Below are 71,545 nucleotides of genomic sequence, written 5' to 3' on the forward strand. Positions count from 1 at the left end.
AAAATATATTTTACATGAAAAACCACAATCACCATTAAAATAACTATCTTTTATAAGCATTTAATAAAAGGACTGCAAGTTATTGATATTAAATTGACATTGTTGATAAGATAGACCGCTAAATCAAAACTCTCCCTTTTAGGAAGGCTGTGGTTAAAAAAAAAATAGAAAGTCTCCTTACTCCTTTTTCATCTCTGGCCTTAGGAATGCTGAATAAGCAGTTCTCTGAATACCAGGTTCATACCTGTCTTCAGATTGATTTAGGTCTGAGACCTCTCAGAGCGGTAATAGCTTAAAGCTCCTTCATTCGTAAACATGGTGCTCATGTAGTGATGTAATGACGGGTCTAATAATCTGCTGCCATGCAAACAAATATTGCTGGTTGGTTTGTTTCCTTTACAACATATGAATTCAAATGCAAGGCCATAAAACATTATGTTCCTTTGAAACCAGACCGTGATTTAAAAGTGGTTGTATACTGGAGTCCAATTGGAGACCATAAACTGAATGTAGAACAGTTGTTTGATTTAAAAAAAAAAAAAAAGAATGCCCACATACAGTAATTCCAGAAACCAGAGTATTATTTAAAAATTGATTTATTTCAGTAGCTCGGTTCACTTAGTGAAACACTTGCAGATGAATTACAGACCGATGTTTTCAGGCCTTTTTTTCCCGTTATTTAAGATAATTTTGCGATTGTATCATTACATCAGAGCAAAAAAAAAAAAAAAAAAACATCAGACTGAGGACAAAAAAGGGACTTTGAACTTAGCCTTATAGTTGGTTGAGTATTTCAGAAACTGCTGATCTACATGGATTTTCATACAGAGACATCTCTCAGGTTTACAGAGAGAAAATCTCCAGTTATGGTCAGCAGTGTGAACAAAGATGCCCCTTTGATCTCACAGGTCAGAGAAGAGAGAGTTTAATGAAAGTAATAATGAGATTTTATGTTTTTTTAGGCACAGAGGTATGAAGGAAGTAACATGAAAGAATAGATTTATTAACCCTTAAAACAACACTAAAAAAATTATCTAAAATTGAAGCAAAAGCGAGATCATGAGAAAATCAGTTAATCTGAAATGGGAACACAAGATACGTAAAGGTCACTAGCATTTAGGATAATCATCCTTTGTGATCATTTGTAATTGAAGCAAATATCCCAAAACAAAAACTACCCTTCCATTTTTCTGAGTGAACGACATTTTCCCCAATGATTGTCACGTTTTACTGTTTGTTCTTTTTCGTCTCCTTTTTTTCAGAGAAAATCTTTCCATCAGGCTGCTTCATCCATTTCAGTTTGACTTCTCCCAGTCCATTCTCTTGCAGTCTGCTGTTCAGCTGGAAAAAGCAATCAAAGGACAAGATTTAAAGTCTCAAACTACAGAACAGGGAACAACCCAGGGCACTGTGGGGTAATTTTATAAAACTTGATGTTTCACAGAAAGAATAAACAAGGTTCACAATGACAATGCCTAGAAAAAGAGCAGAAACTGTAGACATAAGCCATTATTAAAAGAAAGTAAACTTTTCATAGGGTTTTGCATATTTTATACATATATAGTTTTCAGTTTTTTGTTTTCAGTGAATCCGCTGATCCCTTTTTGCCCACAATTCACACTTCGCCCAAGTTCGCATTGATCCATCTCTGGATCCCCTGTCTGTACACTGACTCATTCTCATCTGTAATGAGATCAACTATGGCAGAATCGTCAAAGAACTACTGAAGGTGGCAACCTGGTAAGCTAATGGAGAAGTCTGCAGTGTAGAGAGTGAACAAAAACACTCCCAGCACAGTTCCCTGTGGGGCTCCTGTACTGCAGGTCAGCTTGTCAGAAACACAGTTCTGTGTCCTCACATACTGTAGTCGACCAGTGAGCTAATCCACTGGGACAGGTGGTGGCCCACTCCTGACCACTCAAGCTTGTCAGTTTGCTTGTTGGGTAACTTTCATGATAGCACTTTGGGGAAAAATCTGTTTGCATGGCTTTCGTTGCTCTATTTATCCCTAAGAAAACTATCCTCATGAATTGGAAAAGTAAAAAATCTTTTGTTGGATTATATTAGTCTTGAGACAGCATCTGCATCCACTTCAGATCAATCTCTCTGTGCTCCTCTGATCTGCTCCATCAGCTAGTGGTGGTGGAGGTCCGTTGGATGTGTCCTGTGGGGTGTTGTGGCTGATGTAGGGGGGTGCCTGGGTCTTGGGGGTCTGTTGGGTCCCCAGAGTGGGGTGTCTGGTGGATCTGTTGCCGGGGTCTGTGCCTCCCGCTAGGGTGGGGTTTTGAGGACCTTGGGGCAGCCTCCGGTGGCTACTTGCGATTCTCTTGGGGGGGGGTCTGTGCCAGCAGATGTGGGTTACTGGCCTGATAGCTGTGCTGCTCCTTGGTGGGTAAGGGGCTCAGAGTTTTTGGGGTGTGCCATCCTGGGTCGGTTGCCCTGGCAGGACCATGGAGTCCTGTGGAGTATGACACTAGGGGTTTGGGCCGTATGTCCCTAGAGGTTTCCTAACACTGTTGTCACATGCTTACACTTTGGTGTAGTGGTGAGTGTCCCTGCCTCTCATTCAGGAGGGGTTTGAATCCCAACTGGGGAATTCTGTTTTACTGCCACTCTGGGTCCCTGAGCAAGACCCTTAACCCCAGATTGCTCCCTGGGCGCCGCCCAATGGCAGCCCACTGCTTCCCAAGGGGATGGGGTAAATACAGAGAGCAAATTTCATTGGAATGTATGTCACAATTACAATAAAGATGGTTGTTATTATTGTCATTATTATTACATGCTTGTTCAGGAGCAAGGATTTCTGGAAAGTCAGCCGCCAGCTAGTGACCTGCTGCCGTCTGTAGTGTTATTAACCACAAACGTCCATTTAAAAAAAAACATCTAATGAAAACACACGATTTTTAAATGGTGTTTGCAATAGCCACTGTATTTGAGAGAGAGGCTGATTCAGAATTGTACTTACTGTGGTACTTACACAAAATAAAAACATGAATGTTATTAAAGGTTATTAATTATGCAACAAAACAGATTCTCAGGAAATCTGAACTGTCCCTTGAATACCTGCAGCAAGATGGTGTCCTGCAGTGCTTCCAGGTCCAACGACGAGTTTGATTTGGACACAAATATTTTCACCACCTTCCTCTGTATTGTCTTAGGGTAGTCTAAAGGGGTCATAAATACATATTCATGATACTGTGTATTTCAGAAATTTACAGTTGAGAGAAAGATGAGTGTTTTGCCACTATTGATCAGAAATTTTGTCACAGTGAATAATTAGACTTCTTTCTGCCAAATTTCAACTATTGTTCACAATTAATTCAGTATTTAAAAAAGGTGGATACACCATGTCAAGGTAGGAGTTAAATATAAGAGTTGGAATGGAAGGACTTTCAAAAATCTTTGGATTTGAAAATATCTTTTTTTTATTTCAACAAGGTAATAGCTGTCTCTAAAACTACCTCATCAGGCATTATCGTTATCAGGTCGGATAGCTTTGTCATAGCTACCTGACCTGAATATCATATGTTTCTGTCCGCAGACAAAACTGTGTTATGGAACTGAGCCCCATAATAGCTGGACTCAAAGGAGGTTTTAAGGCTGAGGAAATTGAAGGAGTGAAATAAACATTTCAACCCATGTGTCCTACCCACTTGGTGTGGATATGTATTCAGGCCCAGTCAATACCATAAACCAGTTTTTCTAAGAATGGTCTTTGAAGTCTGCTTCTACCCCATTTTCACGAGAGACTCATCTGTTTTGCTCATTCTTCCCTGGAGCGTAGCTCAAGCTCGGTCTGTCTGGATGGACACTGTCTCTGAAAACCTATTTGCAAGATTCCCAATAGCATTAAGGTGTTGGTCATTTTAACAGATCAATATGTTCTGCTCTGCACCATTCCATTTAAGCTCTGGTTCTATGTTTAAAATTGTTCTCCTGTTTTGCTGAACCTCAGTTTCAGCATTTTACAGTCTGTAACAGGTTTTCTTACAGCAATACAAAGTATCTAACTCCACTGATTTCCAGTTAGCTCTGATTAGCTTCCCATGCTTCCCAAAACAGGGGTGTTGAGAAGCTGGTCAGAGCTAACTGAAAATCAGTGGAGTTAGATAGTGTAATATGTAGTGTTAGTTTTTCACCACATAGTGTTTTGCATGTAGGCTGAAAATTTTTACTGTGGGTTCATCTGAGCAGAACACCATCTCTCACATATTTGTTGTCTTCTACATCGGTAATAGCAAAGTGAAAAAAGGAATTCTAATGCCCTTTTTTTGCCATTCTATCACCAATAGGCCGTTGGCCAGAATCTGTAGGATGACTTTTCGTATGAACTGTCAGGGGGCAACTTTCTTCCACCAGGATAAGTTGCTACACATAGTAGTGATCTCAAAACACCAATGTTCCCACGTTTTCACTTGCACATTAATAAGTTAAAGCCGCTAAAAAATCTAAACTGTTGCGCTACGGTCCAAGAGGTCACGTGGTTCGATTTTTGCTGCTCAGCCAATCAGATCGCTGTATTGTCAGCTGAGCAAGTTCAACCAGTTCATTATGGCTGCACCCGTAAAGGGTTATAAACATTTGTTTCCAGACGAGGAAAGCCCAATAATAGCATTTTCTGGCGCCAGTTGGCAAAGATCTTGATGGCAAGGAAAAAAAAAATAGCCCAGTCCATCCATGATTAATTTTCTAACAGGTCTATCCCTGCTGGGTTCATCAGGGGTGCTGGTGCCGATCTCCAGCTGTCAATGGGCAAGAGGCAGGGTACAACCTGGACAGGTCGCCAGTCTATCACAGGGCAGAAATAGCCCAGACTTTTGCCCAATTTACTGTGATATCACCAAGACCTGCTGCGCTAGAATACCACAGGTGACAGGTGTCTTTGTGCCAAACGAGTTATCCCCGCCAGAATTTGTATCCCCTGCGTTTGGAGCGTGCTTGAAATCAATAAAACTTTTAACCTTCAGCTTTATGATGTCTAAATATTTTTAAGCATCACATTCTAATAAAATTGAATTGATTTTTTTTTAAACTCCTAACACATTGTTCTATTTTTAAAAGCGACATATCTCGTTTTCTTAATATAGTTAATATCTCTATCTCTTGGTTGAATTAAAATCTTATTAGATCTGATAATTTTGGCTGTACCTTTATTCAGTGTTCATTTGATCACACGTGAAATCCGCTTTATATGATCTATTCATGCGGGTCTAGCTACCAAAAGAGAAAAAGAAAAAAGACAAACAAGCAGACAGCTGTGATGGACTCAGCGAGGTGGGTTTTTGGTTTCAGCAGACATACAATGCGACAATCAAATAACATAAAGCTAATATTTTCGTGACACATCTGGAAATGACCACAGAGCTGTTTACTTTCTCATAACGTGTTATATTGAGTGAGCAATCGAGTTTTAACCGACATAGCAATCCCTGATGACAGCACTAACAAGTGTTACATTTTCAGTTTTAACCCACTAACTGAACGACAATGTAACGACACCATTGCTATATTTCATTAAGAAAAGTAAAACATCTTCATTTCTACGCCTAATAGGTTGGAAATGAGGCGGAGTTGACTGGATTCATTCTTCCAACTGAATGCGCTCCCGACGCCGGGGATACAAATTCTGCCGGGATAAGTCGTTTGGCACAACGACACCTGTCACCTGTGCTATCCTAGCGCAGCAGGTCTTGGTGATATCACAGTAAATTGGGCAAAAGTCTGGGCTATTTCTGCCCTGCGATGGACTGACCTGTCCAGGTTGTACCCCGCCCCTCGCCCATTGACAGCTGGAGATAGACACCGGCACCCCTTACGAACCCAGCAGGGATAAGCATGTTAAAAAATGAATCATGGATGGACTGGGCTATTTTTTTTTTTCTTGACATCAAGATCTTTGCCAACTGGCGCCAGAAAATGCTATTATTGGGCTTTCTTCATCTGGAAACAGATGCAAACAAATATCTTACGGGCGCAGCCATGATGAACTTGTTGAACTTGCTTAGCTGACAATACAGCGATCTGATTGGCTGAGCAGCAAAAATCGAATCACGTGACCTCTTGGACCAGAGAGCAACAGTTTAGATTTTTTAGTTTAGTTCAGATTTTTTATAACTTATTAATGTGCAAGTGAAAACGTGGGAACATTGGTGTTTTGAGATCACTGCTATGTGTAGCAACTTATCCTGGTGGAAGAAAGTTGCCCCCTGACAGTTCATACGAAAGTTCTTATCGAGACGTCCTACAGATTCTGGCCCACGGACTACAAGACCTGAATTGTGGTGTGGACAATGAATAATCAATCGCCTGTTGAAAGATTCTCTCATCTGAATTGTGAATTGTCGCAACTCCCCCAGATTTACAATGGGTTTCTGGGCTTCTCTGATTAATGCTTTTCTTGTCTAGCCTGTCACTTTAGGTAGATATCCATGTCTTGGTAGGTTTGCAGCAGTATTTAGGAGTGTGCTGGTGTACCGTATAAAATCTCAATGATATTCTGAATACTGAGCTTTACATTTATAACGTTAAAAAAAATGAAAACTTTCCACAGCAAGAATACTTTTGTAAGGTAGTTAATAGCTGAAGAGCTCAAATATTTCACCAGGTCTGTGCTACTTAAAAGAAATGAAAAAATAAAATGATCTGACAAGAACTGAAATATGCTGCTATGAGAGAAAAGCAGAAATATATTTCTGTAGAAAATACCCCCCACCACAACTACCTCAAGAGACTTGGCCCCTACTCAGACTGTCAGCAGGATAGAGTTGGGTCACTCGGCTCACAATACAAACCCCAATTCACAAACTACATCCTGTGGCTACCTAAGAATAACTTTATGAACTTTGCATATCTCCCTGGAGCTGACAGCAAAGTTATTTAGAAGCGGCTGTACATCCCTGTCCAGGCCTTTAACTGGTGTGTGTGTGACTCACCCATACAAATGAAAGAATATGTGCTGGAGCAGGGCCGTTTATACCATGTGCTGCTTGTTGTAGTCACACAGGAGTTGTCGACGTTTACTGACTGACTTGTATCCCATTTGCTGAATGAAGTCATCCTCAGACGCTGACCATCTGACCATCTCCAAGACTCTCTGTACAAGCCGATCCATGAATATGTATTCACGAGATTACTGATTTCCTCGTTCTCAGATTGGTTCCTAACACTGGCCAGATCGACGTAGTTTGTCCTGCAGTATTGCTGAGCATCGGTCCAACTCATTTCTGAGTTCACAAAAATGTATTTAGGAGCTGAATCTTAAAAAAGAGAACAAGATTAAAATAGAGATAAACAAGTAAATAGTACAGCTGCTCCTAAAATTACTCGACTCAATGTGCAAATCAGGTTTCATGGTAAAATACAATCTCTAAACTGTTTACAATAAACAAAATCAAGCAAAAACAGTCTAAATACCTTAAAACAACTAATATTACAAGTAGTTTACCCAAATGAAACTCAAAATGACAGTTAACAAAATCTTCAATACTTTTTAGAGCACCCTTTGTCTTTTCTGAAGGCCCAGTAGAGGCTTTACTTGTTGCAACAGCTAAATAACTATTCTACAACCTTCAACAGGGGCTGCTGGTCATCTTCTAAAGAGTCATATTTCAGTCTGTTTTGTGGATGACAATTAGGTCTGCAAATAAGATAATCCTGGATTCCCCCATCCAGGACTTGTACAGGTCGAGGGTCAGGAAAAGGGCAGCTAACAGCTCTGCACCTTCAGGTAGGTGCTACAGAGAGTTAGTTATAAACGTTCTAGTTTGGTTCGAGAGGTACCTTAGCACAGTCATCAAGAGCAAAAGTGTTTTTAGGCTACCACTACCTTTTGGAAATCCTACCAAAGATTTACATATGTAGCAATTTCAACTACATAAATTGGATTATACAGTGATGTCATGACACCTTTAAGTATCCATACTGTTTTTATTCAATTAGTATATTGTAAACCTAATTTGAAGATAAATTTAAATAAAGCAACAATGAAGTAGTGTTATTTCTGTTCTCTCACCACTGTAGCAGACAAATGGTCGACTGCCATGGCACCAATAGTCGGACCATTTTGTGTTGGGATGTGTGTCAGCACACTGAAAGTCACCCATAAGTTCGTTTGGCTCCCCTGAGTACCACGGTCTGAAGTCCGCCTGTCCTTGTTCATAAAATCCATCTCTTTCCAGAGACCACCTCCAGTTATTTAAATCGCCGTACAAACCTATCCAGAATTCCTCAAGATTATTTCCGAGTATCTTTTCCACCAGGGCCATGCCTTCAGTACTATTGATGGTGACCAGATCTGCGTACTTTTCCCTGCAGTACGCCTGGGCCTGACTCCAGGTCTTTTTTTCATGTACAACATGATAAACTTGTGAAAAACATGGCGATACAAGCCCTGAAATAAAGGAAACAAATTTGAAGTCAAACAAAAGTGTACAACCATTTACATGTAATACGTGCTGTATTCTTAGTATAACATATTGGTGCATTCATAACTGACACATGCTACATGATAATCGCCTGACGTCCCGCAAAACATTTGCGATAGATTATAAGCAATCCTCGGGCCTGGCCATTACTAACTGAACCGGAAGTCTGGAAGGAGAGAGTGTAAGCACACCTTTCTTTTCCATCATACAGCAAGCTGTTAGTTAGTCAGCATTTTTCACAGACGTTAATTTCACAAGGTCAGTAAATTATGTGTGCAAAATGGCAGAAATTTATTCAATTCCATCCATATATGTTCAAGCCCGAATAAGAATCCAGGGACTTAAAAGCTTCTTCATACTTGGGTGTACTGTGAGCGGATGGTCCATGGACATTTTAACCTAAATAATCAAGCGTAGCTATTGCCTACATTTCTTGTGACAAATTCCTTCCATTGGGACAAAGTGGAATAGATAGAAGCATTTTTGGTGAGTTAGGTGATCTCATAGAGCAGTTCTCCAGCAGGCACCCACTGCACACCTGTCAGTGAGGCACAGAGAGGGGTTGTGATGCCGCACTATTTCCTTGGATCTATAGCAGGTTCATATTCCAGGTTTAGTTGGCACGTCACAAATATGAATATTCTTACATGACTTGAGTGACAGGATACCTTGATAACAGCTTCCATGAAAAGAACAGAAATTTACAGTTTTACTCCATGCAAGTGTGCGTTGTCAATCGCATTTCAATGGACCCTTTGACTGCTCTGTACATGTGCAATGATCGCGTTATACAGAGCGAAATTTTTAATTCATTTGAATATTTTATTTTCTCTGTACTTAACTGTGTACTCCAACAGTGTTGATCAAAGAATGGCTCTGTTTGTAGTCTTTCGTCACTTCCAGTCCACAGGTGGGGGTTATGCTTACAACCCAACATCGTGCATGATGTTTGGCATTTGCCAGAGAACACCAAGATTGGCAAATTTACCACTGGCGCCCTGTTCTCTTCACAGATGAAAGCAGGTTCACACTGAGCACATGTGACAGACATGACAGAATCTGGAGACACCATAGAGAACATTCTGCTGCCTGCAACGTCATCCAGCACGACCGGTTGGGTAGTGGGTCAGTAATGGTGTGAGGGGGCATTTATTTAGGGTGCTGCACAGCCCTCCATTTGCCCGCCAGAGGTAGTCTGACTGCCATTAGGTACAGAGATGAGATCCTCAGACCCTCTTGTGCGGTTGTCCCTCGGTTCCTCCTAATGCAGGACAATGCCAGACTTGATGTGGCTGGAGTGTGCGGCGCCTGGTTATAGGTCCCTCCTGGGATTTCTGTGTCTCGCTCTGCCCACACTGGGAACACTTCAGCGGCTCCAAGTCTGATTCTGCCTGCAGCTTCTGGTCAAGTCAGTCTTATTCGCCACAATTCACCTCTTTACAATGAACATTTTAAAGCTACTCTGTGTTGGTTTGAATATCAAGTTTACAACGTGCCAGCATTATATCAACCTGTTTATTTTAAAATCCAGGTTCATGACTACACCCAAACCCAACCATGTTTGACACAAGATTCTGTTTGCAAAATATATTTTTTCAACCCAGCAGTCTTTAGCAATATGTATATTGTCTTTTATGCATCTCTATTTACCTCATACATTGTGGTGAAGAAGTGTTTGCATCCTTGAAGATTTTTTTTCTTTACTACCATATTTAATTTTCAATACAGACAATGTGTGAAAATGCAGAATCCACTTTTCAAATATTTCAGTTATTAGGAGGAAACTCTATCCAAACCAATCTGGTCCAGGCAGGGAAAACATATGAAGGCCTTCCTTGTTAAATCATGAGCTATTTGCAGTTAAATGCATGTCTATGTGAGTTTTATTAGCCAGAGGCAGGCTATGTGGTTTAAAATGGATCCTTATGAAAAGCCTCTGGTTACAACATAAAAGCTGCACTGAACTATTTTCTTTGGTGAATAACGTGAATTTGCATCAATGTGAAAATTTGACTGCATATACCGTATTTTGCAGACTATAAGACGCACTTAAAATGTTGAAATTTTCTAAAAAATGTATACTGTGTCTTATAATCCGGTGCAGTTTTAAGTCATTACCATTATGATTACTGACCAGTTTTCTGTGGTGCAATGTGGTCAAAAATCAGTTAAAATGTGGAAGTACAACTTTGGTAAGCTATGAAGCCACTCTGCTCAATGGATATTCGGAGAATTACGGTACACTGTGTCACTACCTGATTGGACCCCTGAGCTGTCTACAAGACTGCCTGACTGTAATGTCTAAGCTAGAAGTGCTTTCATGTAAAGGCGCGTATGCGGTGTCACACTATAAACTTCTTAGAGGCAACAAGTTTTTACATCCAACTGTTTTATATGTGACACTGAGCTGCTCCAAGCAGGCGGTTGCAAGAATGCATGGCATCACAGACCCTCTCCGTTCTCACTGACAGGTGCGCGGTGGGAGCCTGCTGGGAAAGAAACGGCTCTAGGTGCTCAGCTAGCTAATCACACATTTTACCATCCATAGTTCAACTACTCTGTCCTTCCAACAGAGACGGATAGCTCTCTCTCTCTCAGGAGAGAGCTGTGTACGTGGAGGGGTGGAGTGATATTACACACTTGGGAAGAATATTTAGTGTGCCTTATAATCCGGTGCGCCTTATATGTGGACAAAGACGCATATAGACACGTTAATTCACTGTACGCCTTATATTCCAGTGCACCTTATGGTCAGAAAAAGACAGTACAATTATGCTTTTTTTTTGTTCCCTCGTGGTAATCAGGAGCTGATCTTTTCGCTTTCAATGTAAGTATGGATGTCTGCCAAATTTATCCATGTCTAATTGTCCAATATAATTGTTCAGAATACTAAGACACACCCTACACCATAGAAAATATGTTATGGCCTTCATCTTATCATCCTGTGTGCCAATGGAGCATGAAAGAAAAAAAACAACATCTATTTTGCTTGTAGAAAGCAACAAAGCATTTTTTACATATTTGGCTACATCAGAGAAAGTAATTTTACAATTCAGGAAGGTAAAAGAATACACAAAGCTGTTCTACTTACCGAATAGAAGCATGAATCGAGGTGTGTTCACATCCATTATGCCTACAGAAGATAACTGTGAGTTTCTATGGATAAAAGAAGATGACACAGGGTCATTAAAGCGAACAGTTTACGATTTTCTGCCTTTTCTTTAAGAAAAATGTGACAAAATCCACTGAAGTTATACATTAACAATTTGCCGTAATATGAGTAAAGTGATCACACATAAAAATCACAATGTGATTCACAAAGAAAGCCTACATACTAAAACATGACAAAAAGCAAATCAAATGAAATCGATTTAAACCAAATAAAACAGTATTAACAGCAATCTTAGGGAAAATACTTTTGACTTGGAGTCACTGGTATTTTTCATTGGTATCATTTTAGCCTGTTGTGCAAATTACCTGCAGAGATATGATGGGTCGTATCAAATAAATGATGCCTTACCTGTTCCTAACTGGAGTCTCTTCATGTATACAGCAGGTCAGGTCAAGGTTTGGTCCAAATATAAGTATAGACAGCACAGGGAGGACAGCTCACTTAGTGACTCCACCTCTGCGTGTTAAAGATTGAATCTTTTCTAATCTGTAGCGCTCCATTTCAGAAGCAGACGTTCCACTCTATAGCCTTATGTGTGATTTGACTTTTAAATCCATGTGCATTGCAGTTTGATGTTCAAAGGGTGGTTTGACAACCATAAAAATAGATAGTAAACATATTGATAGAAACCACTTAGTTTACGTTGCATGACCTGAAACATTCAAATTCAGCTCTTGGGTGAGTACGTCTGACAGATTTCAGTTTGTTCATGTTAATAATAAATCTTCAACAAAATCAGACATTTCAGGCCGTTTACTGTGACTAATCATCATTTCACTTACTTGGGCCTCAAATTGACCAGGAAGCCTGAGGCTCTGTAGGAGTTCAACTTTTTAGGAGCTGTAGAGAAGGTTAGGGCTGTATTGAAAGTTGGAGAGTCCTGTCAATATCAATGATTAAATTAACGCAGTCAAGGTGGTATGCTTACCAAGGTTTCTATATATTTTTCAGAATTTACCAGTATTTTTACAGTCATCGTTCTTTCAAAGGCTAGACTCCATCATAATGCCGTTTGTATGGGCACACAAATTGCACAGAGTTTCTTCATAAACCTGTTAAGAAGTGGCTATAACTTTAAATAGACATTCAGTTTCAATTCAGTTAGTTTATTTATACAGCACCAATTCACAATACATACCAAAAGAGAAGTTTATTAAGATAAATCAATCGTGCAAAATACGGTAACACTCAAAGAGATACTCCTCTGGAAATGATCATACATCTAATCATGGTCTAATCACCCTCTCCCGACAGATTTCTGCAGAGTATCTGAGTTCCTCCAGTAAAGGACACGTCTTTTCTGACAGTTCCTAGTGCAGATCTCAGCTAAGAAGTAGGAAAAGCCCAGGAACAGCCTAAACAACCATGCTAATGAACAGGTTGCTTATAATTTGAATCAGTGTAACAGCTTCCAAGCTTTTTGAAACATAAAAGTCTGGATATGCCAGAATTTACCCTAAACTGGGCCCGGCCCGGTTCGTTATCTGTTACGTGTTTACAAACATGCTGCTGGTTCCACGGGTTCTTGATCCGATGAGAAATATTTACACTGCCTCTCACATGCTAATGTCTGTTTGTGCTCTTTATTTTATCAGGGAAGGTTTTTTGTTTAAACAACATCCATGCAATTTGCAAGATTCAAATTTTCACACTCCCGGGGTATCTTTCTAATACATTCATGCAATTGCACAGTGAATACATTGTTCTGTAAAGCGAATGCTATCTATCTTTACAGGACATTTACATCTTATCAGATGCGAAGGACTAAGCGCACGCTTTTAGCTTCTCAGGAAGTGTTGCCGGTGCATACAGCTATTTGACAACATTGTGTCTTGCTGTGTTTGTGTGGCTTCGCACAGCACTGACTCATCCGCTGCATCCCTACACCTATGTCAGGATGCTATCCGTGGACTTCAGCTCAGCCTTTAACACCGTTCTCCCAGATATGCTGGCCCTGAAGCTCCACAACATGGGATTATCCTCACCGCTCTGCTCCTGGATCAGTGACTTCCTCACAAGAGACTGCAGGTGGTGAGGATATCAAAACGCACATCAGCTCCACTGAACCACAATACTGGCACACTGCAGGGTTGTGTCCTAAACCCTGCTCTCTTACATCTCTTCTCCCACGACTGCTCTGCTTTCCACCCCATAAACATGGCTGTGAAGTTTATGGACGACACCACTGTGGTGGGTCTCATCTCCAACAATGATGAGACCCACTACAGAGATTGGGTGCACAATCTGACACAGTGCTGCTCCAGGAACAATCCTGATCCTGAGCACCAGCAAGACCAAGGAGGTAATAATAGACTACAGGAGGTCCAGGAGAACTGAACACGTTCATCTCTGCTTACAGGAGGAGCTGACAGCATTAAGTTCCTGGGCATTAACATCTCCTCTGACCTCTCCTGGACTGTGAACACCTCCCACCTGATGAAGAAGGCCCAACAACGACTCCTCTTCCTCAGGAAACTGGACTTTCCACTAAGCTGTTAAAAAACCTTTTACAGAGCTATAGAAGAAAGCATGTTGTGTCTCAGTCACAGTGTTCTATGGGTTCTGCACAGTGCAGGAGAGGAAGGATTCAGCACAGGTGGTGAGGACAGCAGAGGGGATTGTGGGATACCGTCTTATGAACCTGTACACGGTCTACGCTGCACGAGCCCATAAAAGGCCCAGACATGTTGCCTCAGCTCCCACCCGCCCAGACAATGCACTGTTTGATGTTTTATATAAGCTAAATGTCATTTAATTTTTATATGTAAAATTACAAATAAAGGCTCTCTCATATTGTTCATTTATTGCACAGAAAAGATTTGCATCGATCCTTCAATGAGCCAGCAAAGACAACTAACTACCACGTACTACCCAGCAGAACGTAAATGTAACGTCTGCATTTTCAGTATTTTAATTGGACGATCCGAGCTTGGAGCCGGGGGATCTGTGCCCCACGGCTGTCTACTGAGAGCGTGTTGGGCATGTGTGCTGCAATTTCAGATGTTCATTAATTAAACAAGCATTTTTTTGGGCCAGACCCAATAAATAGGGACCTCAAGAGGATTTAGCCTAGATATAGACCTAGATATATAGACACAAAATGTTTTTAACAGAACTTTATTGGTAAGAGAATCTGTCTTTTTTACAATGATGCTCTATAAAGAACGATCCTGTCCCACTGATTATTGTTACCATGGAGTCCACAGCGACATCTGGTGGGGCCCACTGGCCCCACTGGCCCCACTGGCCCCAAATGCAGAGACGCCACAGTACACGTTACAAACACACTAATGATTACATAGATTTATGATCAGACAAAAAAAACATTTATACTGCCTCTCAGTTGAAAATGTGTATTCACACACTTCTCATGTCTGTTTAGACAGGCATGAAAATTGCTCAGTTTTGCAACTCAATTTATTGCACAGTATTGCAGACTGCTTGACTTGAAAAATAAGTTTATTAGCTGTTAAGGACTCAGGGAGTGTAATTTTTGGACAGTACAATCACAGTACAAACAGTTTTTTTTTAAGGAAAGATAATCTGACTTTATTGTTCCTTAACACACAGTTAAGTGTGTGCTATGTGTAGTTATGCGCATTCTGAGCTGTTGTCCTGTGGTAACACATAATGACAATAAAACTTCTTGATTCTTGTGTGTGAATTCTGAGCTGGTTTGTGACCAAAATTTCATTATGGTTACATAATGACATTAAAGCTTCTTGATTGTCCAGCAGGAAGGTGAACATCTACTCTAGTCTCAAATCACAGGCAGACTAACCGATCTTTCTTAAAAATATCCTTGTATCACTAACCATTCCTTTCCCTCAGCTTAAACTAGTTTCCCAGTACCTGCTGCTGAAGAAGATCCCCACGGCAGGATGCTGCCACCGTCACATGTCCCTGTGGGGACGATGTTTTTGGGCTGAGGGGATGTGTTGGGTTTGTGCTAGACGTAGCATTTTCCTTGGTGACTGAAAAGTTACATTTTAGTTTCATCTGACCAGAACACATTCCTCCATACATTTGGGGAATTGCCCATGTGCCTGTTGGCAACCTCAGAACGTGCCTTCTTATTTCTAACGGCAATAAATGCCTTTTTCCTGGCCACTCTTCTATAAAGCCGGCTCTGCAGGGCATACAGCCTGTTGTGGTCCTTCAGTCTCTGCTGTGGAGCTCTGCAGGGTTACCGTTGGTGTCTGCGCTACCTCTCTGATTAATGCCCTCCTTGCCTGATCTTTGTGTTCTGGTGGGCGGCCCTCTCATGGCAGGTTTGTTGTGGTACTATGTGCTTTACATCAGAAGATGGTAAATGTGATGGTGCTTTGAACGAACATCAAACATTTGGATATATTTTTCATAACTGACTTGTTTGGAGAGCTCTTTGGGCCTCATGGTGTGATGCTTCTTGGTTATGGGTACTGCAGCCTGTGGGGCCTTGAAAAGGTGTGTTTATACTGGAAGATCATGTGACATGTGGACTTTATTTGACTAATTATGTGGCTTTTGGAGGTTATCAGTGGGCAGAAATGTTAAAGTGTTTCAATGGGGGTGAATACATTTTCACATGCAAAGTTTTAATATCTTTTTATTCCACCCATATGTATTTTTCACATTTGACTTCCCCAACTTGGACTGTTTTACACAGATCTACCACATAAAATAACAGGCATTTAAATTACAAGATGGAATGTAACCAAGTAAAAAAGCTCAGAGGGTGAATAGTTTTGCAAAGCACTGCTTCAGCGATGCGATGCACTGCAGGTGCATCACAGGTGCATTGGTCTGTTAGTGGTACAGCTGAACTGTAAGAATCGTTTTATAATTAGATGAATTAAGCCACATATATTTAAAGTCTGAAAATGGTTTTGCCCTTGTTTCTTTACCTGTCCAGGTTGCAGGGCTTTATTGTCTCTTCTCCTAATGTGAACAAAGCTCATTTGGACATCTTCAGAGACGCTGATGCCTTAGTGATGGGATCAGGGCGCCCTCCTGTGGACATCTCTCGTTGTTGCAGAAAGAAAACTGTGTCATTGCCATTACGTCATTCACACAAGACCTGTTTGTTCTTGTGTGAATTAGAAATGCTTCCACTGCAGGGCAGACCCTCAGAAAAAGAAAAGAAAAAAACAGGAAAGTATTACGTGGTTGACAGAGCAAATAGATGCCGGAGACAGTGGCGCTGGAGTTAGTCCTGCAACTGGCGGGTTGCTGATTTGATTCCCCCCCTCTGACCGTCTCAGTTGTCGTGTCTTTTGGGGACCTGAATTGCCTGCTGGCGGTGGTCAGAGGGCCAGGTGGCGCCAATGTATGTCTGCCCCAGGGCAGCAGTGGCTACTAACATAGCTCACCACCGTCAGGGTTTGAATGTCTGTGTGAATGGGAGAGTGACTGTAGTGTAAATCACGTTGGGGTCATCAGATGAGTTAAAGAGCTGTAAAGGTACAAGCCATTACTCGTGTTTCCTTTTGTTGTCATAAAGTATCTCGCGACATGAATCGTTGCAAAACAACGTTGACTGGGATGCTATTTACAGGGGGGAGGATTTGTGCTGCTGACTGCAACCAGATCATTCTTCAGACGGAAAACACAAAGCAAGGAGGAGTAGAGAGGACACACAGATGCAAAGGTATAACCATATTTTTTTTTTTTACAGTGGTCTATTGAGTCATTTATTATTCTCTCGCTTTCAATCACATCTCTGCTTTGTGGCTAAGGAACTACATAATTACCAGCAGCCTCCGTACAGCACCGGGGTAATACCTTTAGTTCTTTAAATTAACTAAATCTAAGGTTTTAGCTGCCAAATTCTGGTTGAGTTGACACAAGGACCCTCTGACATCTACAGGGCAGGTAGCCAAATCATAAGGTGCCAAATGTAGTAAAAGTAAAAAAACACCCACGTAAGCAAAGTATTACATATCACACGATACGAAATGGGAGTGCCAAGGTAACAAGGGTTATTAGCCACATAAATTAATTTATTGGCAAAAACATAGAAAGTGACAAAATACTACAATCCACATTTCAGTTAAATGTAACAGATGTGCAAAGTTGATTAAGATAAAGAAAAATGGCATGATGCATCCCTGCTTCTTTTAAGAACGCAAGAAAGGACAAAGTCAAATAAAATCTGAAAGTACAAAGAAATCAAACAATGATCCATCTCCTGCTCTTTCACTTTTAGCAGGACCTCTGCCCTGACACATGGCCTTCACCCTTGGCTAACTACTACTACTAATATGGTGGTCTTAATGACCACATTTGGAAGGTACGACCTGGTTACCCAAACACAATTTATTTCCTTTTATTTTGAGAAGGAAGGGCTGATAGGAAGTATTGAGTTTGAACCAGACACAGAATTTTCCTTGGTGGCTGAAAAGTAAAATCTTTATGTTTCATCTGACCAGAACAAATTCCTCCATGCACTTGGGGAGTTGCCTAGGTGCCTTTTGGCAATCTCAGAGCATGCCTTCTTATTTCTAACACCAATCAATAACTTTTTTCTGGCTTTATAGACTTTTTTCTATAAAGCTCGGCTCTGTGGGGTGTACAGCCTGGTGTGGTCCTGTTTACAGAGCCTCCTGTCTCTGTTGAGGGGCTCTGCTACTCTTTCAGGGTGACCTTTGGTCTCTGCACTGCCTCTCTGATTAATGCACATGGATGATGAAAGTCAAATCCAGGCCTACAGCCTTCCTAAAATGAACTTGTCATGGTTGAGTTTTGGTTTGGCTTTGTTTTTCTGTTATTTTCATTTTTTCATCTCTTTTGAGTTAGGTTTAATTTTATTTATTGTTTTCAGTCATCAGTTATTTTCTGTCAATTTTCACTTCACCTCCTCAGCAGTCAGTCACACCTAATAATCATTTGCTTGTTAATTAGTCAGACCCATTTTTCACCTGTTAGTGCTCTATTTAAACCTCCCTCTGTCTTCAGTTCAGCACTGGACCGTCATCTGCTATCCACCATGCCAGTCCCTCTGTAAGTCTTTTTATTCTGTGGTTCGTTCCTGGAGAAGCTCTGCTCTTTGTTCAGGTGTCTCCTGATAACTGCTAACCTGTCAAGCTGCTCTGGTGAAGCCCAGCTCTGTGCCACGGTGTCTCCAGAGATCTGCTAACCTGACTAGCCGCTCTGAGAAAACTCTGCTCAGTGCCCTGGTGTCTCCTGCAATCTGCTAACTAAGTAGCACTGAGCTTCCTGGCCACTTAGATTATTGTGGACTCTCGCTCCGGGCCGTCAGCTCCTGCCATCACCTACATCCCTGACCTTCTGCAGCCCTGAACCTCCGGTCTTCATCCGCCATCCAGCACACTTCCTTAAAATAAAAACTCTTAAGCTTTAGTCCCGTGTGTGCTTCCTGAGTTCTTCGGTAAACAAATCTTGACAGAACTACAAATTGCACGCTCTCTTCTCTCCAGACATTTTCGTTGATTTCTGTGATGGGGCTATGCTTATACCTCATGTCACACAAAGGATTGTGGGATATTTTAAGGGTTCTTAGCGCAGGTAAGGGACATGGGAGGGAGCATACAGGCTTGTTTTCCTTCCTCCTACCTTACTGCCCGCAGTATTCAACCAGCACTTATCATAGAGACCGCTGACGCACTTCTGCTTTTGGATAAAGAGTCCTTTCTGTAACGAGGTACAGTCCTTTGTTCAATGGTGCGATTACCACCACCTTGTCATTAAAGCCAGGAAAACAGAGATGAGCATTGACCCGAAGTCTCTAAGTGACAATTGGCTGCTTTTTATTCATGACCAAAAAATACGGCAAGTCTGTTCTCACAGATATCTGTGAGACGTGGGTTTTTAGATACAGAAACAGAACCGCTTAGATAAAAGTTGTTCAAGTGGGAAATTCATGTCAGTGTGTTATGTTCCCATCTACAGCACAGACTGTATTTCTTACGTAGACTCAAAGTTTTGTGGGTTAACCAGAAGCTCATGTTTTTATTGTATCAGGCCGTACTGGAAAGCATTATCACGTTTGGTACGGCAACCCCTCTGTGCAACTAAAATCTAAAGTTAGTCGTATGGTATAAGCTGCAATGAAGGTGATAGGAAGGACTGATAACTCCTCCCTGCAGTCCATCTATGGACAGTCTGTCCTCAGAGGGTACTGTCTGATCCTGCTCACATCCTCAACTCATAATGCATGTTACTATTTAGTAAATTTAACAGATTTAAACACCAATTTGTCCCTTCATCAGACAGATTGTTAAATAAAGCAGGCATATAGTATCTTGTCATGCTTCTGATGCTCTAGTCTTATCTGTTGGTCTGATTTGCTGGTTCACTTGCTGGATTTTATGTGTGAATGTGTCAATTTTCTTGGATCAGCTTTTATCGAGCAATATCTGTGTACTTGTTAAATTGTGTATTCTGTTCAGATGATTTTTATTGTTTGTAGGGTATTCTGTTCATAACTTTTATGGACAGAATTTCTAGGCGCAGCCAAGGTGTTGAGGGGATCCGTTTTGGTGGCCTTAGGATTGCGTCTCTGGCTTTATGATCTGCAGCTCCTGAACCCATCCATGCACATGAGACTCCAAGGACTTGTAGCTTCGGAACTGTATAGGCGTTCACACCACAAACAAGGTAGCCGAAGACGTCCGATATGCAAAATGGTGGCAGCAAGTCGTCGTCGGTGCTCCACTCATTGTTTCCAACTTCATATGGATCCAAATGATAATGCTGATTTTATCAACATACCGCTCCCTGGCTTCTCTATTTAATGTGTCCTGGAAAATTCCGGATCCTTTTCGGGATTTTAACATCTTTTTCTATCTATTCTACCACTACGTCTCTTTGTTCAACAACGTTATGTCAGCGCTATGTTAACGGTCGCGTATCCATCAACATGGCTGCCACGTCCCACAATGCAACGCGGATGGGGAAGATGGGGAAGATGGAGCGGGAGATCGACAGGCGGATTGGTGCAGCGTCTGCTGTGAAGCGGGCGCTGTATCGATCCGTTGTGGTGAAGAGAGAGCTGAGCCAAAAGGCGAAGCTCTCGATTTACCGGTCGATCTACGTTCCTACCCTCATCTATGGTCACGAGCTTTGGGTCGTGACCGAAAGAACGAGATCCGGATACAAGCGGCTGAAATGAGTTTTCTTCGTAGTGTGTCTGGGCTCTCCCTTAGAGATAGGGTGAGGAGCTCAGTCATCCGGGGAGGACTCAGAGTAGAGCCGCTGCTCCTCCACGTCGAGAGGAGCCAGTTGAGGTGGCTCGGGCATCTGGTTAGGATGCCTCCTGGACGCCTCCCTGGTGAGGTGTTCCAGGCACGTCCCACTGTGGATAGAGGGACGTCTGGGCCTCCCTACTGAAGCTGCTACCCCCGCGACCCGACCCCGGATAAGCGGAAGAAGACGGACGGACGGACAGGTATTTAATTGTTGAAGTAACGTTGCTGAGCGTACGATGTCCAAGACAAATGTCCCCGTGGAGAAATAAAGTATCTATCTATCTATCTATCTATCTATCTATCTATCTATCTATCTATCTATCTATCTAGTTTATAGGAGTATTCGGATCAAACCATGTGACCAAAGATCATGTGACACTTAGATTGCACACAGGTGGGACTTAGTTTCACTAAATTTGTGGGTTTTAAATGTTATTGATTGCGGCAGAAATTTTAATGGGCTTCTTAGCAAACGGGTGGATACGTATGCGCATGCCATTTTTCCTTTTAATTCAATCCAAAAAAAAGGATAAAAAACAAAAACAACTGGACTTCTACTCCTAAGATGAAGACATTTTACTTCCCATCCGGGAAGCTTTCTCAATTCAAAATGTCTGGAGTAGTGTGGAGTTCCAAGCTTTATAGACCTGCTGGCGAGGAGAAATGTGGTGATTACCTTCATGGAGGTGTTGATTGGGGTATCAATCTATAGATGTGTTGTAAGATTTTGAAAGTTGAAACCTGAGTTGTCCTCCTTTGATGACGATTGATCATGAATTGGACGACTGAGAATCTTCACCAGCATATCCCTTTTAATTCCTCTTTTTTTTAGTATTTTTCACATTTTACTTCACCAACTCAGACTGTTTTGTGCAGGTCCCTCACACAAAATAAGATTACAAACATTTAAATGACAGATTGGAATGTAATGAAATAGGTAAAAAGCTAAGGAGTGAATGCTTTTGCAAGGCACTGCTGTTGTGAACCACACAGGCGTAGCGTTGTCTGTTAGCGGTACAGCTAAACCGTAACAACTCTTCTATGATTTGATGGACTGAGCCACAAATATTTGAAGTTTGAAAACGGTTTCCACACTTGGTTCTTTACTTATCCAGGATCCAGGGCCTTATTGTCTCTTCTCTTAAGAACAAAGCACATTTGCAGCCATGTTCAGAGACCCTGCAATGTATGAAGGTAGTTTTGTTTTGTTATTATTCAATAAAAAAAAAAAAGGTTGCTTCAATCAAAAACATATGTTCAATTAACAAAAATTCACTTCAATGAAAAAAACTTTTCAATCTAAGAAAAAAAGTATTTGAATGCAATACTATAGTTGAGACTCAAAAAAATACATTTGAAGACTGCTTTTCTCTGATTTAAAATGTTTTCTTTGATAGAACTGACGGTTTTTTTTTTAAAAGCAACTTTTTTAACTGAAGTAACATTGTTTATTGATTGGCCCATATAATAGGTAGGACATTTGTGTCTTTATCATTCAATCAAATTACCTGATGCTTCCGCAACGTGATAAGGGCGCCCCCGCGTGGTCATCCGTCGGTGTTGCGGAAACAAACCTGCGTTGTTGCCATTACATCAAGCGGCCAGAGGTGGCGGTAAGACGCTCCCCGCTGCAGCCACGACTGCTACGCTAAGAAAGAACCGGGAGGAACCAGGGGCCGTGTCACTATCAACACTGAGATACGGGGAGACAACGAGCAAAACAAAGCCCCTTTCTTCCACGGAGCACCTGAGTTGCCTTCTGCAAGTCCTACCTATTCGGAGAGCAGCACAGAAAGCGTCATCTACAAGGTATTTGGGGCGTGAAGGCATGTGAACTGGCTGCTGGAAATACAGCAGTGAGCAGAGCGGGGCTGGATGAAGCTGGCCTGCTGCTACAGACAGGCATGGGTTGGAGCGAGGAGCCGCTGGCAGGCCTGCTTAGCTTTAGGCTAGCCTACTAACCTCATATTCTGCGCAGTGAATCTGGCTTCCCCGGGTTTACGCCAGGCATATGTTCCCGTGGGTTTTAGCTAACATTTCTCGCCAAAAAAAACAACAACTTTGTAAGCGCTGGTGGAGAACAGACGCTTTTAGACGAGCAGCAGCGGTAGCTCTGCTCGACGGTGGCTGAAAGGTTATAGGCCACGTTAACATCCGAGACAAAGTCAGCTAAACGGCGAGGGGCAGCCCGGTTTAGCCGCGTGGTTGCACGGCACCGACTCGACCCGGAAAGCGGGGTTTGTTTCGCCAGCGCTGCGCGGAGGCTCCACACCATCACAGCCCCGGCATGGAGAGCACGGATGGGCGGTGCTCGCTGTCAGCTACCGAGGCCCTGGCCTTTTGTGCCACTTGTTCTGTGGGCTAGTCGCCGCAGGTTGAACGGAGCAACGCGTTGCTGCAAAAAAAATAAAATAAATGCAGAATGAAATAAAAAATAAAGTGTGAGGTTGCCCGGGTCAGCTAAAGGGAATGGATCTCAGTGCGGCAGGTGCGTAGCGGGGAACCTGCCGCTGTCTGGGCTGCAGGGTGGAGGGCTTACAGGATTCGTCATGCGGCTTTATTTGGAAGCGCTGTGCAGCGCAGCAGAACCCGGCGGGCTTTGGTTCGTCTGGACCGGGTTCACGGCAAATGTGTTGCTGGTTCGGAGGAGATTGGATCTGTCGGTACCGCGCTTACGCTTGTCCGGTGCAGGATCAAAGTCTGTGATTCATCAGCTAAAAAAAAAAAAAAACATGATCACTTGCTTTGACAAAAATGCTTTTTTTTTTTTTTTAGTTCTTTGTTAATAATTTTTTTATGAGTCATATAGTTACGTATTGTATGAAGTCATTCCCTGTTAGTTAAAACCCCTCTGTGGACTGGATGAACACCACTTCCCAGATGTCAGTCTTCTGTGGAGAGACTCGGGCTTTTCCTCTATTTGTCTTCCCAGAAATTGAGCAAAATCCTCTATTTCTTCCTTACTCAGGGCAAAACATTTTTTGCAAATCAACTAGCGAGGAGCGTTTGGCTTGTAAAGCACCGGAATGCAAGGTTTGTGCATTAGGTTTATGTTTAGGACTGCAGGTAACGTCGCTTGTTTTAGGTCCATCGCTCAGAGCTCATTTTTGATTATTAGCTAGTTCAGTGTACCTCTTCTAAGGAACCGGGGGATTCTTCAGGGTTTAGTACGGTGGCCGAGCAGCTGAACCCGCCACAAAGGGCCAAACGCACTGGAAAAGAAAATGCCGTAATCACAGAAGATAGAATTGATGCAAACTCCAAAACACAGCAAATGCACAAAAAAGCATTGCAAAATAAAAAAAATAAAAATTGCAATCACAGCAAATAGAAGCAAAATGAAAAATGCTGCAAACGTCAAAATCTGCAAGTTGGAAAAAAGTTGCAAATGTGCTCTAAAAAACAAAGTCTGCCTGACCACTAGGGGGAGTAAGGGGTCGTTTTTTTTTTTTTTGTGGAATGTTGGCGTGGCGGTAGCGTGAGTTTGGCGTGGCGTAGCATGCTGATGTTATAGAAAATAAAAGATTACGGCCACGTGTTTAAAAAGGTATAAATGAAAATGCACTTTTTCTTTCTTCCATCCAACTTTCTTCTGGGAATCACATTATTTTTCTTCACCGGTGGCCTGACCCCACCTGACCCGGTGTGGACTCCCCCTAGTGGTCTGGTGCACTAATGTTTTTTTTGGGGGGTTTTTTAGACTGCGTTTCCAGCTTTTATTTGAACTTATTTTTGGTACTCCGTTTTTCTTTAGCAGCGTATCTGGCCATTTCTGACGCAATCAGCTGCGCGTCTGCACCAGTCGGCCATCATAGTTTAGACTTCACCCGCTGAACCGTTTATTGGTTAAAAATGGCCGGTTGTGATTTTTTTTTATATATATTTTTTATGTATTAGATCGTTTAACCAAAGTTTGAACCATACAAATGATTACCTATGTGAGGTTAAGTTGAAGTTACTTAAGCAAAGAACGTCTTTAAACTCTCATACAATGCCAGAAAGCTTTAATCACAGTAAAACATCACTTGCATCGTGGTAGAGACAGAGCCAAATTAAAATTTGGACGTCACAAAAAATAGTCATCAAGCTTCTTAATGTCAGCATGTTGGGCTTTATTAATATTTCAGCCGACTTCAGTCCTAATTGCCACAAGACATTTAATCTGCCATCTTATTTCGTGTGTTAAATGGTAATTTTTGTGTTTCTTTTAACGGCTGACCCCACCTGGACGCCCGTCTCCCTCCAAGCTCCACTCAGAAGTCACCTGTATCCAATCGCTTTTATCTAGGAATGAAACGCATCAGTTCCCACAACGCTGACATATCTGTTCTTACAGTAATAATAAGGTCTCCTGCAACATTGCTTAAGTTTGGGGCACCAGAATCAAAAATAGCAAAGCTCATTGTGAATATAATCCGAGAGGAGCCAACAAATTGTAAGGATATTAAAATCGATGGGTCTGTCGGTGAAGGGCGTTCTGCTATGGAACAGCCATGCAGAAGAGATAAAAGCTTCTAAAAATTTATACTAAGGGTTAAAAGATATGCAAGGAATAACTACTTGGAGGAAAGTGGCAGATTTAACTTTTTTTTTTTTTTTTTTTTTTTTTTTTTTTTACTTGTGAATACACAATGTAATTGAAATTGTTACTGTCTGTTTGACAAGAGCTTTAAAGGGAGAGCAAAGCTTGTTTTTCTGGCTGACTCCCTTTAGGTATTGTTTGTTTTCTGGGCTATATGTTCTGGGTGGGGGTGTTGGTTTTAGTTTTGTCTGGTTTTGTTTGTGTTGGTGTCGATTGTCGCAGTGAACACCTGTAGTGTTGTATTGCGTTTAGTCCCGGTGGTGAGTAGTGTAGACTTGGAACCGTATAAGCGTTGCTTATTTTCCATCCCCTTTTCAAATCGCGTATCTTTTTTTTTTTAGAATCTAAAAGTGAATACGCATTCTTTCACTTGCAGGTTTGAAACAAAGAAAGACATAGAGCGTGACCCTCTGCTAAACGACGCTGTTGTTTTCAGGTAAACTGGCTTGTGGCGTAGAATATTAGCCCTTTTTGCCGTCGTGCTTTTTATAGTGAGTATATAGTGAGTATAAGAAGACACGATTTGTGCTTTGAATACGCCGACTGTTTACTCAGACGCGCTGTAGGCCTACAGTTTGTTTCGGTCTCCTGGTTTGCAGCTGTGGTTTTAAAACGGTGTTGCCCCCAGTACCCAGCAGTCACTCCAGGGCCGGAGTCCTGCAGCTTTTAGAGGTCTCTGCTTCAACACGCCTGAATTACATTAGTAGCAGGACTCAACAATCCATTAATTGGTTTGATTCAGGGACACTGGAGCTTTGACACCCCGCCTTAATCAGAGCAACAGTTTCTTTTTACTTTGGGTTTCAGTCCAAATGTGTTCTTGCACAGTCGTGGCATTTGGGTAGAAAATAGTTTTGGGGACCTTTTTGTCAGCAGATGTAAATGATGCGGTGTCGTGCCACTTTCTGAATGGGAAGTAGTAGTTTTCCCGATGGATCAGAGGGTTTTTACTTCCCCAGCGGCACACAGGGGCTTGACCAGTAACGTGGGCTAAGGCTGGACGATAATTCAGTAACGATAAATATCGATCGAAAGACGTATATCGACAATAGAAAAAAGGGGTCAATAAACAGTTCAATAGCATAACAGTTTTCCTTTCTTATACATTCTAGCCATGTAGGTTAATATTACAGTCATTAATCCTCCCAACTAATCAAACACAGACCCAGGAAGCTCCGCCCCAATTAGAGTTCAGAGAGCAGGCGTTCTTCTTTTTTACTTTTTTTCTTGCAGTTTCGGTAAAAAGTTGGTTGAATAGAGGGTTGAGTTTGAATTCAGTGTTTGTGTCTTTATCTAAAAATAGGTCAATAAGCAACAGCATAAAATGGTCAGGGCTGCACTTAAAACAAATGTTTTTAATTTGTTGATAATTATCGATATCGCTCAATCTGATTTATATTTTATCAATATGCTATTTTTCTATATCGTCCAGCCCTAACGCGGGCATTGTGGGTAAGCGGCGAGCTGCCGTATGCGTTGCCTCCTTCATGTTGCGTGAACGAGCATTAGCCCCGTGGAGGAGACGGGCGGCGCCACCTGCTGGACACGAGGCGCGTCTGGGTCAGTGATGATGTTGGCATGTCACAAAGTGCACGGCTCATCTGTGACACAGGGTTTTAGGTCACAGCTTAGTCACACATGACACACCGTGTGTGTATAAATATATAACTGGACGCCTGCACACGCCTCCCACTTGGCTGCCGCTCAAACTTCATATTCCTGGAGCTAGCGTTGCTTTCTAAATGTGGACGCTGTGCCAGGACAGAGCAGACTGTGACTGCTGCAGGGTCAGCGTGGCAGCTTTAGACCATCACTTGGTGTCTAAGATACCCTTTTGTTAGTTAAAGATCACTACCGCACTGCCAGATCCCTTAATACAGGTGTTATAACTGGTAGCTAGTCATTATGACCTCCAGCATTGTTTGGCCATCTGAAATATTTCTTTTGCCTTTAAATCCTGGTGAGTCGGGGGTGTCGGAGGGGGGGGGGGTCCTGTGTGCTCACTGGATCAGGGCTGGCTTCACGTGATCCGGAGCTGCAGGTGTTTTTCAGTGAACGCTCCCAGAGGTGTGTTTACTCCTAAAAGCTGGACACCTGTTGTTTACCGCTGTAGCTGGGTGGCGGCTTATATTTCTCGGTGATCGCAAAGAGTTTCTGTTCGTACGGAGGTCCGAGGTGATGTCACGGTGTCGCCGGGCCTGTGGCATAGTTAATCATTTAGCTTTTAACCGGCTGATTCACCTGATTTTATCTCTACTTATTAAAGCTTCAAAGGTCAGACTTAAAGGGGGGGTGCCTACGGGGCGCGAGGACACGCAACACTTCTCCCTCTGTAGGTGCGCTCACTGGCCGCCTGTTGCTTTAGAATTAGAATCAGACATACTTTAATAATCCCAGGGGGAAATTACTTACTTTAGCAGCCTTAAATACCCGGGGGGGAGCACCGCGTCTGAAAGCTGACATTGATGGTGCCTTTCTGTGGCTTCTCTACATGTGGGAATATCTCACCGGTGTCTACGTTTCCCTCCTCAGGTGGACAGTCCGCTGCCTGGTCACTCGTGGTAACTCGCCACCATGCCTTTTCCCTTTGGCAAGTCCCACAAGTCACCCGCGGACATCGTCAAGAACCTCAAGGACAGCATGACCGTGCTGGAGAAGCACGACATCTCGGACAAAAAGGCGGAAAAGGTAAAAGGGGGCGGGGGGTGTCTCCGAGCCGCGCTCCGTGTTTTCCTCTTTTATTCCCCCGCCTGTGGAGTTAGGTACCTGCGTAAGAAGATGTCCCGCACAAGATGCTTTTTGTCCCTGGTCCCAACAGTTTGTGATTGGACGTTTGCTGATAGAGTCCGCGTCAAATACGTCATTAAAAATAAGGACTCAGTAGTTTTCAGGGCAGTAGAATAATAGCCTGCAGCAGGAGGTGACTTTGCTGGACTCGGGATACACGTCACATAAAAACGTCTCGCTTTTTGATCACATTTTAACAGCCCTTGTCATTATCTCTCTCCTTATCACAGAAATAACTGTGCTTCCAGTAGGCTGCTCTGATTATGGCTGTAGCTTTAAGGGTGTAACAGTGTTTTATTGATGCAAACCCTCACAGTGCAGAAGGGAGGGCGTGCACATATGTTTTGAATGCCTTGTGTTAGGAGCCAGGGGGAGAAAACGTGGAGATAAAGACACTTTCTGAAGCTGTTCATAACAGCTGTGCAAATATGCTTAATAATATGCTTAGCATGCGCCTTTTTTAGACTGACAGGCACGTGGGACCTGCTTGTTTTCAATCAGCAGTTTGTAAAACTTGCAAGCTGGCTGCGATGCAGTGGGGAGTGAGCGGAGGATGTATAGAAAGAGGTTGCGTCATATATTCTTGCTCAGCAATGTTTGATGGTCTATAGTTACCGAGGTTTGACTTCGCCTGAGATTTAATAATTCCAGTAGACAACGAATGATTTTTTTAATGGCTAATTAAATGTCATCTGGTGGTTAATGTTGAACATTTTATTACTATTTAAAGAGAGCCTATTCAAATCTTTGTCGTCCCGTTATTTGTATGAAGTTATTCCAGAATTAAGTGACAAACAGTCCTGGTCTTCTTTTTTTCCTCTTATTTACACAGCATCAAGATGAAGGGAAAAAAAAGCAAATAAATTAAACCACTTACCCACCCAAAGCACATTTTTGCCGCCATCATGTTCACCCAGCCATACTCACCAGTAGAGCTGCAAATAACAGTTTACTCGACTAATCAGGATTATTTGTTATGATCTCCATCACATTTTGTTATAGGAAGTTACAACTCAGTTGCTTGTGGGAGTATTTTTTTACTCCTTCCAGTTTATACACCTTTAAATGTCCCTTCTTTGCCTCTTGTCACTATCCTTTTTATCTTTTTATAAATGAAAATCCATGAAATATTGAAATGTTTTTAATATGCTATCAATATATATATTTCTTTTACCTTTTAAAAACATCAAGTAAAGATCCAAATGTATTTGAAAACAGAATCTTTTGCATTCAAGCCTAAACGATGCTTAATGTTTACAAGGGTTTTAAGCAGCGGTCTAAAACCGTGAGCATATCAACATGTTTGCAGTCAGGCTTGTTCTCTGTAATGAGGCAATATTCCCAGCATCAACATTACCGAATGTCTGCATTATTAGAATTTACAAACGCACTCATCGCTCCACTTAGACATTAAAGTTAATTAAAACTATCCGGTTATGTAGCCTCACATAAATCTCACCCATTAATCTAATTAGCAAACGAAACAGTGAATACGCTGAACAATAACCGCAGACATCCGACAGAAGGAAACTGCTCAACTTCCACTTCGCCTCTAGGCAGACAGCCTGGGAGGCAGACAACGGTAAAGAGAAACATCTGAGTACTTTAACAATAAAGCCATGTCTTGATAAACTGAGCAGATATTTCAGCTTTACATGGCTATGTTCTCACATAAAATAATTTTGAAGGTTCATTTTGTGTCTAAGAAAGGAATTTATTGAACTTTACTCATGTTACTGCTCTCTGAGCCGCAGTAACTCACGTGAACGGGTCTTCTTCATAGACATTAAATGGCTAGACGCCCCATGGAGTGGCGCTGCCTATTGGAGCTGACGTTTATGTGCGGCCACCATCTTGGATGGGTCTCTTATGCTCCCCCAGTGCATTTATTTGTACTGAGGAAGCTGCTTGTCCATTTAATTGGACAAACAGAATTTTTACCCGTTTTTCGCACTTTTTATTTTACAAAGAGCAGAGATGCTGTTACACATAAAAAAACATGTTTTAATGCTGAAATGTGTTGTTTAAACAAATTTCATAAACGTATGCTTATATGGCATATTAATGTATAAATATGTGATTTCATACTGAAATACTTTGTTTTATGCTCTTAGATTTCCCGAATTTCCCCATTGAGGGACATTAAAGGAATTTTTATTTTACATATTAATTAGGGCTGGGCAACGATTAAAATATTTAATCGCGATTAATCGCCCTGATTAATGGCGATTAATCGCATTGTATTTACAAACTCCAAGAATGAATTCAAAAGTAGTGTAAAGAGCACTTTTATTTTAATGTTCTGCTGCCATATGAACAAAAGTGTTGTAACATTTGTAGCACTTATTTTATACTGGATATTTTCAACCTATCTATTGAATTTAGTGCACTAGTTGATCTTTTCTTCATAAGAGAACAGCAAGCACTGCAGCCAAAATATGGCCTTTTTTGACCTGCTGTATATTAGCCAGTCCCTAAGCTTGATGTATCATGAAACTGTTGACCTTTTGGGTTTTGTGGTTTTTATTTTATTATTACAATTAAATAATAATAATAATAATAATAATAATAATAATAATAATAATAATAATAATAATAATGTTATGTTCAGTGTTTTTTCGCTAATCCACCTCTTATATATTTCAATCCTTATGTAATTGTGTCTGTGTTGTGTGCACCTGCCTGTTGCTTTAATCCTATAAATTTCCCCGTCGTGGGATAAAAAAAAAGGATTAGCTAATGTTATCTTTTCTTAAATAACATTTTTTAATATATATACTGGGTTCTTTCAAGGTCTTAATTACATGTTATGTGTGGGCTCCAGTAACATCCATCCATCCATCCATCCATCCATCCATCCATCCACTGATCTACCTGGATGTTCCCTGGAGGACTGAAACGCCTCAGTCAGAGACGTCTGTGGGTCTGTCGGGGCAATGAGAGAAGTTTCGTCTCCTCTCTCCGTTTCTGTGGCTCGACGTTTTCATGTTTTTTCACGTGCTTAGATACATTTGTTGTGTTTCCACTGAAATGAACCGGCTTTTTACAAAACATACAGCTTGATTTCATTTACGGTATTAAAATAAAGCCAAACGGTGCTACTTCCCCGGTTCATGTTTTTCCGCTGCTGCGGTCTCTCTCAGCTGTTTGTGTCTTAAGTTTGTGTGAGAGCTGAGTGGTCGGGCCAGGCTGAGCCTGCGTGCTGATTGGCTGGCGCCGCTGAGCCATGTACGAGAGGGGAGGGGGAGCACCAGAGTGCTGCCGTGACAGCGCACTGCAGTCAGCGCGCCCGCTGACTGACACTGAAATATCGCCGTTAATAGTCTAATGAATTAACGCGAAATTAACGCGTTAACTTGCCCAGCCCTAATATTAATACATTCATAAATTAATACATTTTATATTTTACTAAGGAAGCAAGTTGGATTGTTCATTTAAATTTATTTCATTCTCTAACACGTACAATACTGAGCTTAGTTTTTGAAATACAGCGATTTAAAAAAAAATTACCGTATGTTTTGGATTATAAGGCACACTGTGAATTAACGCGTCTTTGTCCACACATAAGGCGCACTAAATATTCTTCCCAGGTATTTAATATCACTCCGCCTCTTCACGTACACAGCTCTCTGTGGGGAGGACAGAGCAGTTGGTCTAAACTGCCCTGTTTCTAACATAAGGCCAAAATAAATTAAACTTTAGTAAATGTAACTGCTTGGAGCAGCTCGGTGTATCAAACTCTGTGTCACATATACTAAAACCGTTTCACGTAAAGACTTCTTACCGCCGGAGAAATTTATAGTGTGACACCACGTACCTGTATGTGCAGAGTCCGCCTTGAGTATGTGCAGGAGTGAAGAAGTATGTGGAGGCCTTTACATGAATCCACTTCTAGGTCCGACATTACAGACAGGCAGTCTTGTAGACTACTCAGGTTTCCCATCAGGTAGTAATTTTCCAAAAATCCATTGAGTGTAGCGGTTTCATTGCTTACCAAAGTTGTATTTACACATTTTAACAGATTTTTGAGCACAACGTACCACATAAAATTGGTCCATGAGCACAACGGTAATCGTATATAAGGCGCACCATCAGTTCTGGAGAAAATTTAGGGATTTTAAGTGCGTCTTATAGTCCGAAAAATAAGGCACATGCAGTCAAATTTTTACTTTTTTTTTTTTTTTTTAATGTAAGAAAAAAGAAAGCTAGCCTAGCATTTGATTTCTTGTTGCTCTTGTCCTGAACCGTGCGCTCAGAGTGGAGAGGTACTCCCTGCGCCTAGAAACTACTCGCTTGGATGATGCTTCACTGTTTCCACATCTAATTTACAGCTTCATACCAAAATGGGTTAAATAGAGTTTCCTTCAAAATTCTTCACACTGCAGCCCATAATAACGACATGTATTTTTAGCTGAAAAACATAAAACTAAGCAATCACGTGTATTTGCATCCTCAACTCTTCTTTAATACACTCCCACACCTCCAGGCCCGCCTATCTTTAGGTGCTTCTGCCAGTTCCTCTTTGCTGGACCTCTAAAGCTCCATCGGGTTTGATGGGAACCGTCAACCTTCTACAAATCTCTCCGGAGATGTTCATTGGATTAAAGTCTGGGCTCCTTCTCTCGAAGACGTGTCCAGTTTGTCCTGAAGCCTCTCCTTTTCGTATCTTGGCTCAGTGCCCTCCTGAAAGATGAAGCGTCGCTCCAGTGTGAGATCAAGAGCTGCTCTGGATTTGCTGTCATTCCACGAGGTGTCTAAACTTTTCCTGCAGTCGTCTCTTCCTCTCGTCCGACTGGTTTCCCACTTCCTACTGCTGGAAATCATCCCCTCAGCATGATGCTGCCACCTCCTTGCTTCGCCATGGGGATGGTATCGATGGAAGGAGAGGTGCCGGGTTTCCACCAAGCTGCTGGCTGCCATGTGCGTTTTACAAAGGAGGGGCTTGTGTGTGGTCAGCCTACATCGCGGGTCCTGATTGGAGGATTACAGCAGAGCGGGTTGTCCCTCTGAAAGGGTCTCCTCTCTTCACACAGCATCGGTCAGACGGCGTGGCCGTTGGGCTCTTGGTCACCTCCCTCTACTCTCCCATTGGTCAGTATGGATGGCCAGCTGTAGGACGAGTCCTGCTGGTTCCAAACTTCCTCCATTTACAGATGAGGGAGGCTACTTTACTCACCGGGACCTTTAAAGCAGCAGAAATGTTTTTGGTTCCCTTCTCCAGATTTGTTCCTTGAGATAAATCTGATCCAGGCTTAATGAATTCAGCACAGGTAGACTGCAGTTAAACTGTAGAAACATCTCAGCTCAAGTTTAAGCTTCATCGCAAACGTTGTGAATACTGCATGTGATTTCTTAGGTTTTTTTTTTTTATTTTACCACATTGAAATTATTTAAAAATGAACTCTGTTGTCATTATGGGATGTCGCGTGCAGACTTTGGAGGCACAAAATGGCTGCAACATAATAAATGTGGACAAAGCGAAGGACTATCGGGGCGCGGCGTGTAAGTAATGATCAGACATGTTGGGGCTGATTTCTTGATTGTTGTCAAGCTCTGGCCTGCTGATGTTGATTCAGATTCCTCTCTACCAATCAGATTTCTCTAGAAAAGGCTTTTTTTTTTAAAAAACACATTTTATATTATATATTTACAGGAAAATCAAACATGCGGTAGAGCTGTCTCTCTACGTTCGACTGTCTACTAATAAATGCAACGTTATAAGACAGTTAAAAGTTCATGTTTCCTTTTTTTTACTGAACATCTCAAAATGTGAAAGTGTGACAAATGACGAGTTATCAATGCCCGACTGAGTAAGAGGAAAAGGCTGGAAGTTACTGGAACGTTGCAGGTTTTCCCTTTAGTCTACAGTCAAGCATCATAATAACTCATACATAATAACGTGGTGTGTCACCGTTAGTGCCGTTAGTGGCGTTGGCGGCACCGGTTAAGCGTCAGTGCTGTAACACGTTCAGGTTCCTTCCGTCCGGCACGCGGCGCAGCTGCAGGAGCTGATGTTTGTGATGTCTTCAGGCTGCCGAGGAGGTGTCCAAGAGCCTGGTGGCCATGAAGGAGATCCTGTACGGCACCAACGAAAAGGAGCCGCAGACGGAAGCGGTGGCCCAGCTGGCCCAGGAGCTCTACAACAGCGGCCTGCTCAGCACCCTCATCGCAGACCTGCAGCTCATCGACTTCGAGGTGAGGCTTTTGTTTTCTGTCTTTTACTGTCCATTTAGGAGAAATATCGATCCGAGTCGAAAGGAGGCCGGGATGGAAACGGGAAAACCTTCGACCCTGAGCAAGTGGGAATCCATTATTTAACAAAAAGTGTACTTTACGTGAGTGTAGGTGCATGTTTTACTTAACTGCAGCAGGGAAATGTGGTTATTATTCACAGCAGACCCGCCTGTGTTGATTCGTGTGTAAACTCGCACCTCTTTGGATTATGTCAGGCATCCGTGACTCACCTGATCATGGCGTGAGTCACGCTCACCTCCTCTCTTACACCGGTACATCCTCCTCATTCGGAGCAAAGAGTTGGTGATGGACTACAAATCATGTGACAGAAGCAGGACGGAGATTTTAAAAGTTTTCTCTTGTCTTTGTGAACCGTCATCCTTGGCGTGGCTCTGTGGGGGACACCGTCGAATCAAGAAGCTTTGAAGAACTGTGGTGGTTATAGGAGGACCTGGGGAGACTCTTCAGGGGCCACTGGTGCTACAGAGAGGTTTCTCCTCTGGTTGACTTTGCTCTGCAGATGAGAAGCATGAGTTGAAGTGGTGATCAGATCTTAAGAGCGGTAGAGGAGTGAGGGTAACTTCAACGTTAGATTGTCGAGCGTCGGCTCCGTTAAGCCCAAGAATGGACGTGGTGACGTTGTGCTTTAGGGTGAAGCCGACTGCTGCAGCCCTACAGAGGTATTCATTCCCTTCAACCATTTCTATTAAATTCAGGGCAACCATCTGCAACTTGGCTAGTGCATCAGTCCATCTTCTGAAAAGGGAAAGTGTGTAGCACAGTAGGGCTGGGCGATTAATGGGGCATGGTGATCTTGATAACAATTTGGGTTTTCAACAATCATAAAAACATAATGATCGACATTTGTTCCTTAGAAATGTAAATGTGTACACACATCGGTAAGTATCGGTTATCGGACATAAGGGCTATATTAAGATCGAATATCATTACCAGCCCTACATTTTCATATCAGTGCATCCCTACTTTTACGTATTCCAGTAGGTTACTCATATGTATTCCAGCTGTTTCTCATGTTTATTTACAGCTGTAAATAAATGTCTGATAGGGACATTTGGGATAATGTCCCTATCAGACATTCGGGATAAAGCTTTGATAGGGTTGTCACTTAAAGTCATCAAATAAATCATAAAAAATTAAGCAGAATAAAATTTTGTTTATGCTTGTCCCAAACATGAAAACAGAAAGCTTCATGTTCTATTTCTCAGTAAACCGGCGGCACAGGGAGAAATCCTAAGAGCCGCAGGATTGTATTAAGCCAAATGCAAGGAGATGCTGGAAACATCCCATTTGTTGAGAAAGCGTCAGCATGTGAAGTCGGTGTTGGATACTGCTGTGAGCCCAACGGGACTTTCCTCTTAGGGGACACAGAGAAACTGAAGACAATCAGATTATTTTATGGGGTAGGGGAGCTGAGGGACAGCTATGTCACCTTGTGCTTGAATTCAGGAGCGCATACTCAATTTAGTCACATGGTGTAATGTTGGTGCCTACTTTTAAGGAGAATTTATTGTAACATTGGGAGCTTCAGCTCAGACCCCTCATTCATCATTCTCTTTATAAAAAGCGTGTTACAGTCTGTATTTATGCATTTTACCCACAATGTTTATCACTCACACACAGCGCAGAACTGAAAAAAAGAACTGTTTCCAGTCCCTTCATCGCATCTACCTGGTATCATTGAACATCATTTATTCTGGGACCGGACAATTAGTTCCCAAATAGCCTGTAGTTTTTTACTATAGCCATCTAGGCTGTGTAGAAAAGTGAGACGCAGTGAAGCGCAGAGCCTTAAGGGCTGTGGCTGTAGAATTTGGGGATACTACATAAAAGTGCTATTTCCTATATTGCTATTTGCTGTAGGCTTAAGACTAATGCTAGTGGGTTAAAGGCAAAGCAGGAGTCCATGCCTCACTGGGTCCGCTTGGAGCACAAACATGAAACATCTGCTCGGAGAACAACTTCACACTCAGCCTTGAATGTAATTACGCACTTAGAGACGCTCTGCACAAATACAGGGGACATAATGTGTGGTCAGGGTGGAGGTTGTTAACAAACCTGCCGCTGTGAAAGGTGACGACAAAGGTTTCTGTATTTTACAAACACTTACAAATAAATGTACTTTCAATTATAATTTTTTGGCCCACCCATTTTTTACTTGGCCCGGCCGCAAAGCAATTTCTGGCTACACCAGAAACCCAATACCCACCTCCATGTTATTGTTGTTATAACATCACAGATTTTGAAGATCGAAAGGTAATGAATTCTTCTACAAGGAACTATGGATATATTAAGGTTGATCTGAGAAAAATGCCATAAATCTGCTTCAAAAAGCAGCTCTGCAGGATAGCTGTGGTTCTTGTTCTACTACAGAAACAAAGAAGGGAACTAAGAAATGGGCTCTTGCTGTCTGAAAGGAGCAATTGTTGTCGTCTTGTGTCCAGGACCCTCTACTCTCTGGTTGCTGCTGGTATTTTGCCTTCCTAGGCTGAACAACAATAACCCAGATTAACTTTTACATCAGAGTTACTATAAAAATTACAAAACGATGATAGTTATTACTGCTAACGTTCGTCACTTGCTTGACTAATAATACCAGGTCTGATCACAAGACTCATTAATATAGAGGATTAGTAATTTTTAAAAGAATCCTGAAGTTTTAGTATGTGTTGTCAGGAGTTGATGTGTTTTTCTGTCACCAACAGGGTAAAAAGGACGTAGCACAGATCTTCAACAACATCCTGAGGCGCCAAATCGGCACCCGGACACCTACTGTAGAGTACCTGTGCACCCAGCAAAACATCCTTTTCATGTTGCTGAAAGGGTAAGAGTCGGCACAGATTAATCCTCATTCTAGTTTTTTTTATTCTAAATTCCTGTTTGCTAATGTTAGTATAATTTGAAATTCCTTTTAACTCCAGAAATGGTGTGAGTGAGAGGCCAGGCTGATTGAACTTCCTCAAACCTCCCTTTAAAACACCTTACTCATAAAGACTATAGCTAACTTTCGGTCTTCTTCCTTCACTAACAGCACTCGCATTAAAGAGTGTTTGTTGTGATATAATGCATGGTGCGTTCACTGATCTGAAAACAAGAGGATATTCTGGCTTTGCAACCAGTCGGCGGCAATGAGTTAAAAAATCAGATGCCATCCAAGTTTCTTTGTGCATGTCTAGCATTGATGGAAACTTTCTCCTTTGCTGTCTTTAATTTTATTTATTTTTTTCATATTATATATTTATTACCCAGCCAACCCCTTAAATGCAGTTTTCTGTGAGCTGACGTTCGCTGTGTCCTGCAGGTACGAGTCCCCAGACATCGCCCTAAACTGCGGCATCATGCTGAGGGAGTGCATCAGACACGAACCCCTGGCCAAGATCACGCTGTTGTCGGAGCAGTTCTATGACTTCTTCAGATACGTGGAGATGTCCACGTTCGACATCGCCTCAGACGCATTTGCCACTTTCAAAGTAAGTCAGCCCAGTGGTTCGTCTGGGGGCGAATCACGCGGCGTCAGCTCTTAAAGCTGCAACACCTGCGTACAGTAAAACACTACAGTAACACTGTTAGTGAGGAGCAGAAATTGATTTATTTTTGGTCTCCCCTTCATTTTGTCATTAAAATCTCATTTAACAACAAAACATTACTTTATGAAATAATGTATGAGTTTGTATGCATTGCCTGAATCCACTCTATGTACATCTAATTGTACCAAAAACAGTAATTAGAGGCACTCGCATTGAACAATGTGAATAAGGTTACGTTCTCACTATAGGGAATGCGAACCAAATCCGTCTTTTTCACAGCAGTGTGAACGGCCACCTCTAAAAGAAATCAGATTGCAGCAAAAAAATCTAAACTGAGCATCAAGGTCTGTAGTGTGAAGGTAGCCGAAGTGATGCAAGGTGTGTGGTAATCAGGTAATTAGTGCAACAGTTACAGAGGAAAAAGAGACTAGATTAAAAACTAAATTTTATAACCAGGGCAGAATCATCATAATCAGCAGCTTTTTTGTTATATATTTGTAATGTGAAAACAGATCAGGTCTCCTCACTGCTCTGACTGAATGCAGGGCTTTAAGGACGAGGCAGCTGCCTATGAGGCAGCGCCGAGGGAAAAGGGAAACCGCACACAGCTCTAGCAGTTGTCATGAGACAGTAACACTAGACGGTTTGCTGATCTCAAGTGAAGCTGCTAAAAAGCCTAAAACAGAGAGAAAAGTCACTAGATTTGTTTCTATTCGCTTTTCTGAATAAGTTATCAGAGGGGTCTGAAAAAGCGACGCAAGACAATATTTTTACCCTTTTTTTCTCTGAATGAAATAAGTCGATTGCGCTGACCACCATGCTTCCTGAGAAGCTTAAAGGGTGCAAAAGGTCTTTAGGGTCTGATGAGACTCCTATCCGAGTCCAAAAAGTCAGATATCTGTCCCTCTGCGAACGCCCCAACTGGGAGTTGAACCTGTGACCTCTGGTTCTATAGACACATCCTAACCCATAGGCCAACATTCTTTATATTGAGACAAAATTCACATGCATTCCCAGAGTTTGTGTCTGATGTGTTGAACATGTTAAAATGTCACTTTCTATGAGTCATAAGGATGTGTTTAACGCTGACGGTAGCCTAAATATCATTTTTTTTCTATTTCCAGGACCTCCTCACAAGACACAAGCTACTGAGTGCTGAGTTCCTGGAGCAGCATTATGACAGAGTGAGTTCACGCTGAGCTCTAACTCACTAAAAGTGAAAATCTTTAAGGGTTTAAAAGGTGAAAATACTTGTTAAAACCACTTACCGTAGCTGTTAATAGAACATATTGAGGTTTGAAAGAAACTCTTCATGATTACGTTTAATAATAGATTATTAGAAGAAATCTGCATCTTCTTGTTGAACTTTTAAGTTTTAGTTATTGCACTGACATTCAGAACTTTAGATAAGTTTAGTTTTAACAGCGACAGATGAACACTTGGTCTGGCTGATCAGCTTGTCTCAGACTTCCTTAACGAGTCCATCTCGGCCATTTGGGACGCGCTCTTCAGAGCGAGAACACAAAGTAACTGTCAGTTTGTGTGGGAGGTTTTCTTTCTGATCCCTCTGTTGATATCAGACACAGATAATGCTGTGAAGGTCTGTGCTTGATCTTCTTGGCTGTAATCACAGCTATTAACCCCCGTTTTGTCTCCCTGCTGTCCTGCGTCTGTCTACCTCTAGTTCTTCAGCGAATATGAGAAGCTGCTGCACTCGGAAAACTACGTGACTAAGCGGCAGTCCCTCAAGGTAAGAGCCGCTGGTTGCACGTTGAAAAAGGGCTCCTACTCTGTTTAGAGACCCGTTTGATAGAGAGTTTAGTTTCTGCAGTTTGCTCCTGTCGCCTCATGTCTGCCATCTAGTGGTTGGACAGATAAACTAGCCGCTACGCTGACTGAAGCCTGTTTCCTTCACTTTCCCTGTGTTTAGACTGTGCAGACTGAGGTTTATTTGACTGAATGTCTGAATAGTATGATTTTAAATGAGTCATAGTTAATATTCAACACACGAGTCTGACGATTCAGCTTTTTGCCTCATCACGTTGATCATGATCCTCTCATGATGATTATTGGTTTCAAAAAGAAGACTTTAAATGTGAATGTCAGTAAAGGAATGCAAGCTGTTGATTTTGGATCCAGTTATTTGATTATGGTTTAAGGATCACGTCTGGGTCAGCTGTCTAATTTATTCCATTTCTCTTTGCCTGTCTGATGTTGTAGTTGCTCGGGGAGTTGCTCCTCGACAGACACAATTTCACCATAATGACGAAATACATCAGCAAGCCCGAGAATCTCAAACTTATGATGAATCTGCTTCGGGACAAGAGCCGCAACATCCAGTTTGAGGCTTTCCACGTGTTTAAGGTAAAGTGCTTTTAACCGCTGAGCAATACTTGGACAGGGACAGCAGACTGACGATCTGTTGATGAAGCAGTTTTCTGCCCTGATGCTTTATAGGGATGGGCTCAAACCACTTCCTCCATTGCTGGATCCATTTTTGATTTTGTTAAATACTTGAGTTAAGTGATATGGTTAATGAATGTGTTATCCAAAGTTTTATTAACTAGCCCCTAGGGCTGGGTACCGAATTCGCTATTTCCAGAGGTACCGACTGAATCCTGTCGGTACCACAGTACCAATTCACTTAAAACCAAATGGTACCATGTTTCAGTGCCTAAACGCATCACTGACACCAAGGGAGTGGAAGAGTAGGCAATTTTTCCATGCCGAACATGAACAGCATTGCACGCACAAGAGCGTGATGACGTCAGCAGCCGCTGGTCCAGTCAACAAAGCAAGCATGGCTGATAAGCGCTGAAAGTACGTCTCCACTCTGCGCTGCAGATTACCCTCGCTGCAATATTTGGGATGTGAAGTACAAGGCTAGCGCCGGGATTACGTCTAATCTGAGGAATACCTGGTCACTGCTGCCAATCTAGCCGATTTCTCGCTATATTTAGCGACTGTTCAGACCCTTCCAGCGATCCTTTTTTTGTTAAAAAGCAACTAGCGAAAAATCTAGTGACTTCTGGGTTATTGCCGACTTCCCGTAAAAGCAATGTTTTTAATGTAGGTTTTATTCTCTGAAACTGTTGCACTAAAGTCCCTGAATTTGATTCATAAACAGCTTCCATCCTGTTTATGACCTTCCAACCTCAGTGACACTGTGCCTCTGATACCTGTTGGTAAAAAAGAGTTTTATGTGCTGTGGATTCAGACAGTGTATTAAAATTCAGAAATCCTTTCATTTCTAGATCCAAACAAGTTTAAATTAAAATGAAAGTGCTATTATTAATCTAACATTTATTACTACATAAACGCACAAAAATACCAAAAATAGGTACCATTGAGAACCGGTACCGATTGCCAGGTGTTGGTTTAAACGTTAAAGGTACCCGTCCCTGCTAGCGCCGTTGTTTTATATTAGGGGACTTCATAAAAAAAATGTCATGCTGTAATAAAAGTTCTGAAGTCTACAAAATCCAAACTTTCCACGTGTCTTAGTTTCATTGTGATAAACTTTGTATATATTTGTGGCAAATAACTACACTTTAGTAGTTATTTGTCATCTTAGGCTGTATCTAACCCACATAAAGATGCTGATACTACACTCCCTTACTGTGAACATTTCTGAGTGATGATATGGCGCTGGGCATCAGCAGTGTAATCCTCTGAATGAAGGCAGTCCAGCATACAGCGCCTGGCAAATGTATTCACACCCCTAAAACTATTGCACATGTTGTGACCTTACATCTACGATCATAAGGATATTTTTAGTCAGATTTGCATGTTGGCTCCAGGTTAGCACTAATTGTGAGAGCGCGTTAAACGTGACTCTGATGCCCTGAAGGGTCCAGATCCAGGGTCTTCATGCATTCGTACGGGTCCCAGTGGTGGGATCTGGTAACCAGAGGAGGTATTGACTAATAAGATGTTGACCAGGGGCCTCTATTTCTGTCAACATTACCACCCGTATCTGTGTTTCCATACAAACCCACTGGGATCTGGGCGAGGCGGCCAAGTTTCCCTGGCTGACCTTAGAATAATCACAGATGATTGGTTCTTACTGCTGAGACGTATCTGTGAACACACCCAACTAATCACATTTAATAATATAACGCAAGAACACAATTTTAGGTCTATGATCTGTGTTAAATTCACACATTTACGGGAGGCCCCATGACAGTTAGGGGGAGATGAGAAATATCAGCTCTGGAAAAGACCAAAATAAAGAGGTGGATAATTTTGAAGTGCAAAGGAAATTAATCTTTCTTTTTTGTTTATTTTTTAAACTATCGTTAATTGTTTAAATGGAAATAGTGACATTAATTTGTGCTCTCCCTTTCTCCCTAATACTCTAAAATAATACAGGGTGACCAGTATGCCCTTAGGAGAGAAAAAAAAAAACCCATCTGTGTGTAATTTATTGTCAATGTGAGCACAGATGTCCTCTGAAGGACTCTGGGATTTGTCAGAGAACATCAGATAACAAACAGCAACATGGAGACCAAGGAACACTTCAAACGAGTCAGAGAGAAAGTTTAAATCACGCGTAGGTTACAAAAACAATACCCCAAGCTTTCAGCGTCACTTGTAGAACTGTTCAGTCCGTCATCTGAAGATGGAAACCGTCTACCTGAATTGACAGACCTGGCAAGGAGAGCATCATCCAGAGAAACATCCACCAGCCTTGTGTTTATCAGGCGCTGAGATGATCCCCGGCTCAGGCGGTTGTACTCTGTTAACAGGACAACTATTGACTGTAGACTCCACAGATCTTCCCAACATGAAACGTTCTGGATGAACTTTGGTATCCAAACACCATTTCTGGTGCAGAACTACCACTGCACATCGCCCTGAACACACTCTGCTCTCTGTGAGACACGGTGGTGGCAGCACCATGCTATGGGATGCTGCTGTCAAACAAATGCATGCTCCGCTTAGATTTTTATTTGCAAAAAAAAAAAAAAAGCCTTCTGGTGTGTTGACCTGACCTGTCCTTGTTGTCCCCTGCCAGGTGTTTGTGGCCAACCCCAACAAGACGCAGCCCATCCTAGACATCCTGCTGAAGAACCAGACCAAGCTCATCGAGTTCCTCAGCAAGTTCCAGAACGACAGAACGGAGGACGAACAGTTCAACGATGAAAAGACTTACTTAATCAAACAGATCAGGGACCTGAAGAGGCCCGCACCCCAGGAGGCCTGAGGGGGGGTGAGCGGAAAGGGCAGGGCTGGAGCCGCCAGGAACCGGCTCTGGAGGACGCCCGGGGGGCGGCGTCTGCTTAACGGACCCATCGGCAGCAACCGCTCTGGTTTTTGAACAAAGACTGAGGAACAAACGAGAACAAACCAAACCCACGTCAGCTCACCAGAAAGTCATCAGCTCTTCTGCCCCTCAGAACGTTTCAGATGTTTTTTTTAATGCTTTCTTTCAAAAGATGTCAGAAAAAAAAAAGTAGTAGGTGCTTTTGGTTTATTATGTTGCCACATCGGTTCGTCGCATAAAGAACAAATCCATTTATTGTAACCAAGGCAGGCTTAACAAGAAAATCCAACTTGGATACGAATCCTAACGAAACACGCGCACACATGCCGCGAGAATGTCGCCGAAGACACCGGGGGATAAATGGTACGAACGAGAGCGTCGGAGCCGACGTTGCATGACTTGAACCGTGACGGATCCATGGCTGTCCCTGGCGTCGGCGCCGCAATGTCCGGCCCCCCCGCTTCCAGACCCACCCGCACCGCAGCAGGCGCTTCAGTTTGCATCTTGTCCTTCGCCTGACAGGGCGACCGTGATTCTTTTTACAGATGCCATCAGAACCGTTAGCTACTTTCTGTGTGCTTTGTTACTAAACGGCACTTGAAGCACAGTAAGAGGAGGAGGGTTGTAAGGTATAAAGCAGGTAAACGCCATGATCTGGGTCCTTTTTTTATTTTTCGTTTTTGAATTATCTGGGACAGGGTGACTGTGTACATATGCCTTTTTTTTTTTTTTGCTTTGTAGATTTTTTTTTTTTTTTGTTTAACCTTGACATAAAACTATATCATGTACATCTACATTTACCTTAAACAAACAGGTTTTTGGTTCGTGTCAAGTTACTTTCTGGAGCGTAAGAGAAGTGACATTGCATTTCATTTACTGCTGAAACGAGTGCTGGTGGGGCTGCTTTGTACAGAAACTTTAAAAGGCCAGCTTACGTTTAGCTAACATATAGCATCTTTAACAATTTGTACAGCGGAGGAATGTCGTCACAAAAAAAAAAGCCCCCAGGCTCATCTACATTTCGAGGATCTGTGCAGAAAATGTGCCGCGGAGCATTACAGATGGCGAGCAGAGCATTAAAGCGCGTGTGTGTGTGTTTGCACTGTGTGAGGTGCTGGGTGATTCATTTCTCCTCACAGGAGCCGACTTCTTCTCCTCACCGCTTTGGTTAGTAACATCAGAGTGCCATGTTAACCCCCCACAGTTTGTGAGCCTCCAGCGTAACCCCCCCCCCCCCCCCTCCTTACCATCACCCGACTCTTTGTGTTTGAGCCTTTTTAGAATTCCAGTGTAATGGTGAGTGTAAAGCATTGTGGGTAGCAGAGTGTTTATTTTTATTTTATTTTGGGGCCGCGCTAACGCTGAGAACAACGATAAAGCCGCATATTGTCTTCATTTGCAGCGAGTGGGCTTCTCGGTGTCACGTTAGCAGATTTAAAAAGCATCTGAGCAGACGACACTACTGTAAGAGCCCAGTCATTCACTCTGAACGTGCATGTTGCTCCACTGGCTGTGCATGATGCTGTACTAAGGATTGTACTGGAATTGCACCCCCAACCCCCCACCCACCACCAACCCTTTTCAGCATTAGACAGTATTGAAGAAACAAAATGAACCCTTGCTGACTTTAACTCCAGTTTCAGCAGTGAGTGTGTGTGGGAGCTTTCTGATGTGTCAAAGGCCTGGGCCCAACGATTCAATAAACATTTGAGATAAAAATGCAGCCGTCTCAAGCTTTCTTCATGGCAATAAAACACTTTCCTGCAGATTAAAAACAAAATGCCTTCTGTTTCTGTCATGTGATGGATTTCCACTTTAAAAAAAAAAAAAACGTTAAGTGACTAAACTCGAAATTGTCTTCTGGAACTACATTTTGAGCCTTACCTGTGGAAGAAGTACAGGTGCATCTGAAAAAAGGAGTAACATGAACAAGTTCAGTGTTTCTTGTCACAATGTCAAACTCAGATTCATTGTGTGGACTGGAGTGAAATATCTGAAGCCTTTATTTCTTGCAATTTTGATGATTGTGGCTTGAACACAACAAACACCCAATTTCAGTGTCAGAAAATTGGATAAAGATAAATAAAAGCACATTTGTAACAAATGGCTGCTAAAAAAATGTCCATTTCTATGCACTCAATACTTGGTTGGGGTCCAACAAATAAAGGGTTGAAATATTTCACTTTGCGTGTAACGAATCCACATAACGTATGATTTCACTTTCTGAATCGAGTGACAAAAAATATTGAACCATTTTCATGATATTCTATTTTTATTTTTCAGATGTGCCTGTAGGGACAGCTTTATAATGTGGTGTAGGGTGTTTTCTGTTGTAGGATTGAGAATTACCATCTTTGTTTTTACAGTGGGCCTTTAGAGTATCATTAAAGATGAAAATCTGTCAAATGCAAATATCCCTCATTTTTCGTAAATACTGTAACAAAACAGGAAGGTGTACAAAGGAATTTAATGACTGTTAACCTCAAAGTCTGACTCAGGGTCTATGTGAGTTTTTTTTTATTCATCTTTTTCTGGCAGGTTAGGATGGACTTCAAAGGTTGTAAAGACACTTGTCCCCAAGTTTTTAATTTGTTTTTTTTAAACAAACTTTAATACCTGAGTGTTCTAACATATTTACATGAGGTAAACATTACTAATAAAAAATGATTAGTAATTATTGGTAAAACAAAAACAAATTAAGCTTCTTGTGCAGGTGCTGGGAGGCTTATAAGAGTTTGAACTAGTGAGCTAAACACCGGCCAATGCTGTCCTGATGCATCTCAATAATCCAGGTAGAAGGGGAAAAAGTTGAGCAGGTAGGATACTGGAAGAAAACCTGTTAAAAGTTGTAAAAGACTCATTAAGAATGGGGGGTGACAGTTCATCTTCCAGCAGGTTGTCAACTGCCATAAACCTACAAAGATCCAAATCAATGGATCTGATTAAAAGTTCAGAGGTTAGAATGGCCTAGTCAAAGTCCTGACCTAAATCCAGTTGAAAATATGTACAAGCACCTGAAAATTGGTGTTCTGACTCTCTCCTAAATAAATTGAGCTATTTTGCAAAGCGTGAAAGAGATGTTGAACATCGTTTTCCTTCCGTCTCACAACCATGCACCGCCGTGTGATGATCTATTTTCCTAAATCCCACCAGCATCAAAGGTTGTGGTCTTAATGCGGGAAGACCGCACTTTTAGAAATCCGATCAGATTGGAAATGTTGGCCCTCTGACCGGCGCTTTACGGCTGACTTTGGAGCAGAGAGGAGCTGCAGCTAGATTTCCTGTGTGACCCATTTAGCAGGCTCTCACTAATGCACCGTTGTTATGATTATTGCTACCTGGAATTGCGTTTGTTGGGGTTAGACCACATATAAAAAATACGGTAATAACTAATTGGCTTATTTTCACTTTAATTATAGCGTAAAAAAAAAAAAAAAAATATATATATATATATATATATATATATATATATATATATATATATATATATATATATATATATATATATATAAAGAAATAAATAACAGAAAAAACAAAAACAAAAAAAAGTCTCCGGACTGGTCCTTTAAGATCCAAATTTGTCGGAGGAGAGAGAGAGAGGGAGGAAAAAAAAGGCAACCTCTCGCACTTCCGGTGGAGAGAGACAAAAACAGCTGAACGGTGGGGGGGAAGAGAGCGGGGCGGCCCTGCAGACGCTGTTTGCTGGGACTTCTGGTTTGGTTTGACCCAGCTTCTCCGAGCATCGACCGCACTCGCACCGAGGCAGCCCAGATAGAGCAGGAGGCGAGGACCAGCCGCACCACACCCGGAGCCATGGTGAAGATCAGCTTCCAGCCCGTGGCGGGACAGAAAGTGGACAAGGAGAATGACGGCGACAAGACGGAGATCCTCATCCCGCGTCCCATGGTGAGACCTTGTTTCACCCTGATTTCTAATGCCTCGATCATTAACGCCGCGTCCTTTGACGACTTATAGCGCGATGCCCGCTTTGTCCAGGCTGCGGGCTGCAGGCTGCGGTTGCTCCGCAAACCAGCCTGCACCTGCACATTTAATTATTTATTTGCACGAATCGCCATTTGGCTGCAAACCGAATTAGATCTGCTGGTGCATGGCGCCGCTACCCCCCTCTCCTCTCTGATCAGCATCATGCAAGTTTCTAAGCTGTGCAGATGCATGCTTTGTTCAGGTCTGAGCATCGGATTATTAAAAAAAAAAAAAAAAAACAACTGTATCTCATCTCAGTTCGTAGGCGAAAGGGCCTCTGCTGCCTCCACCGCCCTTCTCAGCGATGCTTTAAATGTGCAAACCTTGAGCATTAGCAGAAAAAAAATTTAAAGTTAAAGAAAAAAAAACACATTGGCTAACAAAATGGCAGATGGGTTGCAGAGTCTTGCAATGCACGCAAAACAATTTGTCACAGTTGGCAAAGCAGGCAGAGCAGGGAGTCCTGAACTTTGCTGTGACAGCATCCTCGTACCCCCCCCCCCTCCCTCCATCCCTCCCTATCAATGCTACATGGCAGAGCTCTGAGGAGGATTTGACCTCAGGCATGCACGGGACGTGGATCTATCTGACAGAGGGACAGGGCTGCTCTTGCAACGTTCCAGGAGTACTTAACGGAGGATGGACAGGCCTCATGGTGTGTCACGCTGTCAGCTGGTGTGAAAGAGCCTCTATCCTCCCTCGGTGGGATGACAGAACACAAAGAACCCAAAGAAAAAGTGTGTTCACACATGCACTGTTCTGTCGTGTTCTCTCTCCAAATGCTTCCTCCAAGAAGAACAGCGGGAGACGGGAACTTCTGCTCGGTGGAAGATCTTGCGCTGTGTGCTGTAAAACAAAGCCACTGCTTTCAAGCCTTTTGAGTTTTTCTTTTTTTTTTCCCCCCCCCCCTATTTTTGGAAAATAAAGCTCACCCTAGATTACCATCATTCGCTTCTGAGATTTCCTCTAAAGGCGGCGTGGTCGTTTCTTTCCTCATTTCCTCCCCCGGCTAAGAATAGCAGCTTCTCGTTTTGTACCTGCAGCAATCACTCGGCGGCGGCCTCCGCAGTAAGCGCTGAGCCACTTCTCAGGCACAGTCAGTCGTTATAAGTTGTGAGTGGAAGGCCCGCTCCAAGCGTATAGTACCACTTCTTCCCACACAGGTTGCGGCGCGTGGCACCAGCAGATGGGCCGCGAGACCGGAGGCGGCTTTGGCAGATTACTCACCGCCATCCCAGTCTGGGTTTTCATTAGCAGGCCCGACAGCGGCCCCTCATCTGAATGGAGCCGTGCCTGATTATTCCTTCTCGAAATGCTGCGTTTCCTTTTCATGCGTTTTTTTTTTTTTTTTTTTTTTTTAGCAGTTTGATAAAGACTATTTTCAGCGCCTCGTCACGGTGGAGATGAGTGGGAAGATGGGATGCGGCCTAGAAACTCTGCTCCTGTGCCTCCTTTTGTAAGTGGGAGTCCATGTGCTTAAAGATGCACTAAGAAATGGTCTTGTGACCAGAATCAGATGATTTTTATTTTTGCCCTGACCTGTGACCACCCAGTGAGGCTCACAGGTCAAGCCTACCACAACACTGAAGGCCGTAACCCTTTAAGTTAGCCATTTTTCTTAGAAATTAGGGGTTTAAATCAGGCAAGCTGCTCTGTCTGCCTCCCCCTCAACCAATCAAAATGCAGGAAATGATCTGAGGAAGACTAGATGGGCGCAGGCAAACAGGGGGACTCTCCACTGACTGCACAAAAGCAATAGAAGTAAAACTTTTTTATAAAACACCTATCAAGACGTAAACCACTAATGATGTACAGAAGACAACTAAAAACATTAAACACAATTACATCAAAATGGTTACCTAAAAGTTGAGTTTGTAGTTGTTGTTGTTGTTGTTGTTTTAAAAAAGCTCAAGAGTCCACCAACCTGAAACTAAAGAGGAGAGTGTTTCAAAGTCCGGGGCTTCTGCTGAGAAGGCCCTTTAGTTTTCAGCCTCATACATACAGATGTAAAAGTTCAAAGCTCTATAGGAGAGAACCAAGGGTTGGATTGGTAGCCAGTGATGCTTTGTCCGGCAGGTGAAGGATGACTTGCAGTAATCCGACCTTGAAGAAATGAATGCATGAATACCAACTTCCGGTTCTGTTTGCGACGCTACTTAGGCTACGTTCACACTGCAGGTCTTAATGCTCAATTCCGATTTTTTTTGTGAAATCGGATTTTTTTGCATGGTCGTTCACATTTCCAAATATATGCGACTTGTTTGTGATCTCCTTTGTGAACTGAACGCGTTCAACCTAAGTGTCCCGCATGTGCACTCGAGGACGTGATGACGTCACACGTAGCAAGCGTCCTCAGTGTTTGCGGAAGTAAACATGGATTATAATGCTGGCGCGCATTTTGCGGTCATTAATTTATTTTCTAACCGGAGCTTTCCCTCCATTGACTGCTCTCCTCACTGTAGTCCGCTATGGATGTCGTCTTTCTTCCCGCTTCTGCATAGCAGGACGCAGAATAGTGACGTTTGTCGAGTATCGGTGACGTACAGGTCAGATAAATGCGACCCGGCCGTACAGACACAGGTCGCATTTGAAAAGATGGCATTACACTGTACGAGTTAGTAGGGCTGGGCGGTGTGGGCCAAAAATAATATCTCGACATTTTTAGTCTGAATGCCGATTTTACGATATTGATCTTAAATATGTTTCTCTTTTCATAAAGTAATTCTAAAAGGTATCTCTGAATCAAAGCTTTATCCTAAATGTCTCACAGGCACGCGTTTTTAACAAACGTCTGCAGATAAACAGGAGAAACGGCTGAAAAATCATCTACTGCAACAACATAGACCATCTCTATATAAACGATATAGTCTCATCTCATATCTGGTTTTAAGAAAATCTTGCTATTTTAAAAACCTCGATATATTGCCCAGCCCTACTACTAAGCAATGTTTCGTAAGGGATAAGAACATTAGCAAGCCGGAGACTGAACATGAGGATATAAAGCAAAACCACAGTCAAAGTTTTGCCTAAGGTTATTTATGGAACTCTTTGCCTAAGAGGCTAAAGGACCAATAGTTCCCATTATTAGAGTTGGATTCTTTTCTGGAGCACAACCAAGGACTTCACTTTGATCTGTATTTAGTTGGAGAACAATTTTAGTCATCCAGCCTTTGTCACAGTCTAAGCATATATGTAAGACACACTGTTTTAATACCTCAAGAGAACTAAACGAGATGTATGACTAACGCTCATCTGCTTAGCGGTGAGATGAGACATCTTTCTAAAGTAATCAAAATGTGCTCAACAGAGAGCTTGTAATCCTGAAATAATAGGATTACAAGTTGTCTCCAAAGAATAATAGAAAATCTGTCTCTAAAGGAAAAAAACACTATTTGAGGCACAACTGAAAAATTAGTTTATATTATTTTGGTGCGCCTCTCTTTCTGATGCCACCCTGGGCAACTGCCCAAAAAAAAAAAAAAAAACTGCCACTGGTGTTGAAATTAAAAGATCCAGTGGGGATCAGGATGTCCTCTAAGATCTTGACACTCTTTCAAGCAAGCCTTTCAGGCAAAGGGGGAAAACACCAGCGAACAATTGCACATACGATAAAACTCAAGAGGCTGTCCTCCAAAGCGCCTTTTAATCAACCTCGTTGCATGAAGTCAGTACCTAAGTAACACAATCCTCCTGAGTGCAGGCTAGGGCTCCGTAACATACTGCAATTATATCGTAAGCACAAGATCAGCATGCATATTACTACTGCTAAAGACTGCAATACAGTATTTATTGTCTGTTATATTCCAAGAGCCAAGCATTTACTATGGTTTACAGGCAAGTAAAGGTTTCATTGGTGGGTATCGTCCACAGTGGGTCTGTGGAAGATACCCACGCCTTACAAACATCTGGCGGAAGATGCTTGAGGTCTAAAAGAGAGGTGGAAGCACCATAATGGAGCGTAGAACTCCTTTCTCAGTTTGGGTCGTTTTGCACCCGGCTTTTTCCGGTACAAGACGGACCCGTTTCCCTCTGGATGATTTTGTACCTAAATTTACGGAGATTTTGTTGAGTTGGTGAATAACAAATTGACCAAAGCAGACTTCCTTCAATGGCAGGATAGCTAACAATGTCACAGGAAAGGTTCTGCGGTCTAACCTCGATGAGCTTTCAGCCTCTGTCCAAAATTAAAAGTGGTGTCTTTGGTAAAGTTGGTACGACGTGGAAATATCAGAACTATGTAAAGGATTTGGGTTCTTTAGGGCGTGCACAAGGAGACTGCTGTTCACTGTTAGCATGCTAACTGTTCACTGTTAGCATGCTAACTGTTCACTGTTAGCATGCTAACTGTTCACTGTTAGCATGCTAACTGTTCACTGTTAGCATGCTAACTGTTCACTGTTAGCATGCTAACTTTGGTGATGCTTGCGCTGTTGTTTCTTAGTAAAGAACCAGTGAGTTTTCCTGGACGTGGCCACACCAGTTCAGTAAATCTGTTTAAATACAACAACCATTAAAAAATTACCCAATTTTTTGTTGTTTTCTAGTCAGAAAAAAGGAATAAAATAAATTTTCAAAAAAATGGGGAACTGCTTGGCTTTCATAAGACGAGTGCTTTAATATTTCATTAAAATATAGCATGTTTGTTGTTGTTTTGTTTTTTTACAATTCCTTTTGCAATTTTAATTGGGAAAAAAAAAAAAAAAAAAAAAAAAAATGCCATGAACTTTGTAGCCAAAGGTTTGGACACCACTGTGCTAGGAGCTACTTATTTTACAATAAGTAAAACTTTAGCAAAACTTGCTCTCTCTCACACACAGTGTGATGTTGCGTCTGCTAGTGCGGAAAGCCTGAGTTCCTTTAAATCGAGATTAAAAACACATTTGTTTAAAATTGCCTTTGAATGTTCAAGTTAAACTGTTTTACTGTTTTTAAATGTTCTTTTTTGTTTCTACATTCTATCCCTACTTACTTTAATTCCTATATTTTAATCATGTAAACCACTTTGCATTGTCTCTGTACTGAATTGTGCTATATAAATACATTTTCCTTGCCTTGCCTTGCTTCTGAGGTTAAAGGCTGGTGACTCAAAGCAGGAGGACGAGGGAAAAAAAGCGGCTCCTTAAGGGGAGATCTGAGTCGACTAAAATCTGGAGCAAATCTCTGATCAGTTTCCGTGTGCGCGGGTTCTTCTGTTCCCCAGGATGAGGATGAGCTGGTGCTCCCGCTGCGCCCCAAGAAGTCTCCCCTCAACGGACTCTGCTGCCTGACCTTCGGCCTGGTGGTCTTCATGGCCGGTCTGGTTCTGGCCTCCATATACGTCTACCGCTACTACTTTATACCTCATGTAAGATTTCCTCCCCCGGCGATCGGCATGTTCCTCCACGAAAGGTTTCTGCAACACGTGCTTCTGAACCGATTCGATCAGATGGTTGATATTTATGTTTGCGTGTGTGTGCGCACAGATGCCGGAGGAGAACCTGTTCCACTGCAGGGTGCTTTACGAAGACTCCGTGTACGCCCCGCTCCGCGGGCGCCAGGAGCTGGAGGAAAATGTCGGCATCTACCTTGCGGACAACTATGAGAAGATCACCGTGCCCGTGCCTCACTTTGGAGGGAGTGACCCCGCTGATATAATCCACGATTTCCACAGAGTGAGGACAGAAACACACAAAACGTGTATTGCGCGTGCAGCGTGAAGATCCTTTTATTGGTCTGTGCCTTGCCAAGCACAGTTTACACCCCTTGAACCGTTTCACTTCTTATTTCTTAACAAACTCAAACCTGATCTCTATTTTGCTGACGTTGTGTCATAGCCCACGTAGTGCATGATTGTGAAGTGAAAGGGTTTGCTTAGTTTTACTAATAAAAATAAAATTGTGCCGATTGAATTTAGCTCCTCTGGCTCTAAACAGACAAATAATTTTTTTTGTTCCTCCTTTGCTAAATAGCGTAGCCACATTCAGACTGGATGGAAAGGGTTTGTGAACAACCATTTCTCAAGTCTTTATCAATAGGATATTGACTGGGCCATTCTAACACATCTATCTGCGTTGATCCATTGAAGCGCTGGGTGTAGGTTTTTTTGGTCATTGTCCTGCTGGAAGTGGAACCTCCCCATAGCCCCTGTAATATAACTATTACAGGGTTTTCTTCTAGGATTTCCCTCCAGCGTCCCATCAACTCTCATCAGCATCCCTGTATCTGCTCCGACTTGTCAGTATAGGTCGGCGGCCATATTGTGGTGGGTTTGCAGCTGTGTCCGGGTTATTTTCCCTTTCAAGTTACAGCTATGCACCTCTTTGAGTTGGTCTATCATAGGACTGCACAATATCAGGAACACATCATCTGAATACCGTTGCTGTACATCGCTCTAACATCTAACCTACCTTTTCTGGACTTTTTCTTTTCCTCTTCATCACAATTCTTTATCCGCGTTTTTTAAAATGTAGCATCTCAAACACTAAACTACGCGTTAAGACTGGCCATTGAGGTCAGTGGAAGTCCACCTCCTAACAGACCAGATGTATGTAGGGGAAGGATGCGTGCATGGAGTTTGAATTATAATATCCTGCCAAATGTTGCATCCAAGCAGTGATTTGCTAGAGCAGTGTCACATGTTTTGACACTCTGGTGACGATCGCAATTCGATATCTGCAGCTTTAGTCTTCTCACCTCGATAAAGTACACAGCAGTTTGTTGAGTCAGCACGAGCAAAATGTGAAAAGGTTCAAGGAGTGTGAATACTTTTACACGGCACCGTGTTTCAGGCAGAAATCAAGGATGTGATGGCATGAAGAGTTAGTGAAATTTCAAATATAATGTATTTAAATGCTCTCTAAATCGGATTGCTAACAGAATAAATAAATAAATGAAGCATTGTCACCAAAATGAACCCAGAAATGTAACATTCTTGTGGCTTTGAAATGGATTTATATATATTTTTTTTCCCCCACCTTGCCTTTTCCAGGGATTAACCGCCTACCATGACATTGCTTTGGACAAGTGCTACGTCATCGAGCTCAACACCACCATCGTGATGCCTCCTCGCAATCTTTGGGAACTTCTTATCAACGTCAAGGTAACGCAGCTGCCGGCGCATTTTCTTCTACAATCCGTCTTACCGTTCTGGTGGTGTCCCGTGTTAACGTTATAAGCCAGGCCACCAGGCCAGGAGAAAACTCTCACTGCCTCTTGGTTCCCTCCATCTAATTAGAATCTCCTTGACGACCGTATTCCTCTGAGATTCTCCCTCTTTTTATTTTTTGCTTTGATCAGAAGGGAACATACCTGCCTCAGACTTACATCATTCACGAGGAGATGGTGGTGACCGGCAAAGTGCACAACATGCGTCAGCTGGGGCCTTTCATCTACCGCCTGTGCAACGGGAAGGACACGTACCGCCTGACGCGTCGCCTCACCCGCCGACGTAGGTTCAGAGGGAGGAGAGGGCGCGCCTGTAGCCACGACGCGTCCAGTCTCTCTGTTGCTAATCTGTTTGCCTCTTCCCTCCCCCCCGCAGGCCTCAACAAGCGCGAGGCGAAGGACTGCCACCACATCCGCCACTTCGAGAACACGTTCGTGGTGGAGACGGTGATCTGCGACGGGTCATAAACAGGCCCGTGTGGACGCTCCCGCCTGACGACGGTCCCCCACACTCACTACCCCAGCCACTGTAGCCCCCCCCCCCCCCCCCCCTACCACCGCCCCCACACCGTGGATCTGGTCATATCTCGGTTGCACTTTATCACTACCGTTCTCAGATAAACATGGTTTTCCACTACCTGTTTTTATGTTGCTGTTGTTTTTTTTTTGTTTAATTGGTGATATTTACCCTAAAGTGGTGATGCAATACTAAGTTGTTTGTTTGATCACAGGATTTTTTTCCATGTAGCAAATCCTTAAGCCAATAATAAAGGCTCGTTTCAGCATCTCTTCCTCTTAGGGATTAGTTCTGTGCGATGGTTACTGTATCCATGTGTCATTGAGGTGGCAGTGCTTTTGTTTTTTGTTTTTTTTTCGCCCTAAAGCCCTGGAGTTCAATTTGTGTTTTTTAGCTTCACTAACAATCAACTACCAAGAGCATAAGGTCTTGCTTTGCTTCGCAAACGTCATCCATGGATTGTTCAGTCGTTAAAATATTTTCCTGCTCTGTGAAATGTAAACCTTTTTAAACTGCTAGTTGCTTGCTTGCGTCTTTTCTTTTCACGCTCGTCGCTTCTTGCTTCCTTTCATTTTCTCAGAAGCACTGTCATGATGTAAACGTTAGAGATGACTGCATTCGTACTTAGACTGCATATGTTGGGTTCAGGCCTAATGTATAATAATCGGCCATGTGAAGACGCACATCTTATTTATTTTTTAGTTTCCATTTTCTGAAGAGTATGCCAAAATAATTTTTTTGTTTTTTTTAGTGGAGATAGTTCTATCTTGCATGCGTTCATCTATAAGAGAGAAGTGGAAATCCTAAGTGTTTTCGTAAAACGATGTTAAAGCCTTAGTCCAGATCAGAAACTGGGCTAAAGTCAAACGAAAGGAGCACATTACCCGATACGTTAGGAAGGAAACTAACCTTGATCTGTATAGTTTGTCTGCCAAACGGCACCTGTTTGTGAATTCAATAAAAATGACTAAACAGAGTCTTAATCTTTTATTTAACTTTTTTTTTTTTTGCATTTTCTACCATGCTATCTCCGTTTCATTTATTTTTTTAGTTTACTTCTTTAAACCGTGTGTAGTGCTTCTAAATGATCCTTTTTCGTCTGCAGATGTCTGTTAAATCCTCTGTGCATTCTGAGTCTTCAGTGCCACCTACTGGACAGTGTCACATTAGCAGATTTTAGCCATGTCATTTATTTAGATCAACTTTTTTAAAAGAAACATAATCACCTGTAAAGCCACACAGAGAAAATGTTCTGAGGGAGAATATTTTACTTTCTTTTTCCTTCCAGTGGGTGTTGGATGGAGTAATCGGCGAGCAGTCAGCATGTTACCCACAGCAGAAATCAGACCTCAGAAACATTTATGTGGCCTTCCATTTGCAGTCAGAACTCGGAAATCCCTGTTTCCGATCCGAAAGATCAACAGAAACGGCGGCTAAAGTCAGACTTTCCCGTCGGATAGTTGGAGAAAGATCCAGTTGATTGTCCAGTCCGTGTGTGTTTTGTGCACCCAGAGAGCATCCCTGCACCTCCATGTATTGTGTGGGGAGCTGCTATGTGAATCAGGGATGCTGTGTTCAGTTTTACATGCTATCAGTCTGCTGCGGTGACTAATGCTTCTGGTCGTCATCCACCTTGGATACTGCCTTTTGCAGGTGTTTGTGAGCATGTCCCACTGGGAGGGTACAGACCCAGAACTCACTCGAGGGACCATATATCTTGTCTGGCCTGAGAATGCACCAGTTTCAGCAAACACTACATTAGTTGTTGTGTTTTTTTCTTATACCTGATGATGTTTGCATGAGACCGTTGTTTTTACCCTAATAACATTGTTTCCTGCAGGTTGCAGGGATTTAGCAAGTACACTGCCCTGCAGGGTGGCAGGGCAGTGTACTTGCTAAATCTCAACAATTATCTTGGCCCCACTCTTCAAACTAATACCCTTTTAAATACCAGGATCAAAGGTTTCTAAGTGGAACATTATCCAAAGGATCAGCTTGCTTACAGGATGTCAGCGCCACCTCTTCCCTAACGGGGGTATCCATCGACCCACCCAATGTATCTAGAACCACATGGCTTTTCATTCTCATAATTTAGAAAGGTTTCTTTCTTTTCATGTACTGGCGTCGTCAGGTCAAACCGTCCACCAGATACATTTGCTTTGCAAGGAGAGCAGTTGTTACTTTTTGTATTTGCTGTGCCAGTGTTTAAACCAAAAAGTGGATTGTGTGCTGAATTAGCAGCTAAGTTTGCACCACAATCCAGTGATGGATTCTGCTAAGCCTGGAGCCATTTGTTTGGGATGATTGAAAATCTGAAGTAATCTACCCTCACAGTCTGCTGTGGGCTTACTGCTGCCCCTCCATCTGGTGGGGGTCTGGGACTTGAGCTGTTGGTTCGACCACCAAAGAAGTCACTGAAAAGACAGCATCCAAAAACTACACAGACGGTTTATTACAGACACCAGTTAGGTGTCTGTGGTATAACAATAACAACGCCGTGTTAAGCGATAAAAACGGCCCAACTACAACAAGGTTTTGGTTTAATCAAATATACGATGGTAAGCAAAAGATCTGAAATATTATAGTTAATATTATAGTGAATGTTCTTGAGTTGTTGGTGAGTAACATGGCAATAAAGCAACACCAGCAGAAACCGAGTCAGTTCTACTGCTCACCAAGTCCAGTTAAAAGGCACTGTTAGCTAAAGTGAGGTGTGCATGACATTCATCTGAACTAAATCTCATCAAAGGATCAAGATATATTCAGTTTCACATGCAAACGTTATATAAAGTAAGATTAATTCTGCTACTGTGGTTACTGCTTGTCACCCGTACAAGATAAAGATCCAGCAATGACTAACATCCATCTCATGTTAGTCTCTGTTTCTGACATAGTGGTTTGTTTATCCCTGGCTGGTTCTAGGGCTTGATCTAAGTCTAGAAGTCAGGTGGGTTTCAATTTTAATCATGAGAACTAAAATAAGTACTAGCGATATGAGAGCACACTGATATATATTATAAGGCAAAGGATGGAATATTATAATAAATCATTAGACAACATTAAGCATAACATTCAGAGGACTTGGAAAGTAATCAATCATAATTAGATAAATAGGTAACGAATTAGAATTCAAGCAATGTTTTAAATGGTACTGAGGATACAGTGGATGGTTAAAAAAAACAGTACTATTATTTTTTAAGGGTTGGATGTAACTTTGCCAGTAAAATAAAAATGTCAAATGAAAAAATGCATATGTTTGATTATTTAATTATAAGTAGCAATAATACTATGTTACTTTGGGGGATTGATGAAAATGACGTGAGATTGTAAAAAAATGAAAAACTTTAACATTGACTGGTATAAATCCAATTGATATGATACGTCATTAAAGAAATCATTGGTCAAACTGTAGGCCCCGGACTTATAAAGACAGCCTGTCTTGCCAAAAAGGTGTATTTCCAAATAGTACGAAAACAGCAAAGGTTAAACTAATATTTAAAGACAGAGATAAACATTGCATTGGAAACTATAGTCCAGCTTCACTTCTTCCCCAATTCTCAAAAATACCAGAGTCCAAAATGCATTCTGCTTTATATTAATGATATTTTCAAGGTTAAAAAAAAAGTATAAAAATGTATTATTTTTTGCATTATTATTATTATTTGCATGTATTAAAGGAGCGATTGCCCTCTATTGAAATGGAACTAGAAAACTTTAAAACTTGGTTTGATGTTAACAGATCATCGCTTAACATAAAAAAATTTTAATGATGTTTTGAAATTGAATATAATTTAATGGTGAAATGATTTAAAGAATATGTAATTCTTGAATCAAAAGAGTGACTGATTTTAGGGATGCCACAAACTAACATGGAAGCAATATATCAAATATGTAAAAAAGAAAAGTCACAAAATCAATGGCAAAATCAATTTGTATAAGTATTATCAGGAATTGTTTTGTTGTTTGTCAAACCAAAGTGCAGACAGGCAAGTGGGAGCCGCATGCTGAGCTGAATAGCGGTTTATTACAATAAATAATAAGGCTTACAGATGGGAAGGAAGACAGAAACTAGGAACACGGCGAGAACGAGACCAGAACAAGGTAGGATGATAGAGGCCCTATGAGTTAGACTGAACTGGGTGACAATATAGGGAGGAGACGGAGGGAACAATAGGAGGCAATTAACACAAGTTAATTAAACTGAAGAAGAGGGAGAGATCTGATCTGACAGAGGCAGGAGGAATCTACAGGAGTACACGATGGATGACCTGGTATCAAAGGATAAACTAATAAACTAAACCGAGGACAGGCTGAAAAAATAAAGATCTCACAGAACAACTAATGTCATAATTAACAGATCAAATCTTACATTCTGATAATAACATAAAGTGATAACAGAAAACTTAACTAATGACAGAAACAAGGATCTATAGATAAATAATACTAACGGATGCAAACACAAACAGACTGCAGGATGTCTGGGGAGCTACAAGACATAATCGAACCCCTGGGGATCCTAACAAGTCTAGAATTAAATTATAAGGCTTTCCATATAATTTACTGTTCACTTATACTTCCTTATGTATCAATATTGTGTGGAAATGTAGAGCCCCACATACAAAACAAAAATAAATGAAATGAGCCAGGTGTCTTATTAATATGGCTGGTTAATATGAACATGCTAATCCGCTGTTTAATCTGATATTTTGAAATTCCATAATTTAGGTTCTGGTGGCTTGTACAATATGAGCCACCAGAATTGACTACGTCTCCTGGATAGGTGTTGAAACGTTTTCAGAAAGAAGTGAACGAAAGTCCGGTCACCTCCGATTTAAGCCTTTTTGCTGTTGCCATGATAACTGAGAATTTGCACAGGTATGATTTAGGTTATCACAAAATAAGGAAAATAATGTATAAAGTGAAATGTGACTTACACCCTGTCGGTGTGCAAAGACCTTTTACATTATATGAAGCAAAATATGATTTGCGAACATGTTTGTAAATTTACTCAATTGTCATTTAAATCCAGCTTGTCAGCTGGAAATTACATTAGAAGGAGGAGTATTTCTGTTGTCTGTTGTCATTCCCTAATTTAACTCAAATTAGGGAATGACGCAAGTAGAGATTTACAAACATGTGATTCATTATTGGTTTTTAAAAAATGATAAGGGGGATAATATTTGGGAAAATGAATGGATGGATGGAAGTTTTAATGACTTTGTTTTGCTGTATTGTATCTGGTCTTGTTCTTAGTTTTTTTTCCCCCTTTATATCTCTGCTTATTGATTCCTATATTTAGGTAATGCTGTTTTTTTCTTTCCTATATTGTAAGTATGATGATAGGGTAGCTTGATTTGTGTGTAGAACAGGCACACATATAAGAATAATATACAAAAAAAACTAAGTAAAATATCAAAGTAATGCCTATTTTGGCCACTCTTCCATAAATCTCAGCTCTATGGAGCGCATAGCTTATTGTGGTCCTATGGACAGATCCTGCAGTCTTTGCTGTGGAGCTCTGCAGCTCCTTCATGGTGACCGTCGCTCTGGGGGGTTGTTTTTTTAAGTATAATTTTCTAATTTCACTTCACCAATTTAGATTATTTGTATCGGATTTAAAGTCAAAAAAGCTCTTTGGAATGTAACAAAATAGGTAAAAACCCAAATTGGGGAGGAGGGGTGAACACTTTTGCAAGGCACTGCAGTTAAGAAAAAAAAGTTAATTTGTGGAGAAACACAATGTTCCTCTTTGTGACCACTGGCAACAGTTGGCCTGTGGTTTCCCTTCAGAAAATTCCCTTTTTTACACATGAGAGACATATCGGTTTCAGATTCAGGATGCACATTTGAAATCAGGTGTGGTTTTGAGAAAATAAGTTGTGAAACCCACGCAATCTGCCACGTCGAACAGGATGAAAATGTGCCACGGGGTAAATAAAATGTCAACGTGTCATACAACCAGTTTGAATAATTTCCATGTGCGTTTGTCAAGGCACCACATGCTCCCCAGGTTATAGTATATGGACCCATTTCATCGCAAATTCACAGATTGTATGCCATCAGGTTAGTTCTTTATTTTGTTTAACATCTTTGTCTGAACCTATTAATGAAGTATATTTTAACTTTATATAAAATAGGCTACATTCCTTTTATACGTGGTTTTGCCTTTAAAAACATTCAAAGGTTTTCTCTGTATTTTGTACGCCTGTCTATGTAAGCACCCTGCTATCTGTTATTTTCTCTGAAAAAGCACAAATCATCTTATTAGAATGCAGTTCTCTGTTTAATGCTATTTAAAGGTATACTATGTAACCGGGGTTGATTTTCCAGCGAGGCTCCCCCCAGAGGGCAAAGGTAAAAGTGCACTGTCGTAAAGATGCTCAGCTGTTCTGGTTTCTCCGCCAAGCCAGGCGCGGTTGTTTTGAGCTTAGCAGACAGGCGAACGCAACGAAAAGTGGAAAAAACGACAGTACAAACAATGACTAACACAGTGAAAGTATGAACATCAAGCTTCCCGCAGCGCTATCTTGGCGAGGCGGCTGCCTCGCCAAACTCACGCTACCGCCTTGCCAACATTCAAAAAAAATATATATATATATAAATAATAAAAAAAAAAAAATAATAATAATAAACTTGATATGCTTGCATGTTTATTTGACTTTAACACGCGGTTCTTTGTTGTTGCTTTCGCGCGTGCATATAGTGAATGGCAGGTCAAAAACACATGGAGTTCTCGCCGTAAAGCAAGACCGACTCTCGCGGTCTTGCACGAGACTTCTGAGCCTGTGAGTGCGGGCCGAGGGCTCTTGCAATTGCAAGTACGGTATTTCCCCCACAGACCACCAGGGCGGCCGAGAAAACCTTTGTTCGAACTGAAATGACTCATTTAATCATCCAAAACGGTATGGAACACATTAATTAACAGAAAAATGTTGCATAGTATGCCTTTAATAATAACCAAGAACAGCTTGGACTAATATTGCTTGGTAAAACAAATTTGGTATTTTCTCTGAATTATTTCCGTAGTAATGCTACAGCCTGGCAGCATAAATGGACTTTCGTCTACTAAAACCTCTAATCACAAACACCACATTGCTACACGGACAGCTATGTTTGGGTCCTGCAAAATGAAGAACAAGCAAAAACAGATTGCCTAAAAGAAAGAAATGACAGTCCGAACATACTAATATCACATGCCAACCAATACATAAAAAAGCAGCGTGACAACTAAAACAAGTAAAACATCGTGAACCTCAGTCAGTTTGGTATGTCATCTGTCCTCTTCTTGCATCATCATCATCATCATCATCCGCTCTTTTCTTCCAGAAGGCATCCAGGGAAAAGTAATAACACAGTGGATCCAAGCAGCAGTTCACAGCAGCAAGACATATCAAGGGTGTGAGATCAGACCCTCTGCTTTGAAAAAATGGCATGACTGAAACTGGTATGAAGCAGATGATGAACATGACCAAGTTCAGGGCAAAGATCACCATCACATTCACCTTGCTGTTGACCTTTGCGGACTCACTGAGGTGATGGCGCAGCGTCCAAAATACCATGACAGTGCTTCCGAAGTTGACTGCCAGCATGATGAACAATAACGTGACCTGAATGACATGAATCAGCGAACTTGCCGAACTTGCCGAACTTGCCAAATTACCAGAGTAAACCGATTCAAAACAAGTTGCGTTGCTCTTACTGTGCAAAGCCCTCGAGAAACTGATACTCTCGGGAATATTCAGCACCACCACATAGAGCCAAACGAGAACAGCGCCTCTCACAGCGTTGGAAACAGTCCGTATGTGCCGTGACCTCAGCGGATAAACCACAGCCAGCAGCCGGTCCACGCTGATGAAAGTGATGAAGATGGCGCTGGAGCGAATGTTGTTGCGAAATAGCATTGTGATAGAAACGCAGGTGAAATTATCCAAAGGCCAGGTGCCTGTAGCGTAAAAGTAGACCCTCAGAGGCAAGGTGATGACGAGCATCAGGTCTGAGATTGCCAGGTTGATCATGAAGACGGCGTTGGATGACCTGAGGCCGTGGAAGCGAAGCAGAATCCACAGCGACACGGCGTTGAGAGGCAGCCCCAGAGAAAAAATGCAGCCAAAAAAGGCAGCATAAAACACAGCCATGGTTGCAGTTTGCAGAAAGAATTACTAGGTCCGCATGTGGCAATCGCGCAGTCGACTAAACAGTTCCTCTCCCAGGTTTTCATCTGCGAGAAGTGAGGTGAGGGTAGCAAGTGACAGGAAATTGATGTGACTACGCTTTTGGTCTCTGTGACTAACCCTAAGAAGATTCGCATGTGTTCTACGATAAGACCAAGAGAGTATCTTGCTACATCTTAAAGATATTCTATATAAAGTCTAACCTTTAACAGTTTCTCAACTTGTGTGTGATCTTGTAATCAAATAACATTTTGCAAGTTTGTCTTCTTCTTTTTTTTTTGTCGTTTGCATGACCAATAATCTGATGCGTGGTTTAAATAGTTTTTAAATTTCTGCTAGTTTTTGTTTTTATTCAGTTTTGACGTCTGATTTTCAATTCTGTTTTAGTTTTAATTACTTTTTAGTATTTGTTTGCTAGTTTAGTTTAGTTTTTATTAGTTTCACTTCTAGTTTTAGTCTTTTATGTAATACAACTTACATAGTAGGGGAAAGAATGAAAAAAAATAATGGAAATAGTTGAGTGTAACAACATCCCAGAAAACAATCATAGATTTCACGTAAGGCAGTACACAGCAAAAAAAAAAAAAAAAAGCAAATACTGCAACTGGAAATTAGATTTAATGTTAATGCATTATGACAAAGACACAGAAATCAAAACTAAGTACATTTTGTCTTAAAATTCGGGTCGTTTTTTCATTTAGTTATCAGTTTTTGCAAGGTCTCGTTTTAATTTTTATTTCACTAAACTAAAATGTTTTTCACTTCTAGTTTTGTTTTACTTCCAGTTTTCATAATTTTGTAGTTTAGTTAACAATAATAACCTTGGTCTGAGGCTTTCCCCTGGAGGAAAGAATGCCTCTATTGGTGTTTTTCAGACAATCCTGATGCCTAATTTAGTACATCTGTGTTATTTTTTGTTTATTCAAGGGTCTGGGGCTGATGGATAATGTATTAATTGCATTATTTCTTTACTGCCACAGAACTTGATTATCTTGTTGATGGTGCTGCAGATTTACCTCATGTCCATCAACACTGCTGCACATCTGAGGATAGAGGAAGTAACAGCACATGTTTTTGATGCCTGATTCTCAGAATTAAGATAGGGTGTTATTTAGATAGAACAGAAAGTGTTAACGAAAAACTTTCAGTAGTGGCAGACAACTTTTGATTCTCACCCTTTTGCCAGCCCCCCCCCCTCTCGCTGACGCATATCTACCTTGCATTTTAAGTGTGTAAGACGATGCACTTGCTCAAGTGACTAACACTCCAGCGTACTACACACTTGAAACTGTAGCATGTGGTATTTCTTACTGTCTGCTATCTTGCTGAGATAATCTTTCTAGAATTGTTTGTAGCATTCTTTAAAGAAGCAATACGTAAGACATGTACTGCAAAATTAACCAAAATCATTCTCACTTGCCACCAGGGATGGAAGTAACATTCCCTATAAACAATCAGTCCTCTCCATCAACATCAATGTCTTAGTCACGTTTTTCTCCTTTCAAACCTCGAGGTACAGTCTGGAACTACTCTGGTTCAGAGTGTAGCTTGTGTTTACTTTCTGGTTCTTGAGCCAATCATATGACAGTTCCCAGGGTTCCCAAAACAGTTCCCAAAATAGGCATTGTGTATGTGTAGTTCCGGTTTGCAACACTAGGTGTGAGTCATACTTGTTGCTCCTTTAAGTCATGGTTGTGCACATGTTTAGTTATTTGGCAGAAGTTTGAATTGGGTCAAATGTTTTGGGTCTCCGCCCACCGGCTTCTCGCAGTATCTTGAATTTTGATCCATTCCTCCTGACAGAAGCGTTGGAACTGGGTCAGGATTGTTGGTCATCTTGCTCACACACAGCTTCTCAGTTCTGTCCACTGGTTTTCTAAAGGACTGGGATCAGGGATTTGTGATGACCACCTCTAAACTGTGACCTTGTTGTCCTCAAGTCGCTTTGTAAGTAGTTTGGCTGCATGCTTAGGATCGTTATCCGTGTCCAGACGACCCAGCTTATACCCAAGCTTTAATACCTGGCCGATATCTCAAGAAGTTACTTTGGGATTTTCATAAAGTGCTATTTCCTCTTAATGCAAACTATTTCATTAAGTGCACCAGTCCCTGCTGTAGCAAAACCTCCACAAAACAGGAAGCGGTCACCCCTGTACATCACAGCTGAGGTGGTGTTCTCAGGCTTGCAAGCTTTCACCTTCCTCCACCAAATGTAGCAGAGGTCAACATGGTCAAACACTTTAATTTCAGCTTTATCAGGCCACAGAACATGTCTCCAAAGATAAGGTTGTTTTGTTTTATGTTCTTTTTAGGGTAATGGTTTTTGAGTAGCACTAAAGCCATTGATAGAATGCGCTTCAGCCATACTGAAGGTCTTTTGCTTTTGTTTTAGGGTTGATATGGACATTAATCTCCAGGACACTAAATTGATCCTTACTAAATGGTCAGATGGCTGGGCATTCACTTGTCCATATTTGCATATAATTCTTCCTGTGTATAAACAGGTTTTCTTGCAAGTTATTGTAAAAGTGGCACATGCAAGGCAATTTGAGCCAGATTTGTTGGGTGTCCACATTTCCCACCTTATTTATTGGGACCAGAGCTGGTTCTAGATGTTTTGATGCCCTAGGGTGGGATCAAGGTTTCTCTCTAGCAATAAGGACAAGGTGCAATAATTTAATTTTCTTCTTTTTGTTTGAAGCATTAAGCAACATGTGCACATCCTTTCTCATTATGTATATAAAGAAGATGTTCTTTGGTAAGTTATTGGTTTCATAGAAGAGTTGTGTGAAATGTCACCTGTCACCCTGAAACAACTGGGTCGCCCTTTGTGTGCACTCATTTGAAGCCAGATGTAACCAGTCAGTTAAATAGGTTAGGTTCATGGTTTTTAAGACACAAAGCCTCATGTTGACCTATTTTTGTTTGCTTCGATGTTTATTTAAAACTGGTATCTTTACCTTTGGACCCACACTCCTCAGGAACTATAGTTTACCCATTTAATTACTCTAAATGGTGTTACTTTGTTAATTATCACTCCTGTGATGAAACTTTGGATATTCTTGGTGAGGATCTGTCATCTTGAACAAAAAGTGGAAACATTTATTTGCAGATTGGCTAAAAGAAAATAGTCTGGACTCCAGTAATTCCTCATAATCAGGATGCCCAACTAATTGATCCAAAAACTCTGTAGAGAGAGCTGTAAAGGAAGGTATTTTTTGCAAATTTACCTTCTCTTACCTAGGTTTCAATCAAACTCTAATAGAGAACTAACGGTATTTGTTTCATGTAAAAGAGCTGCTCCATTCAAAGCATCAATGTGTCTGAATTAACTCACAGTTCCATGTGATGAAGATACAGTACTTTACTCTCAGAGAGTACAGAGAGTACAGTTCTATGGGCTGGATGTTACTCTGCCCGCACTGGCCCACACGGTTTTGGACGTGGCATCCATGTGTACATGAACAGCAGGAGTATCGCTTGGTCTTCGAGTTAGCATAATTTAGCAATACCGGAGTCTCTGTATGCCATAGGGTGATACTGATACGAATGTTGAAAGAAGCTTTAGGTTAAGGAATTAAGCCCGGTTGTCTGAAACATGAATGAGGTATCTCACCAGGTCACCTTCCTTGTCTAGAGCGAGGAAGAGGTGTGCGTACAAAACTCAAGATCACCGGCGTGACGTTGGGTTTTATCCTAGGAGGAAGTCCTACGTAACATATATTTCTCCACTGTGAGATCAATAAAGTCTATCTTATCTCTTAACTTAAGTCCCTCCTCCAGAGGCTGAAGTCACCTCTGTATGCCAGCAAGACTGTAATGTAATAGAGCTTCTGGGGGACAGGTGCAAGGGAGGTGTGCAACAGTGAGATACCCCACTCATGTTCCAGAGAACTGGGCTTAATTCCTTAACCTAAAGTTCAGAATGCATGGCAAGATGGATGGGTCTTCAATGATGCTCTGTATCCAGTCTGACTGAGCAGTAAAAGGTGCTTCGAGATCGTATTAACTCAGTGGGGCTGACTCCAGATTCATTCCATACTTTTTGGATATTTATTTGTAAAAAATATATAAAAGTTTAAGACGTAAATAAGTACTTTAGCAAAGCACTTTAGTTTTTAGCTGTTTATTCATGTGTTACTGTTTGACTGTTTTTCTTTTCAAGGAAATTGACAAAATGAAGTAAATCTTTGTGGACTGACAGAAGACTGTTTATCAGCCCTGAGGTAGCCTGAGATAATGCCTGCACAGACTTGTAACTGAAGCCTTCCAAAAAAGCCATTACAAAGCAGAAACATCCAATTACATCACTAAGATGATGCTTTTTAATGCTGAACAGTCTATACACTCTTTCTATTTCAAGCACACACACGCACACTGTGCCCATTTCAGGGAGTATATAAGAAGCTGTAGAACAAGGAGATGTCCTGAGTCCTGCCTGCCGAAGTGTATCCAACTCAGTTTAAAGTATCTGTATCTGGTCAAAGATGCTTTTCCCATCAGTGTGCAGTCTCATCCTTCTGCTTTTTCTGAATGTTGTAGATTCTGGTGAGTAAATGGATTGGTGGATTTAATTCTGAGTTGTTAAAGAATAAAGTTCTTTGTTGTTCAAGTTTTGAGTGGATTCTGGCAGAAGGTTTTGTATGTGTAAGGGGACTTCAGTGCTACACCCCTACTTGAAAGCTTGGACTCATTACAACTACTTCGGTGACACTTATTTCTGCGAAAGATAATCAAGCAGATGCTGATGGCGGCACGAAGTCTCATTAGAAACTGGTATCAGACAGCTCCTGAGATGGATCTTGCACCAGGGTACCCAACTCCAGCCCTAGGAGGCATCTACAAGTTCCAGGATAGTAGCTCTGGACTGGAGTTGGGCACCTCTGATGTAAGATTTTTTTCATATCAGTAACATAATCAGAAAACCTTTGGCAAGATTCAGGACTCATTGATTTTAACCAAGAACACAACCAGAACCCACAATTAGGTTAACTCCCCACAAATAATTTAGGTTTGTTGTACCGTATTTGTTAAATGATCTTTCTTTTGAATGAATCTTTTTCACTTTTTATCGGTAGGACGCATTCTGTTGAAGATCCGTCAGCGTTTCCGTGATGCCCAAGTTCAGAAAAACAAACAGTTTTTCCTGACGCTCCTTGCCAACGGACAGCAGCCTCTTCAACACGTGAAGGAGGGCCATATTTACCAGCCGCTGGACCACTTGAACCGGCAAAATGTCAACACCTTTCCTCAGGTAGCCTAAACATGCAAAATATGAAAGTGTCTAAATCTTACATTGCCCCATTTTTTTTATAAATACAACAGATATGATCTAATCATACCTTCTTTTTACGCATAGTATTCTTAAAATATATTCAGACTAAGACCCTGTTCACCCTTACGTCTATCCTAGGTGATCTGACTGTGTTGGGACAGAACTGAATGCAGGCATGGGCAGCGTTAAAAGATTTTTTGGGTGGTTTCAGCTTTCAGAGCTGGACTAGAACATTTTTACCTGAGATGCTCTCAACTTCAAGAGTTAGTAGCTATCTACTCAGTTAAAGATATGTGCAGACAGATATGGTCTTGCTGGTAATTTAAAATTACTTAATAGGTATTTGTGGAAAGTTTTTATAAACTTGTAACAATTCTCCTCCTTAAATTAATAGTGAGTCACAGCTGACAGCCATCACTTTACATAATAGCACTTATACTTAAAATCATTAGTGTCTGTGCGCTGACCTTGTCTGTTAAGAAACACATTTGGTGTTCCTTTTTATTCACATTGGGCCTTTTTATCTAGAATCAAGCTCACTGATAGATTTGTAGCTGAAAAAAAACTCCAGAAAAGTGGGACTAAGGTGAATCTAAGTGGTGTTGAATAACAACACTGACAGGATGTCAGTAACACAGCATGCTGCATTCGAACAAGAGCCACAGGTTTTGTTTGTTGCAGTTAAAGAACATTATGTCACTGTTGCAGGTGCACTTGTGTAGTCGTAATTGTGAAACCTCTGTTTGCTTGTATTTCTATCTGTGTCACAGAGATTCTTCGTGAACGAGGCATACTGGCAGCGCCCCGATGGTCCTGTGTTTCTCTTCATTGGGGGAGAAGGACCCATCTATCACTTTGATGTTCTTGCAGGTACTGTAGGCTGCAGCAAAATGTGGCTGTCTTTACTCTGGTTTCACTTTACAAGTAAATAATCTCATCACTTGGACATGGACTTTAGTAGAAGTACTATATTAACAGAAACTGATGTTGTGAGAGTGTAGCCAATCATTGGTTGCTGTTAGCATAACTACTCCTAGCTGTTACAGTGTTAATTATGAGAAGGAATATGTTTATTTTTTCAATGAAAGAGCAGAAATGTGCCCTATAAGTTATGATCATCAGTGGTTAACATAATTAAGTAGTATAGGCTCACCCCTAGGCATGCGCTGGTGTGAGATTGTTGTGGTATGATAACCATAACTAAAAATACATGGCTTCACAGTATTTAAAAGTGAAAACAAGACGTATATAACATAATAAATTCCTTTTATTTAAAACAAAAGCTATAAATATTTCACTGCTGCTAAACTAACATGTTGATTATTATAGTTATAGGATAAAAACATTTATTTATTTTTGATTTAGAAACACAATAGATTTGAGAACAATAAACCTCCACCAAATCCAGGGTAGTTTTCCGGTTAAACATGCTTATTGTCAAAATTCTGAAACATTTGTCCTTATGATGCTTTTCATAGAATAAGCCAAGTATGACAAACTGATGTTAGCTGGTTAATTAGTCAGGCAATCAGGCAACTGGCCTGCAGCTGGCTGCTTAACAAACATGACACCTTATGCATGCCGATTGTACGGTAGTTTAAAAATAGTGTTACCTTAATAAGAGTGGTGGATATAGATTGCATACTGTGATTGTCTTACAACCAGATAAATATATTAAAAAAAGCCAATTTTTCTTCATTACATTAATGGAAAAAAACCTAAAGATTTGCTAGGAATAACAGCAGATAACCAACCACACGTCACCTATTTAATTATTTCATCTCTTATTTAAGAAAAACTGAGCCAAGATGCACAAATCAGGACATAAAAACATTTAGCTTCTCAGTAAAGAGACCCTCAAAGCCACTTAAGCTGGCACGTAAAAAAGCAGAAGAACCACGTATGTTTCTGAATGCATGTTTTTGGTATGTTTCCATGACTGCAGACAAGCCTTGTGAGATGTTTACTCTTGTTTCCCTTTTCCAAGAGTTATATTTAGTTCAGCAGAAGAACATCACGTCAACGACGTTGCAGTTCAGTAATAGTGTTATAAATATTACAAGCAAGAGCGCAAGTAAAAATAGACTAAATTGCAGCATATACTGCTATTGTCTAATTTGCTAGATCCTTTTGACATTATCTACACTATTTGCAGTCTTTGTTTCTAGATTTATGACCAAGTCAAATTTAAAAACAACAATTATAACAAGAAATGCAGAGTAAGGATAAAATCCATATCGCAACAATCATGGACATCGATTTTAACCTAATTTGAACTTTTTACCTAATTTAAAAACTGAGATGTAAAGTCAGTTCCACTCTGTAGTTATGTTGTTTAAATATATAAACTGGTCACACACTGACTCTTTGCAGCGTTTTACATGTTTTTCCAGGTCATCATGTTGACATGGCTAAAGAGCACAGGGCCCTGCTGGTGGCTGTGGAGCACCGTTTCTATGGTGACAGCATCAACCCTGATGGACTGAAAACAGAGAACCTGGCAGACCTGAGCAGCCAGCAGGCGTTAGTGTTGGCTCGTTACCAGTGTGTGCTTGTGTGTGTGTGTGTGTGTGTGTGTGTGTGTGTGTGTGTGTGTGTGTGTGTGTGTGTGTGTGTGTGTCTGGCTGGATTTTTCACACCCAGCTTTTCTCCTGATTTTCTCCATCTGATTGCATATTTAATTTGTTTACATTGCATATTTTCAAATGTTGCCAATTGCTTACAGCGTATAGAGAAAAATGTATGTATTATGTGTGGTTTTCTTATAGGAAGAGGATGATGACCCTGACCTATTGACACCTCAATTTATTTAAAGTCTTACCATAAATTATGAGTTAGACTTAGATTTAGACATTTTTACCCACACTAACACATTCAATTAACAGAACTGGTTTTCCAGGACAGCCATTCAAAAGGAAAATAAGGAGCACTCTCCTTTAATCAGGACAGGTGTCAGCCTTGTTAAGCATTTTAATCATCTTTTCTCATTGGTCTTTGTAAAGCTAGGTGTGAGAAAGTATCTGTTTTCCAATATCCTTAACATAGCTTATTTTTATATAGCTTAATATTTTCATTGTTGCATTTGAATCTATCTGCCCTTGCATGCATCTGTAGATATCTATGTACTGTACATGACAGATTTTTTTATTTTTTTATTTTTTTTGCTTTTCAATCACACTTAAATGTTTTAGATGATAAACTAATTTTAAATGTAGACAAATATAACCTGAATAAGAAAAGAAAGTGATAAAGGTAAAC

General features: G+C 41.5%; 4 protein-coding genes and 1 long non-coding RNA gene across 7 annotated transcripts in view; 3 read left to right on the forward strand and 2 right to left on the reverse strand.

The window, feature by feature from the left end:
- Positions 1–1,057: 1,057 nt before the first annotated feature.
- Positions 1,058–7,191, reverse strand: LOC110368042. Its single transcript, XR_004933258.1, has 3 exons — positions 6,933–7,191; positions 3,064–3,164; positions 1,058–1,341 (listed from the first exon to the last, which is right to left on the reverse strand). It is a non-coding gene; the product is annotated as an uncharacterized LOC110368042 (long non-coding RNA).
- A 15,202-nt stretch (positions 7,192–22,393) lies between these two features.
- cab39 (calcium binding protein 39) lies at positions 22,394–44,920 on the forward strand. The gene is made up of 9 exons (XM_012856108.3): positions 22,394–22,592; positions 27,898–28,053; positions 34,183–34,347; positions 37,110–37,228; positions 37,706–37,874; positions 39,056–39,115; positions 39,616–39,681; positions 40,152–40,295; positions 42,949–44,920. The coding sequence occupies exons 2-9, from the start codon at positions 27,940–27,942 to the stop codon at positions 43,135–43,137; spliced, it is 1,026 nt and encodes a 341-aa protein (XP_012711562.1). The 5' UTR covers positions 22,394–22,592; positions 27,898–27,939; the 3' UTR covers positions 43,138–44,920.
- A 1,899-nt stretch (positions 44,921–46,819) lies between these two features.
- Positions 46,820–55,575, forward strand: itm2ca (integral membrane protein 2Ca). The gene is made up of 6 exons (XM_012856109.3): positions 46,820–47,103; positions 52,382–52,525; positions 52,644–52,832; positions 54,149–54,259; positions 54,457–54,607; positions 54,701–55,575. The coding sequence occupies exons 1-6, from the start codon at positions 47,011–47,013 to the stop codon at positions 54,790–54,792; spliced, it is 780 nt and encodes a 259-aa protein (XP_012711563.2). The 5' UTR covers positions 46,820–47,010; the 3' UTR covers positions 54,793–55,575.
- Positions 55,576–60,492: 4,917 nt separating this feature from the next.
- LOC105920502 (thymus-specific serine protease) overlaps positions 60,493–71,545 on the forward strand; it is a 19,340-nt gene continuing 8,287 nt past the window's right edge. Inside the window, exons 1-4 of one of the 3 annotated variants that reach the window (XM_036150195.1) lie at positions 60,493–60,904; positions 68,091–68,266; positions 69,058–69,157; positions 70,681–70,831. In XM_036150195.1, coding sequence (XP_036006088.1) covers positions 60,862–60,904; positions 68,091–68,266; positions 69,058–69,157; positions 70,681–70,831 — 470 coding nt within the window. In that variant the 5' untranslated portion in view covers positions 60,493–60,861. Of the gene's footprint in view, positions 60,905–67,452; positions 67,561–68,090; positions 68,267–69,057; positions 69,158–70,680; positions 70,832–71,545 lie in introns of those variants that run through there. The other 2 variants (XM_021312632.2, XM_036150196.1) reach the window with 2 other exon arrangements.
- On the reverse strand, positions 61,709–63,073 carry LOC105920503 (lysophosphatidic acid receptor 6). The gene has a single exon (XM_012856106.3). The coding sequence runs from the start codon at positions 62,974–62,976 to the stop codon at positions 62,095–62,097; it is 882 nt and encodes a 293-aa protein (XP_012711560.2). The 5' UTR covers positions 62,977–63,073; the 3' UTR covers positions 61,709–62,094.

This window comes from Fundulus heteroclitus, chromosome 18 (genome assembly GCF_011125445.2).
Source record: "Fundulus heteroclitus isolate FHET01 chromosome 18, MU-UCD_Fhet_4.1, whole genome shotgun sequence".
Lineage (NCBI taxonomy): Eukaryota > Metazoa > Chordata > Actinopteri > Cyprinodontiformes > Fundulidae > Fundulus > Fundulus heteroclitus.

What these genes read in the sequence shown, in the direction of transcription:
- itm2ca (XM_012856109.3), top strand. Translation starts at nt 47,011, where the DNA reads ATGGTGAAGATCAGCTTCCAGCCCGTGGCGGGACAGAAAGTGGACAAG. An exon ending in TCCTCATCCCGCGTCCCATG is followed by an intron (nt 47,104 to 52,381) that starts GTGAGACCTTGT and finishes TCTGTTCCCCAG; the next exon opens with GATGAGGATGAGCTGGTGCT. An exon ending in AACTTCTTATCAACGTCAAG is followed by an intron (nt 54,260 to 54,456) that starts GTAACGCAGCTG and finishes TGCTTTGATCAG; the next exon opens with AAGGGAACATACCTGCCTCA.
- cab39 (XM_012856108.3), top strand. Translation starts at nt 27,940, where the DNA reads ATGCCTTTTCCCTTTGGCAAGTCCCACAAGTCACCCGCGGACATCGTC. An exon ending in TGCAGCTCATCGACTTCGAG is followed by an intron (nt 34,348 to 37,109) that starts GTGAGGCTTTTG and finishes TGTCACCAACAG; the next exon opens with GGTAAAAAGGACGTAGCACA. An exon ending in AGGCTTTCCACGTGTTTAAG is followed by an intron (nt 40,296 to 42,948) that starts GTAAAGTGCTTT and finishes GTCCCCTGCCAG; the next exon opens with GTGTTTGTGGCCAACCCCAA.
- LOC105920503 (XM_012856106.3), bottom strand. Translation starts at nt 62,976, where the DNA reads ATGGCTGTGTTTTATGCTGCCTTTTTTGGCTGCATTTTTTCTCTGGGG.